Source organism: Sorex fumeus, unplaced genomic scaffold (assembly GCF_029834395.1).
Source record: "Sorex fumeus unplaced genomic scaffold, SorFum_2.1 ptg000045l, whole genome shotgun sequence".
Lineage (NCBI taxonomy): Eukaryota > Metazoa > Chordata > Mammalia > Eulipotyphla > Soricidae > Sorex > Sorex fumeus.
The window spans coordinates 20,387,549-20,439,183 of NW_026606102.1; the positions used below are offsets into that span (position 1 = coordinate 20,387,549).

The 51,635-nt window shown below is 58.2% G+C and overlaps 1 protein-coding gene across 2 annotated transcripts; it reads right to left on the bottom strand.

Moving 5' to 3' along the window:
• Nucleotides 1-4,827: 4,827 nt before the first annotated feature.
• DMBX1 (diencephalon/mesencephalon homeobox 1) lies at nucleotides 4,828-24,494 on the bottom strand. Of its 2 annotated transcripts, none has more exons than XM_056122367.1 (5): nucleotides 24,401-24,494; nucleotides 9,064-9,229; nucleotides 6,402-6,580; nucleotides 5,887-6,235; nucleotides 4,828-5,267 (listed from the first exon to the last, which is right to left on the bottom strand). In XM_056122367.1, exons 2-5 carry the CDS (start codon nucleotides 9,215-9,217, stop codon nucleotides 4,828-4,830), a joined length of 1,122 nt encoding a protein of 373 aa, XP_055978342.1. In that variant the 5' UTR covers nucleotides 9,218-9,229; nucleotides 24,401-24,494. The 2 variants fall into 2 exon arrangements, with proteins under 2 accessions (XP_055978342.1, XP_055978343.1); XM_056122368.1 differs by lacking the exon at nucleotides 24,401-24,494 and adding an exon at nucleotides 23,741-23,869.
• Between the last annotated feature and the right edge of the window lie 27,141 nt (nucleotides 24,495-51,635).

Here is a 51,635-nt window from a genome sequence, read left to right on the forward strand (position 1 = left end):
CATATCAAATACGCCACGGGGAGCTTGCCAGGCTCTGCCTTGTGGGTGGGATACTTTCGGTAGCTTGTTGGGCTCTCCGAGAGGGACGGAGGAATCGAACCCGGGTCGGCCACGTGCAAAGCAAACAACCTATCCCCTGTGCTATCGCTCCAGCCCCTAAATAAGGAGGAAAAAAAAAGAAAAAGAAAGCAGTGTGTCAAGAGCTGAACTATGCGCTGAGATGAGCTGTCTGAGGGTTTGTTACAAAGGAAAGAAACCAGCAGGTCAGCGTGCCGGCGACCTTCTCTGGGGTCTTCTCCAGCCCAGCCCCTGAACCAGGGAGGACGTCCACACAGCAGGCACGGGCAGCAGCCGCGCTCCTCCCCCCCGTCCTTCACCCCCACTCACCCCCATTCACCCCGCTCACCCTCCTCATCCCTGCTCATCCCCATCCACCTCTCCTCACCCCCGTCCACCCCTGCTCATCCCTGCTCACCCCCACTCACCACTGCTCAGCCCCATTCATCCCTGCTTGCTCCCTCTCATCCCCGTTCACTCCCGACCACCCCACTCCCCACTCTCTCCCACCCCCTCTCACTCCTCACTTCCACTCACTCCTGCTTGCCCCACCCTGACTCCAGCAAGGTCCACCCCAATCCCTTCGTGCCTGCAGACCCCAGATAAATTCTGCTCCTAACCCCCCTTCCAGTGCCCCCTTGGTCTCCAGTTCCCAGGGGCGTCCTGTCACTCAACTCTACCCAGCCATGAGGACCCCCTGCCCTGTTTCCTGGCCTCTTTGACACCTTGCAGTGTGCAGCCAAGGATGGGGTGGGTGGGCAAGAGCTACTCTGAGGCAAGTCTGAGCTCCCCCACTGAGAACAGCCCCTTGGGCCCCGGCCAAGCCATCAGCTTCCCTTTCAGACACCACCACCTCCCGCTGAGTCCCCCCTCCACCCCCAGCAGACTGGCCACTCACTCCCCAGGGGCTCAGCTCAGTCCTTGGGCTTTTCAGAGGCCAGCCTCTGCTCCCCCCCAAACACACACACACACACACACACACACACACACACACACACACACACGCACGCGCGCGCGCGCGCTTCTGGTAACACACTTCCAAAGCAGCCCCCACCAGGGTCCTTCTGGGCTGCCCGGTCCTCCCAGGGTCTGTGTTGAGTCCTGGGCTGGGTCCTGGGAGCAGAGCGGGTTTCTGCCAGGCGCACAGCAGGCACTGTCAGACGCTGCTATCAGGGCAGGCCCCGGACGGACTCATGTATGTGGCTGTGCGTGCAGGGAGCCCAGGGAGATTGGTGCGGACATTTGATCTGCCAGCCCCTCCCCAGGGGTAAGCCAGGGGGTGCTCTGGCCCTAATCCTCTGTCTGCAGAGAGGAATGTCTCCCAGGGTCAGCAGGACCTGGGAAATGGGAGGTCAGTCCCCACCCCCACCCCCAGGACATCCTCCCCACACCGCAGGCCAGCTACGACTTTCCACCAGGGACTTCAGGGGGACCATTCACCCCTGTACACACAGGGGTGTGTGTACACTTGCACAGCTCCTTCCGGGTCTGGAACCCAGAGGGCAGCTGCTCTGGAGACTGGAGGCTGGAGGCTGGGGGCCAGGCTGAGCATGGTGGTCTAGGAGCTTATCCTGGCTGGACAGACATGATGCACACCGTGACTGGTGGAAAGTCGTGCTTCTAACTCTCTCGGCAGCTCATGCATCACCGCGGTCACCCCGTTCTCCGCTCCGCTGCGAGTCTTCGCTCCCACAGTCTGGCTCGCTCGCGCACAGGAATCCACCCACGGCCTTTCTTCGCACATAGAGGCTGGCAGAGGCAGCCACACACCCATGAGCTGGCAGAATCTTCACTGATGTCACCCCAGCTCTGTTGGCCTGGGCCGTGGCAGGAACGCGGGCACCATCTTCACCCGGGGCTTCAGGTCTCCACATACCCACAGCCCCATCCTACAAGAGGCCACGCCCTGGCCCCCATCTCAGACCCAAATATGTCTCCTTGCAGCCCCTGCAGTGTCTCGCAGAAGCCCCTGCACCTCGAGGCTCGGAGGCCCAGGTCCTCAGCTAGCAGTGTCCCCAGGTGTCCCTGCCCCAGGCTGGCTTTGCCACATGTGCTAGGCTGAGGACCAAGTAGCCAGAGAAGACGCTGGCCCTTCCCACCCAACCCACTGCTCCCCACGCTCCCCAGATGGGTCAGAAGAGGGATCTCGACCAACGGACCTGGAGCCAGCGATGTGCTGCCGGATTCTTTTATTAACCAAGTCGGGCAGAGAAGAGGTCACAACGTCACAGACAGACGGACAGAAGGACAGAAACGCGGGACAGTGCATGCTGCGCTATGCCGGACTCGGCCGGGGAAGGGGGACTTGAGTCTTGTCCTTTTAACTAACAGAATCAATAAATACGGTACGCGGATGCGCGCCATGGCGGGCGCGAGCTCTAAGCACACACGGACACGAAACGGCTGGTTTGGCGCGGGTCGGCACAACCCGCGGGGCGGGGGGGGCCAGGCCCCTGGACCATGCTGGGGACAGATGGGGGGCAGGGACTAGAGACCCCAAATAGGAGGGGAAAGTGAGGAATGAGGTTTTCCGGGTAGGACTCAGCCTCAGGGTGGGGGACGGAGCAAGCCTGTGAGAGGCCCAGTGGCTCAGGGCAGGGGTCTCCCCATGCCCAGCCCCCTGGCTCTCGGGGAGGACCCTGGTGCTCCATCTCCATCCCTAGCTGCTTTTGGAACCTGCGGCTGGAGCCTTGAGGAGCTGGGGATTCCCCGGTGAGGTGGGGGATGGGGGAGCAGCCCACAGAAGAGCTCGGCCTTGGCTGAGCCTGAGCTGACCTGGCCCGGCTCTGATCTGGAGAAACTTGCCCCGCATGAGGTTAGGAAAGCTTCCTGGAGGAGGCCACAATGTCTAGAGCTCTTGAATTCCAAGACCAGTAACAGGCTCATACCCAGGACAAGCAGCAAGCGTCCGCCCCCTCCAAGTCCAGCTTCTTTTCATTTGAGAAGCAGCCAAGCCTGCCTCGGGACCCTCAGGACCGGCCCCAGATGCTCCTGCCTTCTGGTCTTCACCAGCTCCTGCCCCCCTAGGTCAGCCTCCTTCCGGGCTCCTGGGACACTGAACTTGGTACCCAATGCCCAGATCTCGGCTCGGGAGGTGTGTTGGGAAAGACCCCTGCCTGCTGGGTCAGTGCCCCTTCCCCGCCCCCTGTGAGGTACTCAGCCCCACTCTCCTGAGGCCTCTGCCCCTCACTCCCCTCCTCTGCGGGCTCACCCAGATGTCTGGGCCCAAGATCCCTCCCTGCCCTCCATCTGCCCAGCCCAGGAGGGCTATCTAAGGGTGATGGCCTTCTCTGCTCTGCAGACCAGTTCCACTGAGGAGCCCTCATCTGCCCCCGGGAGGGACATGCCTGAGGAAGAAGCAACTTCTCCAAACAGGGCTGGAGCATTCCGGGGTAAGCCACAGAGAGATGGCGTCAGAAGCTGGATTCTGTACAAACTACCCCCACCCAGAGCCCCTGAAACCACGGGAAGGCGCAGAGAGGGGGTGCCCACAGAAGCTGGCGCTGGAACTCAAGAAAATCAAGACCCAATCCAGATTGTCACAGCGAGAAGGGGCCCAGAGAGGCCTGTGCACACGGCACCCACTGCGGCCCTGCCAGTCAGTCAGCTCCTGTCCTGCAAGGCCAGGTACCCAGATAACAGGAGGCCAGAGCCAGACGGAGGACACATTCCAGAGAGGCGAACGCCCGACCCAAGCTCATGGTGCTTGGAAGGGAGTTTGCAGAGGGGTCCAGGCCATAACGGGCCCACACCTCTCCGTGCCTTCGACCAGCTGGACAGAGCACAGGCTTCAGCCGGGCTCCCGATGCACCCAGGCTCAGGTGTCCGCTGAGCTGGCAGCCACCCTGCCCTCCTGACTCTAACAATCCACACAGGTGGCCTCCTGTCCAGGCTCCTGGAGACCCCTCCCATCGAGGGGAGTTCCCCTTCTCCTGCCTCCCTCCAGCCAGGGACGCACCACGGGTTGGTGGGGACAGCCACAGGCCTGGTCCCGAGGTCTGAGGGAGGGAGACGCTCCACTCCACACCCCTCCGAGCCTCGCTCCTGCCTCCACCCCTTCCTCAACCTTGGAAACTGGGGCTCCAGGCTGAGTAGAGAGAAAACACAGCTGAGCCCCGAATGAGGTCAGCCCAGCGGCACCTTCCCGCGGGCCAACCCAGGGCCCCAGGGTGTCCAGCAGGAAGCCTGGGTCCCTGTGCTGGGCTGGAGAAGAACAGACACCTACGGGGTGCTGGTGGGCAGGGCGGCACGGGGCAGAGGAAGCAAAGCCGGACGAAGAGGAAGAAGCTGCAGAGTCACTAAAGCTAAAGACGCACAACTGTTGCGGGACCCTCGCCTGGGGACAACGCGGGGGGCTCCAGGAGCGAGAGGGCAGAGAAGGGGAAGCAGAGAGGGGAGCTGCTGCAGGCGAGGCCGGCGCTGGGGGACGGGGCCTGGGGCAGGCGAGGCCTGAAAATGGAGCTTTATATATTTATACTTACATCTCACGTTCCACACACCAACTGACTAGGGGGCAGCAGGGAGGGAGGGGGAGGAGGTGGCACTGAGGTGGGGATCCAGCCAGGAGCGGCTCTCGCTACCCCCAGCCTCACCCCTGCCCCCAGGGGGCCTCCCCAAGATCGAGCAGGGCCATGCAGAGGGTGTGGAGGGAGGGGGGCTCCACGGGGTGGGGGACCTTGGGGAGGGGCCCCAGGATCCCTCGCCAGCCACCGAGGGGGCCGGGGGGTGGGGAGGGGGCATCCGGTCCCCCAGCTGAGCGGACGGCAGCGGTCAGTTGGGCAGCGTGTCGAGTCCCAGCGAGGCCGCGTGCTGCTTGGCACGAAGTCGCAGGTTCTCGATGCTCGTCGTTTTACTGTTCAGGGCCGCCGGGGCAGGTGCCAGGCCGGCTGGGGGTGCCGGCAGCAGAGGGGACCCCCACACGCCCTGGTGGGCAGCAGCGGCCGCGGACAGGGACTGGTAGTAGGACTGGCAGTGCAGGGAGCCCAGAGGGGCCATGTTGACGCCCAGATAGGGCACGGCGGCAGCGGCGGGAGCCGGACCCCCCACTTCGAAGGACGAGTAGTGTACCAGGTTGTTGGTGGCTGCCATGTGCTGGCGGAACTGCTCCTGCAGCCGGAAGAGGCTCAGCGGGGAGGAGGAGTAGGAGTGCGAGGGGCCCAGGAGGCCGCCCCCGGGGGCTGCAGGAGCCAGGGCCAGGCTGCCCGGGGAATCTGCAAGCCAGAACAGAACCAGGCACTGAGGACAGGGCATCAGCCTGCCAGGCCCCACCGTCCCGAGGCGCTGCAGACAGGCTTCGGCTGAGCTCCAGCTTCTGGCGGGACGGCTGGAGAGACGGTGTAGCGGGTAGGATGCTTGGGCCGACCAGAGTTTAATCCCAGATCCCCACATGGTCTCCAGAGCCCTCCAGGAATAAGCCCAGAGTTCAGAGCCAGGAGCAAACCCTGAGCACTCCCACCTCAAAAAAGTCTTGGGAGGGAACAACCCAGGCTTCCTCGGCGGAGAGCCCGAGCGCTGTCCAGGCCCGTGTCTGAGCACCGACCCCACTTAGGCTCCCGGCACCTCTCCCTGCTGGGCCAGGTTCGGGGTGTGGCACAGCTTATGCCCCAGCGCTGAAACGGGCTTGGAGTCCCTGGGGTCACTCAGGGATTCCCGACCCACACAGGGACCCGGAACGGTTGTCAAAAGGTTTCCTTATTAGTGGACAAGTAGCCTTTTTGCTCAGTCACCTCTGCCCTCAGTCTGAATGCATCTCCACTGACCCCAGCCCTGGGGCCTGCAGTGGCCCTGTCCCTCCTGGTAGGCCGCCCCACATGCCCCTCCCAGCCTCACCTGCCTTAGGGCTGCCTCTCTTGCAGCCCAGCACCTTGCTCTCAGCCCCAGGACTCTGCTGAGTTTGGGGGTCCTCGGCCCCGGCCCGGAGGTCCTCCTCCCGCTCTGGCTGGTCTTCGGGGGCTGACTCACTGGCCGACTGCTCAGAAAGGCTCAGGTGAAGCTCAGCAGGGGGCTCGCCGCTGGGCAGGCGAGGGGGCTGCTCTGTCTCCAGCTGGGAGTCAGGGGTGGGGGCCTCGCGCTTGCCTCCGGCAGGGGTGCCCTCAGCCTCCTTCTGCTTCTGCAGCTGCTCCTTCTGCAGGCTGCGCTGCTTCTTCCGGAACTTGGCCCTGCGGTTCTTGAACCACACCTGGGGATGGGAGAGGCACCACGGAGGTAGGAAGGAAAGACGCATTAGGGAACGGGACGCTGTGGGAGTCCCCGGGGCCTCCCCTGGCCCGTCCAGCTCCTCTTCCTATCCCGGCGTCAGATGCGCCCCCTCCTCGGGGCAGCCCGGCTGCTGGGCCGGGTCCTACCTGCACGCGGGCCTCCGGCAGGTTGGTGCACATGGCCAGCCTCTCGCGCATCACCACGTCCGGATAGTGAGTCTTCTGGAAGGTCTTCTCCAGAGCCTCGAGCTGCTGAGCCGTGAACGCGGTACGGCTGCGGCGCTGTTTGCGGTGCTGGGAGCCATAGCGGGCCTCCAAGATGATGTCTTGAAATGTACAGCCGTTGGAAGGCAAGGAGAGGGGCCCATTTAATTACGGGAAATCGGGTCTGGGCCTTGCTTGCTCTGCCCCACTGCAGACACACAGGCTCTGCCAGAGCCGTTCCCCTGGGGAGTGACCCCCAGGTCTCCAGGATCGCACCGTGCCCTCCAGGGCCCCCATGGGCTCCTACGCTGTCACTCCCCCTCACAGCTATCCCCAATGCCCTCCTTGCTCAGGGTGGGGCTGGCCGTGAAGGTGATCCTAAGCTCAGAACCCCATGGCTCTGGAGGTTCACGTTATACAGGTTCTGACATGCGGTAACCCTGCACCCCAGCAGCATCCTGGCCTACGACCTCGGGGAGGTAGCCACGAGCTGGTTCTCTCGGTCAGAACTGGGCCGACACTGGCACTCATGGTCAGTGAATTCTGTTTTCTGGGTATGAGCCACACCAGGGCTGTCATCCTGGGAGTCCCTGAGGGCCCAGCTCCAGCAGGGCCCAGGAGCTCTAGGGGGACCCGTTGCATCCAGTCTGGAGCCGTGGGAAGGCTTCCTCCAGGAGGGGCAACCGGAGACAAAGAGGCAACGGGGCTAGAGCCACGTCCCCATGCCTGGAAGCCCATCAGAGCAGGAGGGGGGTGGATGTCAGTCTTCGGGCTCAGCCCCCTCTACAGGGCTTCTCTCCCGCTGCCACCCCTCCCATCAGAGAATCCCGGGTGGCCGGGAAGTGAGTGGTGTCAAGCCGTACTGGCCATCAGACTCCAGGGACTGGGGTCCTCTTCAACGCTCTTAGCCAAGGAGGCAAGCAGCGTCCAGGCCACAGTTCTTTTATATACTCAGAGGCAGCCAACAGAGGCAGGCTGGGGGCAGGAGGAAAAGTGGGGACGCCAGTGGAGGGGAGGGGACACTGGGGAAGTTGGAGCTTTGTACTCCTAAACTCAAGCATGAATAACTTTGTGATTCATGGTGATTCCATAAATTTAAATAGAAAAAAGAGGCAGCCCCAGCAATTGGAGCCATGGTACGGAGGATAAGGCAAGTACCTTGCATGTGGCAGACCTGGGTTCGATCCCTGAGTGTTGCTGGGATCTAAGCACAGAGCCAGGGGTATGCCGATACGGTCAAAAGCCCCACAAGAGTAAATACGCAGAGGCAGCTCTGAACACCTCGCAACCCGGCACTGATCCCAGCCCAGACAGGACCCTGCCATGATGCAGGTTGCTCAGGGCAGGAGACGGGTGGGGACTTTGTCAGTGAAGTCTGTGGCCTCCAGTGGGGGGTAGGGGCACGGAAGGCAGGGCTGACACACAAAGGCCCACCTAGAGCTTCTGCCCCTCCTGCAGAGGGGGTGCTGGGGAACTGAATAGTCCCCTCCCTGTCCCCACTTCAGAGGTCAGGGCCCCTCCTCTCGGGTCTGGAACTTGTCGGGTGATCCCGCTCGGGTGGCACAGGACACCGACTCCCACTGCATCCCCCTCCCCTCCCCCCACCATCTGAAGTAGGTGACCAGGACTCAGTCTCCTCACTGGGCCTGCAGAAGCCTGGCAGGGTCTACAGGCATGTGCATGTCCACCCCACTCTCTCATGTAAGCCAGTCCCTCACTCATATTCTGCCCCATATTCCCGGGCCTTTGCTCACGTTGTCATCCATCCTTGCCAGGCCTTATAAGGCTGAGACTCTGCACGTGGCCTCCAGGAAGCCCTTTCTGACTACACCAGCAGATTATGCCATTTGACCCTGACTCTGCCATGCCCTCTCAGGGGTTCATGGGGATCTGGTCTCCCTGGAGAGATGCCCAGAAGTTCTCTGAGACCACCTGGCAGGGGGCTGGTGTCCCTTGCGTTTAGCAGTTGCTTGTGGTCGACCCGGGATAGATTGGAGTGGGACTGTGGGAGATCTGTGGTTCTGCTGCCAGTCCTTCCCTGGTGCCCACCACGAGGCTGCTGGGGAGAGCAATGACCTGTGGGCCCACGCTGCAGCTCCAGACCTGGGTGATAATGACCTCGAGTCCCTGCCTCTGTGGAATCCCTCCCCGCGCCCAGCCATGGTCTCGGCAGGCAGGCACTGCCACCCCCATTGTTAACAGGCTCAGGGATGAGGGGCGAGGGCCGATCTGCAGGGCCGGTGCTGGTGCCGCCTGAGCTCCGATTCCCAGCCCTGGTGTCTCATTCACCCACCGAGTTCCCACCGCGCTGAGCCTCGGTGTCCTGTCCCAGAAATGAGAGGCCAGAGCTGCTGTCCCCGGGAGGCGAAGGGGTGATGCATCTAGAGAGAGCTGCGGCCCCTGCCCACCCCACGGCTGTGCTCCAGCCCTGCGGCCCACCCCGCGGCTCGGCTCGAGACCCTCACAGGCATCTCCCTGTGGCCCAGGGGCTGGGTCCATCTGAGCCTCCCAGAGGAAACTTCCTCAGCAATCTCAGTTCTCCAGTGCCCACTCCCCGCGACTGCTCAGCTCGGGTTCCCCAGAGCCCTGCCCCTGCTGCCCTTACCAGCCAGGCGCTCGGCCAGTGTGAGCGCGTGCACTGAGGGCCGGTAGTCTGGGGCGTGCTGCGCCTGCTGGGCCGCCTGCTGGTGCAGGTTGTACATGGCACTGAGCGAGTTCATGGCGTGCAGCGAGTAGCCGTTCACCCCGTAGTGCTGCATCACGGCACGCGCCTGCAGTGGGGAGGGGAAGAGAGGCTGTGAGGCTGAACTCCCCTCCAGCGGGCCCAGCCTGCAGGGGCACCCCACCTCGCCACCCACAGGACAGCGGCTGTCTGTCAGCGCGGGAGGGAGCCTGCACTTGAGCCCCTTCGCACGCACATCCATTCCCTGCGTGGGGCCACAGTTGCCTTGGCGACCTCCTCCATCCCTGGAGGCCCCATCTCTTTCCCAGGCTGCCCCAGCCCCTGTGCATTTGGGCCCGCACTTGGTGTTTATTCAACGATTGCTCACGGAGGCCCACGTGGGGCTGGCCATGTCCCGAGCTGGACCAGGACACTGAGGCATTTACTCGGGTGAGAGAGAAAGCGTGCCCTAAAGGGCCGCAGGGACAGAGAACACAGCTGCCCTGTGATGCATCACTGCCTTGACGCCCTCCACGCTCACGTGTTTCCAAGAAGCAAAGGAGCGGAGAGCAAGGAGCTGCACTTACAAACAAGTCTGCTGCATTTGGGGACACAGCAGGCACCTGTTGGGACCACCAGCCCATCCAGAGCCTGCCCCAGCGCCACGGCTTCTGGCTCACTCTTGGCCGACCACTTTACCAGAAGCGTCTGTCCCTGATGGCACCAGCACCAGGCTGCCAGGAGCCCTAGGTTGCCCCCCATCCTCTTCTGAGCATCTCCTCCCCACACTTCTGTATCTACCTAATGCGTCACAACTGAAAGGTGGTCTGAAGCCTGCAGGCTGCAAAATACGGGTGGGTATTTCCTGTTTCATGGGTTGGGAGGATGAAGGGGATGGTCAGGGCAACTGGCAGTTCCATTTGCAAAAACGAGCCCCAACGTCCCAGCTCTCCACCTTCACTGGAACAGACTCGGGTACGCATCACCACACAGCATGTGCACGCAGGCAAGCACACGATCGGCACAGACCTGCACGCACAGACGCTCTTGGCCCGGTGTTGACATTCACACACAAACTCAGTAACATTCACAAACTCAGGGTCTTTATTCCCACAGTCCTGCACATACAGACAGACAGCTGCAAAGGCATTCCCTCGGGAGCAACACACTCACACACACCCATATGTTGCACATAGTCGTTCCTCACTATTTATTAGACACTCAAAGTTTCTGCTTCCGTGGAACTTACATCCCAAGACAGGAGGGCTATGTAGCAAATACATATCTGTCCAGAGTAAATATGGCAATGGAGAAGGTGAGGGACTGGGGCTGGAGAGAGAACTCAGCGGGCTGGATACAGGCTCTGCATCCAGAGACCAGGGAGGGGCCCATCCCAGTACTGCCTGGCTCCTGATAACACTGCTGAAAGTGATCACCGAGCACAGACCTGGGAATAGTTCAGAGCCCCACTGGTTGTAGTCCAAGAACAACAACAACACAAAAAAAAGCAAGGGCCTGGAAAAATAGTGCAGTGGTTTGGGATATCTGCCTTGCAAGTCGACAATCATTAATTGAACCCCCTGGTCTGGCACATAGCCAGCATGATCCAGAGCCCGGCAGCTCTGCTGGAGGTGCCCTGGATCTGCAAGCGTTCACACCACAGAAACTTCTGTGAAATGCAGGGAGCACCCAACTAAGATGCATAAGCAGCACAGTTCGAAGTGTGACCCCCCAGTGAGCATGTGTGAACAGCCCGACTTAAAGTGTGCAGAACACCACAGACACAACCAACAACAGCAATGCAGGGAAGGGAGAAGGGAAAAAAATATATAATTCAAACACAAAATATCTGTTTGGAAGGAGGAGGTTTGGGCCACGCCTGGCCATACTGAGTAGCTACTGCCTCCTGGTTCTGTGCTTAGAGCAGCTCCAGGGACCATATATGGCGCTGGGGACTGAACTGCACTTTGTTGCATGCAAGGCAAATGCCTTAACCTCTGTGCTACCTCTCCAGCCCCTAAAAAATATAATGAGATATCTTGGGGCGGGAACAATGCTCAGTGGTAAAGTGAATGCATGAGACCTGGGTTCAATGGAGGAGGAAAAGAAAGCAGAGGAAGGGAATAATCGGAGGGAAGAAGGAAGCTGTTTTAGAGCATGTGGTCAGGGAAAGGGCTCTCTGTGAGCCTTTGGGACCCATGAGGCATTGGGAAAAGGCTTTTCAGGTAGAAGAAACAGCAAGGTCAAAGGCCCTGAGGCAGGAACAATGAGCAGAAAAGCAGGAGGATCAGGGCAGCTGGAACGCAGAGAGAGGGAAGGGAAGGAGAAGGAAAACAAGATTGGAGTCGAGACCAGAGCTTGGCTCAAGGGGCTGCGGCACAGTATTTGCATGTGGGAGCCCTGGGTTCCATCCCTGGCAACACAGGTCCCCCAACCACTGTGGGGAATGACCTCTGAGCACTTAGCCAGGAGTACCCCCCATCATCAGCAGGTGTGCCCCCAAAATACAAGAAGGAGAAGAGCTGAGCCCCGAGGTCCCTGTAGAAGCTGGACTGGCCACAGGGTCCCCACCAGGGAGAGTGGTTGAGGGGGACAGAATGGGCAGAGGCAGGATGTGTCAAGAGCAGAATTCACATGATGGCTGAGGTGGTGACCGGGTTTGGCTGCAGCAAATGAAAGAAGACGGGCGCATTGGGGGGGAAAGTGGGTCTGAGGGGGGAGAGCTGGCTTTGAGGGGACAGGCTAAGAGTGCAATATGAATCCACCTTCCAAGTCTGAGTGTGGCACTGGCAATGGGACCTGTGAGCCAGGAGCGGAGTCTGGACTCACAGATTTGGTCGATGCTCATACACACCCTCCAGTCACATGCATGTCCAGAGTCTGCTCTGGAGCCCCAAAACACCACCCCAAGAATTCTAAGGAGCAAAGACAGACGTAGTTACAGAAATTGAACATGTGTCAGGCAGAGAATCTGATCGACCAAGCTCAAAGACAAACCACAAGCCTGAAAAATATTTACATTTACTATGCGCTGGTTTACAATGACAAAACTGGTAAACATGAAAAATACAAATGACAATGAAAGTGAATATTCGTAACATAGAAATAGACCTTGTACAGGAACAAAAAGAGCGCTGGAGAGATGGTACAGCAGATAGGGCACTTGCCTTGCTCAAAGCTGACCCAGGTTTGATCCCTGACACCCCATATGGTTTCTGGAGCACCACTAGGAGTGATCCCTGAGTGCAGAGCCAGAATTAAGTCCTGAGCACTGCCAGACATGCCCCTCCTCCCCCCAAAAGAGAAAAGAGACAAACAAAAAGATGGTGGCCTTAACGGAAAGGGGGGCTCAACAGGAAGCAATGGGTTTTGTGTACAGGAGGCCCAGGCTTAACCCCTAGCACCATATGACTTCCCAAGCACCACAGGAAGCAACTCCCAAGCACTAAGCTGGGAGCAGTCCCTGGGTCCGCAAAGTGTGACCCCAAACAGTGCCCACTAATGAAGAGAAAATGGAATCATAAATAGAATCATGAAGAAGCACAAATAACCAACTGACATAACAGAAGGGAAAAATGAAATAGAACCAAGTGGATGCTGCTTTTCCATCAATCACTTTAGCAAATCGGAAGGAAAATTGTTCCCAGAATTATCGGGAGGAGTGGGAAATGGCCTCCTTCCTCGCGGATGAAAAAGCTTGTCGGCATCAAAAGTCCTTAGAGAGCATCTCTGACCCACTGGCTGCATGTCCAGGAACGTATCCGTCAAGCCTGCAGATCTGCATACAAGAATATTTGCTACAACTTTGCTTGCAAGAGCAAACAATTGGGAATCTCACTGTCCATCCACAGATATGTCTCTGTCTCACTGTCCATTTCCAGACATTTTCTCTGTAAACGAGGGGACAGTTGCGAACACGAGGAAGCGGCTACTGGTTTGAAACAATGTGATGCATCTCACGTGCTGATGCCCACCAACTACTGTGGAAAGGAGGAAAAGATACCAAGTTCCTGATGATGCCTCACCTTTGGGATGTGCACATAAATATACATATAAGAAAAGCTTGAGGGTTAGGCCCTGAAGTATTTCTGGCTTTTTTTGTGTGTGTTTTTTGGGTCATACCCAGCAATGCACAGGGGTTACTCCTGACTCTGCACTCAGGAATTACCCCTGGCAGTGCTCAGGGAAACATATGGGGTGCTGGGAATCGGACCCGGGTTGGCCACGTACAAGGCAAACGCCCTACCCGCTGTGCTATTGCTCCAGCCCGAAGACCCTGAAGTATTTTGGGTTATATTTTTGGTTTTTGTTTTGGGGTCATATCCAGCAGTGTTCAGGACTTACTCTGGCTCTGCTCTCAGATATCACTCTGGTGGGGCTCTGCAGGGTGGGAAGGCAGGGATCTTACGGGACGTGGGGCATCAAATTTGGGTCTGCCGCATGGAAGCGAGCACTGTACTATCACTCTGGGCCCATGCCCTGGATTTCTACCAGAGCTACTAGGGACAGGACTCAGTGGTTGAGCAGTTGCCTTGCATGTTTGAGCCCTCGGTTTGATCCCCAAAAGAAAAAGCTTTGGGGCCAGAGTGATGAACAGGAGGGCACTTGCCTGCAGACAGCCCACCCAGGTTTGATCCCATTTAGTCCCTTGAGCACCACCAGGAGTGATCCCTGAGTGTAGAGACAGGAGTAAGCCCCGAGCAGAGCCCCAAAACAAAACAACGCTGTAGAACTAAACCCAGAGGTTCTTTATAGGAAATGGCAGCTGGGGAGCAAATGATCCTGACCTCTATGTTCCTGTTTCACGCTTTCTGCAGCTAGGGGTGTATTCTAATGGATGAGGGATGGGGTCGGGCTCCAAAAGGGTCCTTAGCTCCAGCTAGGAAGAGGGAACAGTGCTTAGAGGTGATTTTATCCCTCTCCCCTCCCCTGGCCAGGCTGGAAGCTCCTCCCTCCTCAGACTCAGGGGCTTTGTTGCTTTAAAACTCTGCTGGTAACGTGGCAAGTGACATTTTAATTGGCTTCATTATTGTTGATCTCACAGGTTTTGATGCATGACAGGTATTTATTTACAAACTGAAACAAGGACAAGTACCTCTCTGCACCCCAAAATGGCCTCCGCCCTCTGACCCACTGATGGTCTCCCAGTCTCTCCCTGCATGTCCTCCACCCACCATTCCAGCCTTGCGTGCTCTCCCTCCAAGCACAAGCAAGACATCACCAGGCCTGCTTGTCACCTCGAAGCCTGGCTCCTGCTGTGCCCTCCAGCTCTCCTCACTGTTGTTCTGCCCCCTCTTCACTTTTAAGAAAACCTTTCTTGGGGCTGGTAGGTCCTTGACTTGCATGCAGCTGACCCAGTTTGATCTATGGCACTGCATATGGTCTCCCAAGTTGTGCTAAGAGAGATCCCTATGCATAGAGACAGGAGTATGTCCTAAGCACTTACCTGAGTATGAGGAAGAAAAGGAAGGAAGGAAGGAAGGAAAGAAGGAAGGAAGGGAGGGAGGGAGGGAGGGAGGGAGGGAGGGAGGGTCCTCCAAAGCACTGCTGGAAGTAATATGTGATCAAGAACAGGTTTGTCCATCAAACAAAACAACCCTCTCCATCAAGACTTAGTTTAAACAATACCTTCTCAGAAACAGGGCTCCCCAAGCCTACCCTGAGAAGGCTTCTCTGCTCTCCCAAGTTCTAGAAATCAACAGTGCTGACCACACCACCATCAAAGCCATAATCATCAGAGCCACCATTTACCAGCAACTGTGCTGGGAGCCAGGCACCTCATAAAAGGCTTTTCCCAGCCCAATTCCAGCGCTTGGGAATCTGATGAGGACATGAGAGTCTCCCCTGCTGCCCCAAGTTCCTCCAGGGCAGAAAGTGTCTCTTGCCAGTGACCTAGCCAGATCACAGAGTCTGAGGCAGGGCTCAGGAGATGAGGATGGGATGAATGAATTAATAATAACAACTATTTAGTAAATGCCCCCAGGATCTCCATCAATCCTCTACTACCTAGCAAGCAAGCGAGCTGCTGATACCCCCATGGCAGAGGCGGAAATGGGAGGTGAGAAAGGCTGGCACATTGTAAAGGCTGCAGCCAGGAAGCGGTGGAACAGGTTTGCAGGTGAAGCACTTCCCCCCAGCTGGTGTTTCCTAACCCCAGGCACAGAGGCCACCTCTCCCTCCCGGACTGCCAGCACCTCTGATCTAAGCCAAGGCAATAGATGGAGAGCAGCAAAGAAAAAACCCATTCCTACAGAGCGTGTGAGTCTGTGTGCCCTAGCCTGTGTGCCGTGAATGGGGCTCTGTGAATGAGGCTCCATGCAAGCTCACTGTTCCCAGAAGAGTTCCTCATTCACCATCCTCTTCATCACTCCAGGTCCCGACACCTCTGAGGCCACAGAGAGCCCTGGCCTGTGGCTGCTACTTCCGATCTGAATCGCCCGCACATGGTACTGACAGCGCATCTCGGAGTCTGTGGTGCCCTGTGCATGCAGATGCAGGATGCTGTGATGTGCCACGTGCGTGTGCGTTTAAGTGTTGTTTGTGGTTATTGATGGGACTCCATGGTTATGCACGGGAATGAATGAGTGTACATGTAAAGCCAGGGAGAAGTCTGCGTTAAGGGTATCTTCACCAGAAATCATGTGGTTCTAAAGAGTCTGAGCAAGAATAAGCAAGAGATAAAACAAAAACAAACAAATTTAAATTCAGCTGATACAGTGATGCAGGCAGATTAACACAGAGGAAATAGATTAGTCATTCCTCTCTTAGTTTCTGTAACATGTAGCACACAGAGCCTGATAAGGTCAGTGTTTAGTAAGAAGTATCAAATTGAAAGAAAAACCACCAAAGCCGGTGAGGGAGGCAGGGCCCCCGCAGCCTAGTTTGATGCTCTAGACCCCAGGCCTATAAGCAGGATGTGTGTGTGTGTGTGTGTGTGTGTGTGTGTGTGTGTGTGTGTGTGTGTGTTGGGGGTGGGGGGAAATCCCTGCCCAGTGGGATCTTTTCCAGCTATTGGGCATCACTAACCCTTCCTCTGGGCTCCTCAGTCAGGCCCAGCAGCTGGAACGGCAGCTGGCAGGGCACACCCAGCTCTGAGCTCTGAGGCAGTGGAGGGAGGCAAGAGCGGCCGGGCTGGGGTCCTGCTGGGCGCGCGGGCGCTTCTGAGCAGGGACCCGCACTCCTGGCCCCAGGCCGGGCCCTGCGTGGGCTCAGCCCACTGCACACTCCAAACAGAATCAATTATATATTTAAAAGGTGCCGCCCCGCAATTCCTGGCGAGCCAGGAGAGTCATCCATCATGGCGCGGCGCGTTTCACAAGCTGTCGAATTGTGCTTACATTGGTTAAAAGAATCTTTATATTTCATTAAGCAAGCAGATCGGCGGATCTCCCGCCACAGGCACCATATAGATGGCTTTAATTTTCCAAATCTGCAAATGCATCCGTTATGTCCCCGCGTCGCTGCTGGCTGCGGCCTAATGCCCAGCCAATCGAAGAATCAAGCAGAATTTTATTAGGGGGCATTTTTTATAAATTAACAGCAGCACTGCTAGGAAGCCGCACGCAAGGCGTCTTTGATTAAAAGGAAAGTGGCTCCGTCCCTCGGCCACCCCAGCTCAGCCAGCCCGCGGGCCTGCCCCTTCTCTCTCCAACTCTCCTGCCTTCTCGGAACTTTCTTTCTCCCGCAGTCTTCTCATTTGCTCGCACGCTAGGCAACGCGCGGTAGGCACCTTTGTGGAAAGGACAGGGTAGGAAGCAGGGTGGGGTCAGCAGCCTTCCCCGGGCTGCTGGGCTGCTGTCGTCCATGGGTGGACCCGCCAGCTCCTAACAAGGCCACCCCAGGCAAGGCCTGCCACACTCCAGCCAGCTGAAGCAGGGCCCTGCTCACGCCCGCAACACGAGAGGAGACAGACATGCAGGGGACGATCACCTGCTCCAAGGCCCCCCAGCTAGCACGACAGTGGCCGGGACCCCTGGGAGACAAGAACTGACATGGCTCTGAAACAGACTCTGGTGGTGCCTGTCCCTGGTCATTAACGGGGGCAGGGTGGATGAAAGCCAACTGAGACCGTGAACTTCCGTCCCTGAGCAATGCTGCCGCCCCCATAACCCAAAGGTCCCCTGGTGACCCCTGTGGGGTAAAGGTTCCTGCAGCTGTCCGTCCTACTTAGCAGTTTAGAGACCAAGATGGAGAGTACATGAATACACAAACAGGGACAGCAGCCTGGACTGCCAGCCCAGCCAGGGCTGCCGCGTGACCCAGTGATGGCCCTACCATCACTGACTTCTGCCAATACTGTACTGACCCAAAGCTTGCCCAAGAGGGAGAGAATGATATGTCATGAGTCATGTGTAATCCAGACTGGCCCAAGGGAGGCCAAGGAGTAGAGATTCCTACGCGTGTTATTCCTATGCGTGGAGGGGTGGGGGGACTGAACAAGAGGTCTTCTAGCTCTGAGTTGGGGTGGGCTGAGGTTTTCAAGATTTCAAGAGACACTCCATGCCAAGCACAAGCCAACACTCAGGTTTGGAAACTTCCATGATGTGGGTCCCTTCCAGGATCCAAAATGACCTCCATTACACTTCAAGGACAAGATACTGAGCCTCAATGATGTCCCTTTGGCTAATCTGTTCCGGAATGGCAAAGACTGACCCTCACCCCATCCCACCAACTGCCCCTGTTCCCACATCTGTGTCTAGTCCAGAGCTGCTGCAGTGGAGTGCATGGGTAATGCGGTCTAAGGCCCCACCCAGCTTACGGCCACAGATCGGGAACAGGCTTGAGGTCAAGCCACCTCTCCTGCTCCCTCTCAGAAGTCGCTCATTTTATGGAGGCTCCAAGAGTGTTACATCAATTCTCAACCACTGTGGAGTGTCACAGCTCCCAAATCTCTTCTTCATCAGGCAGTCCAACGTGCAGAATGTCCCAGGGGGTCAGACTTCCCGTGATTCCATGACCCCACAAGCCACAAGGCCATAGAAGCCAAGGACACACCATTAAGACAAATCAGGGCTAATGGAGAGACTTCCAGCATCAACTGCTTCTGTCTGCCTAGGAGTCAGGGAGATGGTGCAATGCACCTACTGCAGACCCTCACCCCGGACATCCTGCGTCAACCTCTGCCCCCACTGGCCCTCGAGCACACACTGAAACCCATCTCCAAGGCCGGAGAGATGCTTAATGGGCATGAGGCTTTGCATGAGGAAGGCTCAGGTCTTGTGCCCCCACTGCACCATACCTAGTGTACTAGTAGCTCCTAAGTATTTCTGGGTATGGTCCAACCCCCCCCCAAAATATAAACTAATCTATTTTCATTTCCCTATGCAAAATAAATGAACCTATCTCTCAGGCCAATGATCTTAGGTTCCTTCAATTTCTTTTGTTTGGGGGGGAGGAACACACCCAGCAGCATTTGGGGGCAAATTTGGGGTCAGGAATTGAACCCACAACTCCCACATGCAGAACATACTTTGAGCGTTGTAATCTATTGCTCTACCCCTAAGCCACATTTCTTGTTTCGGGTTTTTGTTGTTTGTTTGGGGGCCACATCCTGCTGTACTCGGGGTTTACACCTGGCTCTTTGCTCAGGGGTTACTCCTGTTGGTGCTTGGGCACCATACGAACCGTCAGGGATCTGACCCAGGTCAGCCACTTTCAAGGAAAGCGCCCTGCACTCTGGACTCTTGCCTTGGCCCTCAAAGCTGCGTTTCTTGAAAGGCATCTCTAAATTCATCATGTGCCATTATTTTGCTCACTCCTAATGCACCGCACCTCCATTGAGACCAGCTCTCCGGAGTCACCATGCTCTGACCTTCCCTGACTCCTCTGTCCTCCACCAATACAACTTGGAGAATTCCTGAACCCTCCTGTAGACTTAATCTCCCCTTTACCAGGAAGCCGCCCCTGGTAACCTAGGTTGGGTCGGTCATGTGACTGAACCTAGAACTACTTCACCAAACTGTAGTTATCAGTACGCATGCCTCTTGCCAAAGATATAACAATGAATTTTACCTGATAGAGAACTGACAGAGGACACATCTCTGAATCCTCACAACAGACTAACCCTGACAAAAGAGGCGCCCGAGTCCAAGAACTCACAGGGCACTCACCCAACGCCACGGTCGGTCAGGCAGTGAGTGTAGCCACGATGCAAGGTGGAAGTCTCACTCCATCTTGTGGACTCAGTCCCACCAGAAGCCCCAAACGTCCCCAGCTGAGATCTTGTCGGCAAGACTGGCTCCAGGGCTGGCACTCAGCACCCAGCCCGGGGCACATTGGACCTTCACACCACAAGACAGAGCCACCATTTGTCAGACTAAGGACTCTGGGGAAGTGGAATGAGTCCTGGAGGCTGAGAATCCAGCAGGGTGGTAAAAGGATGAGAGGGGGACTAGCTCTGGGAGACTGAGAGGGACAACAAAGCCCAAAACTGAGTGAACCAAGCCACATTACCCCAGCAGGGAGGACCCACATCCTCCGCAGAAGCCAAGACATGTTTCCCTGCCCCAGCCCCAGCCCAGTCGGTCGTAGCTGCAGCTCGGACTTCATCCCAGTCCCCATCATCCCCTGCCTTGTTCCTCACCATGCCCTAATCCCCAGATGGCACCTGGTACAGACGCAGGGCACTCCACATGGCTGTTGCCAAAGTCCAGAATCTCTGACGCGCCTTTCTGGCACAGTAGAGGACCCCCAAAGAGGACCCCCAAAGAGAGGTGGGCTCCCTGGTGTGTCCCTGCCAGGGGTGGGCCAGCAGGGAGCAGGAGGGCCCTAGAGCTCATTAGTTCCCTGGAAGGAGATTCTCACCTTCCCTCAGGGCTGTGGGGGTCGAGGGAGCACTGGAGGGAAAAGGTCTGGGGTCTGGGGACAGACCCTGCCCCTGCGGCCCCTTGGAGGAGCCCGGGCTCTGAGCTCCCTACACAAACTGTTATCCATTAACATCCAATTATCCCTTGGTCCGAGCCATTAATTATAAATCAGCCGCTAATTGGGGTAATTAGCCCCCCGCAGGCTAATGGGCCGAGACTGAGGGAGGCCCGTGTGCCTAACGTCTATGTTTTATGTTTGAGGTGCTACTGCTTTTTGGGGGGGGAGGCAACGAAATCAGGCAGCCCGCATTGTTGGGATTCTGGGTTTGTTTTTTTAAGCAGCAAAACAGAGCAGGGAGAGAGACGCTGACCGGCCAATTTTTGTTTCTCCTCCCCCCGCCCCATTCCTTCCCGGCGTCGGTTCTCAAGGCTACTGGGCCACAGACGCCTGACCCGGGCCTTGGAGTTGAACTGTCGGGCAGACTGCGAGATTCCCTCTGTCCTTTCCCGCATAGCTGCAGCGGGGCACTGAGCGGCCGAGGGAGGGAACGCGGCTACCGAGCGGGGCGCGGCGAGGGCAGGGTGGCGCCCGCAGGTTAGGGGTGCTGGCCTCGCCCGCCTGTTTTGCTCGGCCCGGAGAACCCCGAAACTGCGGGGCCCCTCGGAGCCGCTGCTCCAGGTCGAGCCGAGACCCGCGACCCCGGGTGACACTTGCAGAGGGGCGTGTTGTGTCGCGCGGGTTCCGCCGGGGCGCGGACAGGCCGACTCAACCGACGACGCCTCGCAGCCGTGACGCACACGAACCACGCTGAGGGGCCCCGGCGGCCTCGGGGCGCGATGACGCAGGGCCCGCAGAGGCGGTGACCTGGCCCAGAGGAGTCACCCCGGGGGGAAACGCACTCAGGACGAGAGCCCGCGGGCCCGGGCAGCCGCCCTCCACCGAGTGGGCGGACCCGGCTCGAGTTCGGAGACAGCGCGGCCCGGGGCGCACTCCCGGGTGGGTACGCGCTGGGACTTCGGCCAATTCGCTAGCGCCAAGGCCACGCGGACCCGCGCTCGGAGGGTCACTGGGAAGAAAGAGACGTCGCAGGGCCGCCCGACTGCCCGCAGGAGCGCGGGAAGCCCAGCTCAGTGCTCTTCTAACCGCCCGGGAAACTGAGGCGCGCGGAGGGGCAATGACCCACTCAAGGTCAACGGGTGGGGTGCGGGGCAAATGCTCTGCAGCACCGAGCGCGCCCGCACGCCCCCAACCCCCAGCACCCCCGCCCCGGCCCCGCCCGCCTGCTCGGTAATGGGCTTTGGTGGCGGCGTCGCCCGGGGCCTTGATTAGATATTTATTGCTGTCATTTACATGGGCACCGCGGGGCGGCCGAGCGGGAAGTGGGGAAGGGGAGTAGGGAGGGAAACGAAGTGGGGTGGGGGTGGCTCCGCTACGTCCCGGCGAGTAAGGAGCGGCTGGCGGGAGTGGGGGCGTAGCGCAGCCGAAGTTGCAAGCCGCGGCCCTTGGACTGTGGCAACCCCGCGCACAGCTGGGAGTGGGGCTGTGTGTGATGGTGTGAGTGGCCCCTTGAATTAAACCTGTGTGTGCCTTTGGTGCTGTCAGGGGACACGCCAGGCTGTGCTCCTGGGGCAATCTGTGTAATCTGTGACTTCTCACCTGGGTGTGAGTGAGCCCGGTGACGCTGCCACATTGGCAGAAGGGTGGGTCAGCGAGGGTCTGTGTCCTTCCATGTGGCCAGCCCAGAATGTGCCTGTATGCAGGATTGGCTCAGAAATGGGAGACTGTGGTCCCCAAGATCCAGGTCTCCTCCCGAGCTGATTCAAGGGCTCCACCACCAAACCCAATTGGGTGTCCCCCACAAGAGCCCAGGTTTCTGGAAAACTGGCCCATGGGGCTGCAGTCCTGGTCAGTGCTGGATCTGGGGTTCTGCTCCGTGGCTCCAGCCATGGGGTGAACGAATACTGTGGATCCAATCCCTGAAGCAAGTTCTGTCTGCACCGGAGATAAAAAGCCACAATGTCCCAACCATCGGATCACTGGCGTGGAAATGTTGGGAATGGGGGTTCAGAGGTTCCCCAGACACTCACCAGCTTCCTTCACCCCACCCCACTGAGTGGAAGAGCTCCGGCGACCCTGAATGCACGCCCTGAAGTTGCCTTCGCCCGGGGCGGGTTTCCTGTCTGCCCTTCTGCCCTCTCTTCCGCTTTCCACACCAGGTCTAGGAGGCAGGTTCTCAGGTCCCAGCAGAGTCCAGAGCCCCTGGGGTGTGCTGGGCTGGGGGAAGGTGTTTACCCTCATCCTAAGTAGCAAGTAGCAAGCCTCTGATTCTCCTCCAAAGACTGAGTCTACCTCCAGCGGCAGAGAGAAATTTGAGCCAATTACCCGGATAATTTGCTCTCACTAGGCAGTAAATTCGATTTTTTTCCTGAATGCCCAACACACGCATTAGCACAAACGTTTTGCAAGGAGAGGAGGTAGGGACTAAATTCCCAGCTCCTTGGGTGGGTTCCTTCCCTTTGCAGGGAGGACTGGCGAGGCCCAGAGGCAAAACTGAAAAGCTAAAACTAGTAGGGGCCCTGACTTGCTGGGAAGACGAACTCCCGCCCGACAGCACACAGGCTCCCCAGTTCCGGGAGCAGACACCAGTCACCCCACGGGTGGCGGCCGCTGGAACATGCACAGTCTCCTCAACGGGGCCCACGTCACCTCGGCACCTCGGTAGGCCCCATCTTAAAGCCAGCACCACCCCCAGAAAACCAGTCCGGGCCCCAGCGGGCCCAGAGCCTCCGCATACTTTCCCAAAACGAAAAATACTGCCTGGTGGCCCAGGCGGAAACGACTGCGCCACTGTGCTCCAAACTGAGCTGCTCCCCTTCTCAGACAGGGGTCCAAACTCGAAAAACGGGGTACCCCGAAAGGCCATGGATCCCGACCTTCTCCCACCTCACCCCGCAATCCGGGGTTCCCTCATCCTACAAATCATAAGCCTGAAGAGGCCGTCAGCCCTCGCGGAGTGTGGCCGCCACGGTGAAGGCTCCGGGGCCCCAGATTTGAGGCAAACGTGGACGCGAGAGGTTGGGCTCAGACCCCGGCGCGCACCAGCACCAGCCGGCGGCCCCAGCGCTCCGCTGGGAACTTGTGCTGGGCGGCGGGAAAGTTCAGTTCGCGGGGTCCGGGACATCGCCTGTTCCGACTCAGGGCGGGCTCCAGAATCTGGGGGCTCCAGGAGGGAGGCCCAGGGCGTCGGGGCCCTGGCAGCTCCCCCAGTCCCTGGGCCACTCCCGCCGGGCGCAGCTGCAGGTTGGGCCCAGCCTGCGTTCCCCGCCGAGCGCCACCGACCCACGCCAGTCGGGCCGCGGAAGGCGAAACGAATTCCCCGAGGGCTAAAGCCTCTGCCCCCCAAACACCCACGCGGGCGACCCGGGCCGAGGCGGCGTTCCCGAGGGCCAGCGCCGGCGGGGCGCTGAGCCCACAGTCCCGGCAGGGGAATTCGTGCGGAGACGCGGGTCCGGGAGGAAAGACGCATCGCCCGCCGCCGAGTTCGAGACGGAACAGCGCGGCGCGACGCGAGCCCACGGCCCTGGCACGAGCCCAGGCAGCGCGGGGCGCGGGGCGTCAGGGACGCGGGAGCTCGGGGGACGTGGGCGGCCCCTGTGGCCCCAAGCGGAGACCCGAGCCGCCGGCCGCGCCCCCTCCCCAGCCCGGGCCCCGGGCTTCGCGACGCCCCGGGCCGCATCTGCTCCGCATTACCCCGGCCACCTCCTCCCCACCCCCTCCAAACTGAGAAGGATTTGTCTCCGCTTAATATCCAAACCTTTTTTGTATTTATTTTTTTTCAGGGGCGAAGTAATATCTTCCAAATGAGGCAAAACCGTGACGGATCCGAAGCGTTCTCTGCGGGTGCCTGCGTCTCCGCGGGCCGAGGCTTCCGACACCGCCTGGGCGCGTTCCTGCCCACGGCCCTCCTCGCTCTGCTCCCCTCTCCTCTCCCCTGCTCCCCGTCCTCCCCTCTGCTCCCCGTCCTCCCCTCTGCTCCCCCTCCTCTCCTCTGCTCCCCTCTGCTCCCCTCTGCTCCCCTCTCCTCTCCTCTCCTCTCCTCTCCTCTCCTCTCCTCTGCTCCCTCTCTCCGTCTCTGTCTCTGTCTCTCTCTACCCCCCACCCCCCTCTTCCCCTCTCGCTACTTGGGCGCTCTCTGCGCCTCCTCGGCCGCTCTTCCTCTCCGCCTCGTTTGCAGCGCGGGGGAGCGCCGTCCGTCTCGCCGGGCGCGTGTCCCTCTGTCTGCCCGCGATTCTGTCTCCCTGGCCTTCCCCTGACGCAGCCCGTCTCCGCGTCCCTGACCCCGTGCAAACTTTCCGATCCTTCGAACTGGCCGGGGCGCGGACCGCGGGGAAGGAGGCGGTCCCCAGCGCTGCCCGCCCGTCCCGCCCGCCCCGCGCCCCTCCCGGCTCGGCCCGCCAACCCCGCCCGCTCGCACCTGGTGTCCCCGGCCCGCGCCGCCGCCGCCACTGCCATCGACGCGCGCCACGGTCGAGGCTGGAGTTTTAAACGGCGTTTCCCCCGCGCCCGGCGCCGATCCTCGCGCTCCCCAGTGGCCCGGGCGGCTGCCAATCACGCGCCGCGCCCGCCCCCGCCCCGCCCCGCCCCGCCGGTGCGGCCCGGCGGCTCCCGGTCTCGGCGGCCGGGGTCCCACCGCCCGCGAGTCCGTGGGCTCGGCCAGCGTCTGCCACTGACTCCAAACCTCCGTCTCTCGATCTCCAGTCTGGGGCCTCTGCGGAAGCCGCAGGCCGATCCTCGGGGCTAGGAGGAGACTGGAGAAACCCTCCCTTCCCAAGGCCTGGTCCTCGGCAAGGGCTTGAGCAGAGGGTAAATGCAACGGCCTTGGGGACTCCGGGCCTGGCTCCCACCGCACCGTGCCTCCAAGGTCCCGAGCTGCGCGGCGCCCGCCCGCGCGCTCACACACACACACACACACACACACACACACACACACACACCTTCTCTCCATGGTTCCCCGCTGCCTGCAGCCCTCGCACCCAGCACCACCACTCCATCCACCACGAGCACTCAGAACTCACCGCCCACACACTCAGCCCATTACACAGGATTGCTTCAGCAGCTGTCACCTGTCAGAGGCCACCAGAGAGGTCCGGCACTGCCAACTCTGCTGCACATACAGCGGTCTGAAGGGGCCTGACTTCCAGGCAGAAACCCTGGTTCTCGACCCGCTTGTTTTTGTCATGCCCCACTGTTGCCTGCCGCTGGTGGGCAGGATGGTGACAGGGTGACAAGCCATCTGGAGCTGGCTCCAGGACCAGAGGACCGGAGCTCCACCTCCTAAAGGTGTGTTCCACAGGGACACGTTGCAGGGGTACCCTAGTAGCAGGTGACTGGACTGAGGCTGTGGGGCTGGGTGGGCCCTCACGCAAGTGTGGGAAGGGAGTGGAAGGTTAGCCGACCGGGTCCTTGCTTACTGTGGCAAAGACTGTAAGTCTCCTGGGAAGTGTGTCCTTGAGGCCTGGGACTTCCGAGATCTCTAGTGTGTGGAGGACTGTGTGCCGCACATGGCCCAGCGGTGCATCGCTGCAAGTTCAAGGGCGGGTGTGAGCTGAGTGGCAGAGGAAGATGTAGCGTGTCATCGTCCACTGTGTCTGGGACCACGGGACCCCATCTTGGCATTCCCTCTGGGCTGTGCGTAGAGCGCGAAGGAGTCCAGATCCAGAGAGCTGGGCGAGAAAACCCAGAGAGGTGGCTGTGGTGGCTTCCCGGCTGCCTGAGACTCACAGTCCAGGCTTGGAAGGGAGGAGGACAGGAATTTGGGGCTGGGCGGGGCAGAGGGGCCACAGACAGATTTGAGGGTGGAATCCTGAGCTGAGTGAGGGGCTAAGCGCCTCAGAAGGGGGCGGGGAGTTGTGGCCTCAGAAGGGAGGGCAGAGGAGGGGGCGGTAAGAGGATTAGGCCCGCTTAGACCCTTCTCTCCCACCAGGATCCCCCACCCCCACCCCCAAGCTCCAGAAAAGATTTCTTCTGCCAAAGCAAAACCGTTTAGGCTCCATTTAAAGGGACAAGAAAGGTGGAGGCGGGGGCTTTAAATAACCTTTTAATTTCCCTTCAGGGATCTGAGCATGTGAGGGAGGGAAGAGGGAAGGGAAAAGGGAAGGGAAGGGAAGGGAAGGGAAGGGAAGGGAAGGGAAGGGAAGGGAAGGGAAGGGAAGGGAAGGGAAGGGGAAGAAGAGGGAAGGGAGAGGGAAGGAGGAGGGGCGGGTAAGGGGAGGGGGAGGGGAAGGGAAAGGAGAGGGGAAAGAGAAGGGAAGGGGAGGAAAAGAAATGGGAAGAAGTGAAGGGGAAGGGAAAGCGGAGGGAGAGGGGACAGAGAAGGGAAGGAGAGGGAAAGGAAGGGAAGAAAAGGGAGAAGGGAAAGGGAAGGGAAGGGAGAGGAAGCAGAGGGAAGGGGAAGGGAGGGAAGGGAAAGGAAAGAGGAAGGGATCCAGAGGGAAGGGGAGACCGGGAAGAGAGGAGAGGAAACAAGAGGAAGGAGGGAAGGACGGGAGAGGCGGCTGTTGGCTCAGGTCACTCTGGCTGGTGGCTGGACACTCAGACATGCTGGAGAAGTGCTGGGAGGGAATGCTGCGCCCCGCCCCTCCCCCACAAATCCCTGCACATGGATCAGGTAGTGCACTCTACTCCACACACAGCACTGGAAACAGGGGCACAAGGAGAGGGTCACGGACAGGGACACACAAGAGGGGACGCCAGAGTCCCTTCCATGTGAGCACAGATGGTGGAGTCTCTCCCAGACCCTAGCCATCTCTACTGGATGATTGGGGGCACTGCTCCCAATGGAAGGCCCACTTCTTCTACTAAGAGGGTCCCTCATCTGTCTCTCCCCAGTGGTCTAACTCCAACCCATCTGCTGCTTGTCTCAGTCAGGAAAGGGCCAACTGGAGGGCACAGCCCAAGCTCGCCTGCACCCTCCCCTTGGGGCCAGGACTCCAGGCCCAAACTAGGAGCCAAGGCTGCTGACGGGGCACAGGGTTCTATTGGTGAGCGAGAGCCCATCTGGGCAAGCTCTCCTCGAAAAACCAGCTGCCCGGCAGACTCAGAGCTGGGTGGGAACCCAGCCTTGATGGCCTCCACCAGGGTAACTGCCTAGGTCCAGGACTACAGGTGGTGGTGGGGAGGCTGGTGTGTGGAGCCTTGTAGCAAAATGGGACTGTGCAGACTGGAACCCCAGACCCAGAGAAGCCAGCCTGGTGGTGGGACCCAGAGAAACGGGTGCAGCCTCCAGCCTGGCATACTCAGACTCTCTCATGGGGCTGACCTCTGGACTGATTGGAAATTTGGAGGCAGGGACCTGGCACTCAGGGGGTCCCCACCTATGCATGTCATGTGCTCTACCGCTGAGCCACCCCTGGCCCTTGAGAGTGGATTCTTACAGAGAAAGGGACTGGCACAGAGTCCCTGGCACAAGCTGAGGTGGAAAGGAGTGATCAGGTGTCCCCTAGAGTGGCCTGGGGCGATGGAGAGCGAGCCTGCCACAATGTGGGTGGGTTTTACTCATTTAACTAAACGTTTCCACCGTGCCACCGTCTAGACAGGAGCTAAGAAGTGAAAATGATTCTGGGCCTCCCCACCCTCTGGCCCCCTGGGGCTGGGGCTGACACCTTCAAAGGGCTTAAAAAGGAAGGCGTCCCCAGACTGGCGGACCCGCCCGCTGTAGACTTCCCCCCGCTGGGCTGCCCGGCTGGGAGAGGAGGCAGCGGTGCATTTCGGGATGTGGATATTGGCGCATTCATTATGCTGTGAGTTATGCGTGCACAAATAGCTCCACGCGACGACTCCTTCACTCGGCGACACTTCTGTGCACGGTCTAAATACTTAGTGTGTCTCTAGACGGCGCCTCCGGCGCGGGGAGCGGGGTTGGAGGCAGGTTTCTAAACTGGATCTCCGAGCTGCGCTGCGTAGGCGGGGAGCGGCGAGCTTGGTGACCCGGGGGAACCGGGCGCTCACCGGGGCTCGGCCCGAACTGCGAACTCCTAGGCCACGGGGGTCCCAGCCGGGTGTACAAATCACTGGAGGGGGGGTGCTCGGCGCCCCCCAGTCGGGGCGGCCCGGCCCTGCATTTTCAGGCGCTGGAGCCTGGGCGCAGTCACCCCCCCAGCGCCACCCCCGCTTCTGTCCTCCGCTGCCCCCACCCGAGCCGTCCCAAGATGCTCTTCCGGCTCTGGTCCCGGTGGCCGAGGCGGCCCCACCTGGCGGCGGGCGCCCCGGACCTGCAGACCCGGCGGCCGCGGAGCGGGAGGCGCGCCCCGAGACTGCGTCCGCGCCCCGCGCCACTCCGGGGCGCGGCGGGGGCGGGGGGCTTAGAGCTAATTGGAGCGTTGACGGCGGCGGCCCCGCGCCCCGCAGCCCCCGCCCCCGCCCCCAGCCCCGGGCAGGCCCGCGGGCCGCCCGCATCTGCGCGGGCCGCGGCGATTCATCATCTTGATCCATGGCGCGCGCTGACGGCGGCCCCGGCCGCGCTGACAAGACTAACAAAGCAATTTGCCACGAGCCATCTCCTGGACAGGTTATTAGCGCGGCCGCCGCTTAAAGGCCCCCGCCCGCCGCGCGTACCTGCCCGCTCCCGCCTCCGCCCGCGCCCCAGCCCCCACCTCCAGCAGCGTCCTCCCACCACCCGACGAGCCGCCCCTCCGCGCCCGGCTAATTGCCCGAACTTCCTTCCTCTCCTAACTGGGGTCCCGACCTGCTGGGGGGCCTCCCTCTCACCACCTGCTCCTGCCCCGCTCTGCTCTCCAACGCCCGCCCCGCGCAGCTCCCGGTCCCTTCCCCTCATCCCTGGGCCTGCTCGCCACCCCTTGCTGTCTTCACATCCCCTCCCTCCCACCTTCCCCTTTTCTAACTCCACCCTCCTCACCCCCTCTTGCAGGCACACCTGCCCACGGGAGGTGGTGAGCTGGGTGACAACAATCCCCGAAGAAAAGTGGGGTCTCGCCCCAATAGGCTCAGGGAAAAGCAGGCCAGGGCTGTGGAGAGAGAACCAAGTGTGTGGCCTGGGGACCTGTGCTTGGTCCCCACCCAGGCTCCCTTGGGAAGAAAAGGAGGCCACTAGGCAGGGTAACCCCGCTAAGTGGGGGCTGAGGAGAGCTGGTGGGTGAAGGGGGTGGCCAGACTTTATTTGTCATAAACTATACGGGGAGGAGAGAGGGCCCACACTCTGGCCCCAAAAGCAAGCAGGATAACTGTTTGGTCATTTCGGATGAAGTTTATTTCTCAGAATGTCCTGGGTAGATGCAGCCCCTTCAGAAGCCTGTGGGTCTGTGTGTGAGACTGGATGTTCTAGACATGCTTCTGGGGCATGTGTGGTGACACGTGGGGATGTGTCCGGGTGCCTCCCTCACTAGCCAGGGACTCCTCTCTGCATGTGTGCTCTGAAGGCTGCCCCCACATCCCTTTGTGTGCAAGCAGGTCTGTGAGGTGGCCGGGTCAGCCCTCGGCACATGGGCCCAGCTCTGCTAACAAGTTAGGAACTGGGGGGAGCCCACTCCTGCTCTCGATCCTGCTCTGAGGGGCTGGGGAGCTCTTTCGGGGAGGGGGCTGGAGAGTGGAGGGCTCTCCTGCTGCCAGACAGGGCACCCTGAGCCTCCACCTTCCCTGGGGTTGAAGCTGAGGACCCAGGGCCAACCTGGGAGTGGACCGTGTGCCCGGAACTTGGCGTTTTCTTTCCCTCTGGCCAAGCGGGTCCTGTCTTACCCCGCAGGGAAGCCCAGCTCTGTCGCTGCCTGCGCCACCACTGCGTCCCTGACGTGAAATATGGGGGCGCAGGCCGCGCCGGGGAGATTTGTCATCTGTGCTCAGCGGGTGACTCTATCTGCAGACTATTAGAGTATAAAATATATTTTACAAGAGTTTTAGCTACAGGTGACTTGCTCTTTATTACTAGATGTGGGCAAAATCAATACTTCTGTAACTAAAAGATCATTTATTTTGCTTTTTGAAACATTTTTCAACAGGGGCACTGGCTAAGCTTACAAAGCTATGATTAAGAGTTATGGCGGCGCCTGTTTCCCTTAACCCTTAGAGGACCACAGTCTAGACACTCCCAGCCTTGGTGCAGACAGTGGAAAACCGGACACATGGACACAACAACCAGAGTGCTGGCCCCACTCAGATAAAGCCACTTCACAGATTCTCCCGGGGGCCCACATGCTCCCAGAGTCACCGAGAAATGCAGCTGTGTGCATACCCCTCCCCATGCAGAAAGTCACAAATCAGAGTTGCCGGTGCACGAATGCACGCCAGCAGCACACGTGTACCCCCCAGCCCCCAATCACACACGTGTTCAGCCTGACGCCGAGTGGACACCATCATGTGGTGCTAACATCTGACTGTGGCCGTGGCCAGCCAAGGCAGGGATTCTGAGCGGGGTGGAGTCTGCAGAGGGCACCTCATGAAAGGAATTCAGCCACTCCTGGGCGAGGCGTGGAGAGAACCCAGGCCCGTCAGGGCATGGGAATCTGTGGAAACCGGACCCATCCATCTCCAGTTCCAGCCCAGTGTCCCAAACCCACATGCCTCTCTAGCCTGCCTCTTGGCTGACCACTGAAATCAGGGGTTGTTTTTCTGGAAGCCTCCATAAAGGAAAGATGGAAAATCATACCATCTGTCAAAGATGGCCTGGGTGGATTCAGAATGGTTACGTGGCCACACCCTATTTCCTGGTGGCCTCACCCCAGCCAGATCTAAGGGAGCCTCTGTCAATAGCAGATCCAGAAGATTAGTACTAGCTGGTGATCCTTACTTCCAAGTCGGGGAAACACGAAGGAACTGGCAACTTAACCCACCCCTTGGTGAATCTCTCATGGTGAGATTCCACCCTCACTAGCCAAGGTGGCACAATGAGCGGTCTCTAGTCGTGAATGTTTTGAAGCAAACGTTTCTAGTATCTGACAGTTGCTGAGGGCAAAGGGTTCAGGAGTGGCTTGGCATGGTGCTCTGGTCTGGGATCTCTCAGGCTGCACTGTCCACATTCATGAGGGCACTACGGTCTTCGCTGGGACCCAAGGGTTCCCTCCAAGAGGGTAGTCACGTGACCAGAAACTAGGGTCTCCCAGTTCTCCAAATGACCACCTCAGCAGGATGGCCCAGCCTTTATTGGGGGCTGGGAACAAAGAGAGAAAGAGACAGAGACAGAGAAAGACAGGCCGAGAGGGAGAGGTTAAAAATAGAAATTGTGGGGGACCAGAGAGACAGTTCAAAGGTGAAGTTACTTGCTTGCATGTGCCTGACCCCAGTTCAGACCCTAGTACTTGCCTCTGAGTACAGAGCCAGGAGTAATTTCTGTGGCCCAACCCCCACTGACCCTCCCCCCCAAAATTGGAAGCTATAGCCAGTCAGATAATCAGTCTATCACTTCTGCTGTATTTAAGTCCTTAGCGGCAAGTCCCTGAGTCCTGCCCACAACTCCCTAGAGAGGAAAATCAATTGTCACCACTTAGAGGAAGAAGTACCAATGAATTTGTGGACATATTTGGGTTTTGTGTTGGTTGGAGCCATAGCACAGCGGGTAGGGCATTTGCCTTGCAAGCGGCCAACATGGCCGACCCGAGTTCGATTCCTCCGCCCCTCTCGGAGAGCCCGGCAAGCTACCGAGAGTATCTCGCCCGCACAGCAGAGCCTGGCAAGCTGCCCGTGACGTATTCGATATGCCAAACACAGTAACAATTGTCACAATGGAGAGGTTACTGGGCCCGCTCGAGCAAACCGATGAACAACGGGAGGACAATGACAATGACAATGTTTTGCTTTGCTTTTATTTGGGATTGCAGGCATCCTTAGCAGTGCTCAGAGTCCAGGGTCCACTCTTATTGATACTCAACAGTTCAGTGCTCAGCCCAAGGATGCTCAGACCCTACAGTGCTGGGACCCGCCAGGGTTGACCCTGTGATGCTGGGGGCAGGATACTCTAGAACCACACTAGCGGGTATTCTGTGGAGCATGTGGTGCGGGGCTCAAACTTGATGCTGCTGGATACTGAGTTCTCTCCCTAGGCCCTGTGGACATGTTTCAAAGTCACACAAGTGGATCAGTGAGTGTTTTTGTTCTCCCGAGTAGCTGCAAGAGGACAAGCAGCTCTTCCCCCTTTCCCTTTCCTATGTGGTGGCGCTTGTTGCAATGAGAGAAGGGGGTTGCGTGCATCTGGTCATGGAGCTCCCCAAGGGAATCACACACTTGCAGTCGTGCTGACAACCCCCCTCAATGGCTGCAAGCCCCTGGAAAACCATGGGACATCCTAGAGTAGGGGAGACTGAGCAGCAAGCCTTGCTCAGGACAGCAGGGGACAGTGTAACACACAGAAGAAAATGGCGGGGGGGGGGAGTTGGGGGGGATGGAGACCGGGAGGGAACCCTGGAGCCAGACATGGGTTCAAGTCCACACTCTGCCACTTACAGGCTGTGACCTTGGGCAAATCATGTGACCTCTGAACTCTGGTTTACTACTTTGAAAAGTAGGGCACAAGCTGGAGAGCTGCTGGGTGAGCTGAGCACACACATGAAAGAGGCCTGGGGTTTGATTCCTGGCACCACATATCCCCCCCCGCCCACCCCATGACCTGAGCGCTGTGCCAGGAGTAGCCATTGAACCAAAGGCTCAGTGGTTTGGTTTGACCCAAAGGGAAAACAGAGCCAGTTGTATGCTGACTCTCGTGGGTAGTTATCAGATTCGATGCATTGACCCTGGGTGTAGCGTCTGACAGGGAGAAACTACTTAGTCTTAACATCAGCTGAAATTACCTCTCATTGGCAGGTGCTCCTTAGACACGCTCCTTTGGGATTTACTGAGCACCTCCCAGGTTCCTCCGGTGAACTTCATGTAACCCTCCCCCATAACACTACCACCCCGATTATCCTGGGCCCCCGCCCTTTCCAGCTGGGGACTGAGCAGAGCTGAGGGGCTGGGCTCCAAGAGCGCATTTGACCTGCCAGCCCAGCTCTGCCTTTGTGGCCTCTCTGGGAATGCTGCACGGTCTGTCGGCCACAAACATTTTACGAGCACGGGGACAGGAAGAAATGTCCCACTATCGACCAGCTGCAATCAGGCCCACTCCATATACAACCCCCGCCCCCTTTCTCGTGAGTTTCCTTGGTGGCGAGGGGCACACGGGGCAAGGGACCCAGACCAAGACAGCCTTCTCCGCAGAGTCTTGGTGCTCCTGCTCCCCCCACCTCTCCAGGGTCAGTCTGAAATGACATTCATTCCACCCACTCTAGGCCTAAGAGGGCACAGAGAAGGACCCAGGAAATCTGGGTGTACAATTCAAAGGTCTCTGCCCCCGGGGAAGGCATCAACACTGAGGCCTAGGAGGGAGTCCCGGGAGGACCTTTCACCTCAAACCCAAGAAGAGAGGAAAAGCGGGTGCTTGTGGGAGATTGTTCCTAAGCTGCATCTATTCAGTTCAGATTGTTTATGACCTTTCTGTCCTTTCGATGCTGAAATATCCTCTCTGTTCTGAGCAATGCAGTGCTAAACACCAGTTGGCAGTTTTCCCTGGAACCCCTGGTAGCTGCAGCTGGGCGCCAGACCCCCATTCAAACCTTCCCCTCTCACCTGCAGGACCATGAGATGTCCCGGCCCACGTCCAGGGCACCCCCAGCCTGCTTACCCAGAGGGAGTCTGCAGGGCTGGGGCTGCTCACTGCTCTCCTGCACACGCTGTCTGCCTCTTGGCAGGGCCCAGGGTCAAGCTCTACCCATGATGGCCTTGCCCCATCTGTGAGCACTGCACTGGCCCTTCACTTCCTACTCTCTGCCTAGACCCCCCGCTGGCTCTCTGCCCCCGCCCCCAGAGTACTACCAGCCCGCCCCACCCTGGGGTGTCCACAGGTAGTTGATGATAGGCTAGGGTGCTGCCTGTCTGGGCTCCCCTGGAAAGCAGTCTGAGTGGGAAGGTGGGAGGGTCTTCGGCCTTTGGCCAGGAGACCCCCAGGATGGGCCAGGGCGGGAGAAGAGGATTTGTCTCAGGGGCTGGGTCTGCACTGGGTTCTCGGGACCCCTCCCCTTCTGTCCCTGAGGCTTGGCTACGGCACAAGGGGCCCCTTTGTGGGGCCTAATCTCAAAGCTAAGGTTTTAGCGACCTTCAGGGATGAAAGCCTTAGGAGCTGGCTGCCGGGAGGTGGTGTGGGGGCAGCCCCACTAATCCGTGTGCTTTAGCCAAACAAAGCTGCCAGGAGGGAGATGAGCCAGAGAGCCCGTTCCTGGAGCCTAACCCGCTCTGACAGCCCCAAAGCAGAGGCCGCTTCCAGCTCCAGGCCCCAGAGCCCCAGCCACGGGGATGGAGGGAGGCCTACCCGTCCCACCCCTCACAGTCCCCATCCCCGCACAGCTCTCTGCTTCCTTTCTCTCGTGTTCAACTCCAGGGTGCTCTAGGTCCTAAGTCTCCAACCTCCCTTTTGCCCCAATAGCCCAGACCTTATACCTAGACTCCCCAGAATCCCAATCCTCAGCACCCCCAGTGAGGAGTCAGTATCCCAGGTCCAAATCCTAGAGCCCTGATCTTCTGTCCCCTAACGCAGTCCTGTCCCAACCCCAGATTCTGAGCTCTCACCCCGTCCACTTCAGAGTCTCAGTTTCCGTCTGGGTTCTCTGGTCCCCAACGACCCCAGCCCCCATGGAACCAACCCGTCACCCACACCCTTCCTGTCTTCCCTGTCTTCTCCATCCTCCCCCTCCTCCCCGTCCTCTCCCCCCACCCTTCCTACCCTCCCCAGATTCTCCATTCACTTTATCTCCCCCATCTTCCCCCTCTTCCCTCACCTCCCCACCCTCCTGTCCTACCCGTCCTCCTTCCCCTGCTCTGGCAGGTGGACCCTACCCTGCATCTGACAAGGCTTCTTAGCTCCCCCTCCCCAGACCCACGTCGGACTTGGACAGGATTGAAGTGGAAAGCGGTCTGGACCCAACCCTGGAGATCATGCCTCCACCTGTGCCTCCCTGCAACTCTCCCCCGCATGCTCACCCCATTCACCCCAGCCTCACAGGTGAGTCCTCGGCAAGGCCAGAGGCCTTGGGGTCTGAGCCAGGGGTCTGAACCGATGGCACCAAGGGTCAGGAAATAAGGGGGGCCGTGTGGTCAGGACTGGACTTTCTATCACCGCATCCATCTCTTCCTGAGATTGGGGGAATCCCAGAGGCAAGCCTCTCCGCCAGGTCCAGAGAGAGCTGTGTGCCAAGCAGGGTCACCCTGCCCAGCAGAGGCCACTAAGGAGCCAGAATGGCTTTGGGGCCCCCCAGGGGAGGAGGGCTGGGCAGGGCAGGAGGGTCGGATTCCCAGGAGGAGGGTGGGGGCCCCGACCCGAGCACTTTCCCACCACAGTTCCATCCGCTAATCTGATTACGGTATTTACTCACCTCCCCTGGCTGGGGCGCAGAGAATCTCAGTTCCCGTTCCCAGCATCATGGGAGGCCCAGGAAGGTGTTTCTGAGCCCCCAGATGACTGTGCCAGACAACTCCTCCCACTCCAGGGCACAGGGCTCTGGACAGATGCCCCAGCTCTCATCGGGCCATGTATCTCCCCACTGTCCCACCCTTCCAAGTCCCTCCAGAGTGTGGATGGGCCGTCCCATCTGGCCCATCCTGAGCTGCCACTATTGTGGTTTCAGTCTAGTTTGGGGAGGGTGTGTGTCAAAACTTCACTGGTGAGTGTGAGGCCACCCTGAGACCCCACCACTTTGGGGTCAGTGCTGCACACACTTGCTTTGTGTGTGCACACTCAGGTTCAGGCCCGTCCCAGAATGTGTGTGACCGTGTGGATGTATGTGGCTATGTGTATTTGTGTGTGTGGCTCTGTGTATGTGCATTTGTGTGTGGCTGTGTATGAGTTGTACATATTTGTGTGAATGACTGTGTGTGGCTCTGTGTATGAACATGTATGTGAACAGGTATGGCTGTGAGTAAATGTGTTTGACTGGCTGTATGTACATGTGTGTAACTTGCGTGGTTCTGTGTACATGTGTTTGCATGTGTGTGTGTGTGCAATGCATCACCCGTTTCAGGTTTCGCTGAGAAAACTGAGGGGTCTCTGTCCCCAACTCGTCCCCTCCACCACACACCTGCACACTCACACATATTTACACCATGATGTACCCAAAGTCACACTGTTGCCCATGCCCAGAGATAGTCACCCACCCAGGCCTCAGCCCTATCCCAGGCCATGAGCACACCACAGTCAGGGGGAAGTAGAGGTAGGGGTCTGCTCTGTCCCTGCAGGACGTGTGGGGAGGGAGGATACTGCATGGAGAGAAGAGGAAACCTGGGCTGAAAAGATAGTACAGCGGGTAAGCACTTGCTTTGCATGCAGCTGACCCTGGTTCAAGTCCTGGCACCACATGGATTCCCCTAAGCTGTACTGGGAATGACCCCTGAACAAGGAGCCTGGAAGGAGCACCAGAGCACCACCAGATGTGCCCCCCCACAAGAGCTAACAGTACAAGGCCGACCTCAGACTGGGACAGCTGTACCCCTCCTGAGGGCTCCCATCCCAGTTACTCATCCCTGTGGGTTACTCCGGTCACGTTTGAGTGCCGCACTGGGTTCCCAGCAGAGAGAAAGGATTGAGCGCCCCCTGCTGCCTGATAGTGAAAACAACGCCCTCTCCTAGGGTGCCAGAGGCTGAATGCTTATAACCATCTCACTAGGCTTCCCACTGACCTTCCAGAGGCCCCTGACTGAGTCAAAGAGCCTATCCAATCTTGGGGTTCCAATTCCACCACCGGCAGCTGACTGGAAGGGGGGATGGTCTGAACAAAGGAGCTGCTGGGGAGAAAAATTCAGGAGCTGACTCTTGACTTTTTAGACCCCAGATGACGGGGGTTACAGAGGTGAGACCAGAGACATGCTATGAGGCGGGAGACTAGGGAGGGGGCTAATGTGGAGGAAAGGGGAGAAGCAGGGCAGCACAGGTGAGAGGCACAGGGAATGGGCCGGTGAGACGCACACGGGAGGGGAGAGGAGGTGGACTGGGAGAGCAGGGAGGGCTGGGGGCAGGGCGGGCATAGAGAGAATGGAGGCCCCAGGAGGCACAGGAGTCAGTGCCCTCTGCCGCCTGCCATCCACTGGCCCACATGGTCAGCCCTGTGACTGATGGCCAGACCCCCGCTAGGCATGGAGGGTAGGCACTCAACAGAGGCAGACGGCGTGGATAACTCCGGCCTCTGGACTTGGGGGCATGGTGGGGGCAGTGGGCAGAACAGATTGAATTCAGTGCAGTGGTCAGAGGCCCAGACCCAGGGGGCAGAGCTGGGCCCCGCTCCCCTCCCGCATCCGTCTGGCCTGGGGCTTTCCACTAGGCCAGGCCAGCCCTGTTGGTGGTGCAGAGCCCAGAAGGGAGCCTTGTGAAGCTGGACAGGAGTCTGAGGTTTGGATCAGAGTGCCTCCTGGACCCCTGCGAGTCAGGCCCAGGGAGGGAAGAGACAAGGTCACTTTCTGCTCAGCATCACTTTCCCATCCCGCTGGGTGCTGGATACATGGGGTGTGGGCGAGACCCTTGTCCAGTCCCAACAATGGAACTTCTGCTTCCCACAGAGGCACTGTCTGGCCCACTGAGGGTTTCCTTGTCACCTGGAAGTGGGAAGGGCACGATGGCCTCTTCCAAGGGGAGGAGCAAGCAAGGGGAGCAGTGCAGATGGACAGATTCTCCCTTGGGAGAGGCCAGCTGGAGGGCACTGCGGGCTCTCCCATGGGGGTACAGGCTAGGCGGCTGCTGGGGACTCTCGTGGCAGGCAGGGACAGACTAGGAGACCCTGTAGGGGTAGGCTGGGGTCTCTGTGCACTCTAGGAGCGTGAGACAGGCTGCGGGGCACTGTAGACTCTCGGGAGTGGAGGGCAGTGTGCACACAAGCTGAGCTGGTACCAGGGTGCCCGCACACCAGACCTCTGCTGTCTGTGCCCACCTCTCAGGCGCTGTGGTCTGTCCAGAACCCCTGCACACTGTGCATGAAGATCAGAACTGGGGCTCTGAGCATCCAGGCAAGCCAGTCTCCAAATCCCACCAGGTGGCCCAGGTTGTGCAGTGTGTGCCTCCAAGGGGGGCCTCAGCATCCTGAACCCCAGTAAGAAAGCACCAGGAAATGACAGGTGGCTGGGGGAATAGCTTCCTGTGCCTGGTGGGGTGGAAGCGTCAAGAGGCTAAAGAGGCGTTTCCCATAGGGTGCTCCAAGCGATTCCTCCCAGACCTAGGGCTGGGGAGGCTCCCAGGAACCACGCGCCCAGAGGCCCTGGCCACTCCCAGAGGGCAGTGTCTGCGGGAGTTCGCGGCTCCCAGCCTCCCAGCCTCCCAGCTCCGCACCCAGGTTCCCCCGAGACGGATGTCCAGGCGTTCAGACCCCCCAACCCCCAAGCAGCCCCGCTGCGCCCCGACCGGGCCTCCTCTGGCTGTGCCTGGCTGCGCGGGCCCGGGGCGCCCGGGGGCGGGGAGGGGGCTCATCAGCGTTTGCGGGCGCCGCTAATAGACCGTCCTCGGCCACATCCTATTACTGCGCCGCCCCTCCCCAGCCCCCCAGCCCGGCCGGCCCGCGCCTCCTCTCGGCCCCGGGGACCAGGCATCAGATTGGAATCAAGATTCCGCGAGTGTCATTTGCCGCCGTTGATGGAGCTGATAATAGGGCGGGAGCGGCGGGAGCGGCGCGAGCGGGGGGCGCGCGGATTCTCCATCAAGGCCGCCCCCTCGGCGGCGGCGAGCGGGAGGCGCCGGCCGGCTCGGGCCGCAGCTGGAGGAGCCCTCTGCAGGAGTGGGTGCGGGCCGGCTGGGAAGCCCGCGCCCACCTCTTTGCATGCAGAGCCTGTCTCCCGCCGGGCTCGCCCCGCCCCAGGCCTGGGCCCCAGCAGAAGGGGCTCCCGGAGCCTTCGCGAAGGCCTGGGCCCCTCCAGCACCACGACGGCCACGTCCCTTTCATTCCCCCCGCCTTGCCACGCCCCTCTCAGGCCCATCCCAGCCTTGCCACGCCCCTCGCATTCCCAGCCCCGGGCCCTGCCACGCCCCTCGCATTCCCAGCCCCGGGCCCTGCCACGCCCCTCGCATTCCCATCCGCGCCCGCCCGCCGGCCAGCCTGCGCTCCGAAGCCTCCACACTTAGCAAGAGGTCAGGAAACGCCGGGGAACTCACCACCACTAGATGTTACTATTTTTTTCTTTTTCTTTGTTTGAGAGACGTATTTGGGCCTCACACTATACTTGGGTCGCTCCTGGCAGTGCCAGGGGACCGTTTGCAGTGCCAGAATGAAATGAAGTAGGTTGTATCAAGGCAGGTGCACTAACTCCTGTACTATCTCTTTGGCCCCTCGCTATGTCTTTTGATCATGTATCTTGCCTCTCTGTGCCTGGTCTCCTTTTCCTCTTTAAAATGCAGAAAGTATTAGCTACCTCACAAGATTGTAATAATTAAAACAAGTTTCTAGGACCAGAGGTTTAGCTCAGTGGTAGAGTACTTACTTTGCACATGTGGGGCCCTGGGTTCAATCTCTGACCCTGTTTTTTTTTAAAGTAACAACTAAACTTTCCAAATAAAAAGTACAGGGCACAGGGGCTGGGGAAATAGTCCAAAGGGTAGGGCAGAGCCAGAGAAATAGTACAATGGGAAGGGCATTTGCCTTGTACGTTGCCAACCTGGATTTGACCTGGCATCCTATATGGTCCACTGAGCACTGCTAGGAGTAATGCCTGAGTGCAGAGCCAGGAGTCCTTAGCACCACTAAGGTCTGTGACTCAAAAACAAACAAACAAACGAAAAGTACAGGGCTCATAGTACGTAAGCAGGACGACTGTTCAGTATTGGGGGATGGGGAGAAGGGTGCTGGGGATTCAACCAAGGGGCTCATACATATAAGGCAAATACTCGACCACCGGGCCACATCTCCAATCTTTTCATTCTATTGCCCCTGTTGTCACCATTTCCAAATTTGCTACCTCCATCTCCATCTGCCTCTTCGCCACCTACACAGTGTTAACAGTAACAGCGATGGCCATTAACACTTTAGCACCAGGCAACAGTTCTAAGAATTTTACATGAGTTCATTCCATCCCCAGGGCAACTCTAGGGTGGTGTTGGAACTTCAGTATTACCCTGTTCGAAGATGAGAAAGTGACAGCCTAGAGAGTCGGCTAACCGGCCTAGATTGCACAGCTAACAACTGTTGATCCCCAGCAAGGGTCTTAACTATGATTCCACATTATTGCCCTTGGCCTCCAGTTCTGCTTCCTCCTTACTATTTCTATGACTTCCTCAACACCTACATCACTGTCAACACTCCAGTTCTTTCCCCTCTTCCAGTCACACTTTTTATTGAGTGTGTGGGGGAGGGGCGGGGGGTGCACCCAGTGGTGCTCAGGTCTTTCTCCTGGCTCTGGCATCAGGGATCACTCTTGCGTGTTCAGGGAAGCAAATGTGGTTGCTTCCAGGGATCAAACCAGGGTTGGCCACATGCAAGGCAAGTGCCTTTGCCCCTGTCCTCTCTCTCTGACCCTCTCCACTTAATGCCTCAGCACCACTGCCTTCTCCACCATCCTCATCCCCATGCCAATCTCCCCTCTGCCAGCTCTCAGCACTTTTGCTGCAGCCTACCCAGAAACCATGTTTGCTTCTGCCCTCGGAGGCCATGTCTCTGAGAGGTATAAATGTTCCCGATACAGACCTGTTAGTGTAACCAGATCTGGAAAAGACAGACAGGGAAATTTAAATTGCTACAAAGCTATTCAGGTGCTGCTGGAATTTGAGGTCGGCTGGAGCCTGCAAGATGTGCTTTGCAAAGCTGACTTCTCAGTTCCCCCAGGAGGCCTGATGTGGTTTAAACACCCTTTTAGCATTCTGAGAGCCTCTGATGTGGAAAGACTCCTTCCACCTCAGAAATAGCTGGGCTGAGAACAGATTTGTCAACACAGACAATTCCCCCATTGGCTACTTAGAAGTCTGTCTTCTCAACCTGCTGAACCAGTTTGTGGGGACCCAGCCCCCTGCCTCTCCTTGTCCACTTCTCCAGCACACCCTTCTCCCCTCCCCGCCCCCCAGGTTACCCACACCCACAAGCAAGCGGACAGAGGAGCTGGAATTGGACCTGGAAGAGGAGGGAGGCTCTTGCTGTCCATGGTACTGAGGCATCCTTGCCTTTTAGAAACCCAGTTTCCTTCTTGTCCTCTACAGCTATGATCCGTTTTCAGTTTTCCTGGGGCTCCTCAAACTTGCACTCCCATCACTGTTGGCATAGCCCAGTGCCATTGGCGAGCTGGCCCCTGTGTGCAGGGCCTGTGACTGTCTGCGGAGCTGTTTGTGGTCTGCAGGGACCTTGCTTAGCTCACAGGCCACGTTCATCAGTGTTCGCAGAGCCCACTGCCATCTGCAGGGATGGGCCCAGCCCTGATCACGGCCTATCATTGATTCTATCATCATTTGCAGGGTCTGTTACTATTTTCAGAGTCTAACGTTACAAAAACTGTCCCTAGTTGCTTTTTTTGTTTTGTTTTGTTTTGTTTTGGGTCACACCTGGCGATGCACAGGGGTTACTCCTGGTTCTGCACTCAGGAGTTACTCCTGGCAGTGCTCAGGGGCCCATATGGGATGCTGGGAATTGAACCCGGGGTGGCCGCGTGCAAGGCAAACGCCCTACCCGCTGTGCTATCTCTCCAGCCCCTGTCCCTATTTGCAAAGCAAAATCACACATTTAAGTTTCAATATGGCTCACTTAGATCTCGGAGCCAGGATCAAGGCTGAGTACAAACAAACAGGGCCCTCAAGAGACACTGAGGAATCTCTTGACTCATCCTCCCCCAGCAGAAGGAGAAGAAGGCAGAATGAAACGGAGTCAGGGAGGTCGGAAACAATGAGAAATGACAAGATTTCCATGGGCCGAAGCCTGAGTTAGGCAATACAGACAGATAAGTGGGAAATGCCACTGAAATGATGTCTGAAGGGGTGGGGAGCTCAGGTGGTGGAGCACCTGTCTTGCATGTGTGTGGCCCTGCGTTTGATACCCCTGCCACTACTAGGCAGAGCTCTGGTGGGCCCTGAGCACTGCTGAATTTGGTGTGGGCCCCTGAGTGCTCAGGGATCACCACTGGGCCAAACTATCAGGCAGATAATATGTGGGAGCAGCACCCTAGTTCAGGCCTTTCCGGCACACTGCTAGTTGCGGCCCCTAATTTTCTTTTTCATGCCAATCCAGATAAGGATTGTTCCTAGCCCCATTTTATAGACGAGAAGGGTGTTTCTTGATTGGGAGAACGTGTTCAGAGCAGAGCCAGATTTTGAACCTGGGTGCTGGAGCGATAGCACAGCGGGTAGGGCGTTTGCCTTGCATGCGGCCCGACCCGGGTTCGATTCCCAGCATCCCATACGGTCCCCCGAGCACGGCCAGTAGTAATTCCTGAGTGCATGAGCCAGGAGTAACCCCTGTGAATTGCTGGGTGTGACCCAAAAAGCAAAAAACAAAAACAAAAACAGATTCTGAACCTGTCCCTCTATGGTTCAAAATCTTTGCTACTTCTCAGGGCTAAGGATGGAGGAAGAGAGCTTTTCCACTCTGGAGAAGCCTGTGTGCTCTCTTAAACAAGTATTCCTCTTTCTCACCTCTTACACTTCTCTAAGTAAATTTCTTTCAATCCAAACTAGTTTTTTTTTCTCTTCCTGAAATTCTTTTCTGCAAGCGAAGGCTTCCATCGTGAAACTTCTGGCTTTCATAAAGAGCCAGTCAGTAGGGTATCAGCCACTGAGGCTACATCATCACAACATTTCTCATATGCCAAAGAGTTTATATTGCCAGAGACTATATTGATCCACTTTATCTGGTTTACCTTTATAGAGCATTTCACATCTTTGTTGATAACAGTAACTGACTTGCTGGGCTGAAGGGTTATTCACAGTATGTCGCAATAAAAGCTGTCAAGTATCTTCAGAAGACCATGAAATTGACAAGAAGAGTTCACATTTGAGTGCATTGAAACAGATCCTTAAGATGATTATCTTAAATACACAGGTTTTAACAAAAATTTGGTTTTTGGTTTTTGGGCCACACCGGTTCTGCATTCAGGGATTACTCCCAGTGGGACTTGGGGGACGAGATGGGTTGCTGAGGATCAAGCCCAGGACAGCCACATGCAAGACAAATGGCCTACCTGCTGGACTGTTGCTCCAACCCCACACAGGCTAATTTTAGTCTGAATTCAATCTGCAAATTCCTCAATTGCTAGGTAAGTCACTATGTGTGAAACTTCAGGATATAGTCCCTTTAATAAAAGCAAGCTATTGTGTCTTTTGTTTATTATGGCTAATTTCACATTTTCCTTTGGGAAAAACAAAAGGAATGGAGGTCAAGGTAGGAGGACCCAGGGGCCTGATGCTCCACCTGCAAAAGACAAAGGCTTTCCCTCGGACAGTCTAGTGGGATGTGGGGGAAGCTGAGCCTTTACGAATTTCAGGGTGTCCCTGGTCTGACCCTTACTGAGTTCAAGTGCGGATTCTGAATTCAGAGCGCCCCAGAGAGGACACTCTCCATCCAGGGAAAAACACCCTGTGCCCTTGCTCAGGACTGGTCAGCTAGAATAACTCTTGTTCCAGTCGTTGGGGGCTGACCATATGGACCTCCCAGGCTGCAGAGAAGCTTATCTTGGGTGAAAGGCAAGCCTGGAGATAGGAACAGCAGGTTTCAGGTGAGACCAAGCTCATTCAGGGTGGTACAGCTGTAGACATTTGGTAAACACCCCTGCTGGTGCTCAGGACTTACTCCCAGCCCTGCACCCAGGGATAACTCCTGGGATGCTCAGGGGATGCAAGGCTGTCACCTTCACCTCCGATTATTTCCCCACCCTAAAACAGCTGAATAGGAGACAGAATAAGAGACAAAGCAGAGAACAAGCCAGTGATGGAGTGAGACAGACGGGGAGACACACCCGGAACCAGAGGAGACGTGGGTCCTGGAAAGCTGCTGAGATTCAGCCCAAGAGACCAGGCAGAGTAGAGGCAGGAGCGGGCTGGGAGGGCTGGAGCTGGAGGCAGGCTCAGCCAGGAGGCCCCGGCTCCGAGCACCCAAGGGCCGGGCCGGTGAGGAAGGCCCTGACAGGCAGAAGCCATTCCCTGTGCTCTGGCCATGGCTGTGAAAGGATCTGCAGGACACAGCCCCATCCTGTAGACCAAGCCCAGGCAGGCGAGCCCATCGCTGTTCAGCTTAGCCACTTTGGGGGGGACTCAAAGAGATCGTCGTGAGCCAGTTCTGGGCCTGGGGCGATCTTTTGAGACTTGAGCCCCGAGGTGCTGCAGAGTAGCTTGGGGGAACATTAGTCCCCTTCATGGTCACCAAATAAGCAGGTCGTCTGTGTTTTTTGTTTGTTTGGTGAAGGTAGGGGCGGGTCAAAAATGGCTTGGGTGGGGCCGGAGCGATAGCGCAGCGGGGAGGGCGTTTGCCTTGCACGCAGCTGACCCGGGTTCGATTCAGAGCAACCCCTATGGTCCCCTGAGCACCGCCAGGAGTCATTCCTGAGTGCAGAGCTGGGAGTAACCCCTGTGCATCATCGCCAGGTGAGACCCAAAAAGAAAAAAAGGTTTGGGTCACACTGGAAGATTCTTGGGGACTACTCCTGGCCCTGTGCTCAGAGGTCACTTCAATTGGCTCTCAGGCATCAAGCAGGGCTGAGGGTCAGATCCAGGCCTCCCACTTATAAAGCCTGCGCTCTGCCCCTTGTGCTGTCTCTCCAGCACCCTCCCACCTTCTATTAAACAGCCCCGTGCAGCGCACACCCGGCAAGCAGGTGCTCCCGAGCGCCCTCTTCCTGCAGCTGCCCCCCTTCACCTGCTGCATAAGAGGCTGCCGATTCCCCTGCCAAGTTGTGGCCCCTCAGGGTAGAAAATTAGATGGCTTTCTTGAAAGGCTCCTGCTGGTTTCCAGCTGTGTCCGGGCTACAAAGTAAACAGGCGGTGCTGGGGGCCTGCCGCCTAGTAGGAGGACTCCATTGTGTAAGTGCTGGGACCACTTTCTCTTTGTGTCTCCTCCCGACCCCCCAGGGCCAGCTGGGAGCAACCTCACCCTGCAGAAGAGCAGGCTGGACTGCCTCTTCACCCTGCTGGAGAAGGGGAAGGAGAAAGGCCAGGGGCCCTAGGCCGACCTAGAGGCTCACTCCAATCTGGACCCCAGTTGCCCCTGCCCTCAGCCTCAGATGTGCTCAGGGCTTCTCTCTCCAGGAAGATAATGGCTTCTGGTCTGAAACAACTGAGCCGCTCGGGATGCTCCTCCCAGCCTCCGTGTACATGGACTTGGGAGCTGGGGGCGCCAGGCCCTCCTTGCCTCAGGCAGATGCCCCGCCTGGCTGCAAGACCCTCTGTGCGCTCTGAGGTAATAAGCCTGAATCGGGCAGAGCATCGTACTGGACCCCAAGGGAGTCCCTTCTCCCCAGCTTCCCTCCTTGTGGGGAAGGGGTGTCACGGCCGCCTGGGCTGCTGGATTTTCTCTGCATCAGCCTCTTCTGAACTAACAAGAGAAGCTCTGCAGCAGGAGCAGGCCCTGTCCACCTGCTACCTAGTCTTCGTTTCCTGTATATAAATCCTACAAAGCGGGTGGAGGGCTGGAGAGATGTGATCGTGTGCAGGAACTTGCCTTGCACACGGCTGACCCAAGTCCAATCCCCAGCGTCCCATATGGCCTCCCAAGCACTGTCAGGAGTAATTCCTGAGTAACCAAGAGTAATCTCCCCCAACCTCCCCCCAAAAGAAAGGGAATCCTGAAAGGGAGGAATCCTGTCTCCCCACTTTATTCCCTACTTCCTCTCCCTCTCCTTTCCCTATGTTGCGTTGATCACTGCTATAATGGCCAGGAGTCACACATCAGGCCGTGGAGCTCGACACACTCAGCTACAGTGCTCACTGGGGTTTGTGGTGTTACACATATACTCACGGAGGTCATACTCTGATTTGAGAGGCACAAATTATGATTTGGGGGCCTTCTACAGTGCTCACACATGGGCTCCCCAGGGATTACTTGCCCGTCTGCGAGGCATCACATCTTTGTTTGTTTGGGGGACCACACCCAGCAGTACTCAGGGCTTACTTCTGGCTCTGTGCTCTGTGCTCAGGGATCAGTCCTGCCAGGGCTCTAGGGGTGCCGGGGATCCAACTGGGTCGGCAGGAAGTGTACCCGCTGTGCTATTGTTCAGACCCGTCCTCGTCTGTTCTGGTGGTGGTGTTTGCTAAGAGCTGTGTCTCCTTTGTGGTGCTCACACACCTGACACTGGTGCAGCCAGAAATCACCCGCTGTGCTGGCCCATGTGGGACCTTGAGGACGTGAACTCAACCCATGCACCTGCAGGGCAGTAGCTCTGGGGCCCGGCACTGTTCCTCGGGGCTCCTCTCCCCATTGGAGACAGTGACATGCCTGGCTCAGGGTAGCTGCATTAAATGAAGGCATGTTGGATGGTGGTTTGTGGTGGGCATCATTGAGATACAAAGTCCCCACCTTGTGGCCCCCGGGTGCCGCGACCGGTGCTTCGGGGCCGAGCCAGGGGAAAGCCGTCAGGGTGAAAGCAACACTCGAGACACACAGGGCTCCGTCATGCAGGAGATGGTGAAGGATCTCTCTTTATTGTTTCACATCACAGGTATTTATCACCCCTCCAAGTCAGGCAGGAAAGGGGAAGAGGCAAGCAGTGGGGTGGGATGAGTCACGCACTGTCAGTCGGCTGATAGCCCCCCGGCCCTCGTAACCTTTACGTGTGTCTCAAGGTAGTGGCTGCCACATCAGGCTTAGACATAACCACAGAGGACGTGCTAAACCGAGGGTACACTCTAGATAAACATTTACAAGCTGGGACATTTCCCAGAACTGGGGCCGTGCTGTTGATACCAGGAGGTTGCCCATAATGTGAGTGTGGGGGAGGCAGCAGATCAGGCATCCATTTTGTGCCAGGAGGCAACACCCGGGTATGTGTAGAAGAGAGCTTTCTCCCACTCTCACTCTCTAGTTTCACAGTCCTCCAGGTACACCCCTGAGTGGATTTCTGCTTAGGGAGATGCTCTTCACAACCAGGCTGAAGATTCTTTTTTCTTTTTCTTTTTTTCTTTTTATAGTTTAGCCATACTCAGCTCAGGGCTTTCTTCTGGCTCTGTGCTCAGGGATCACTCCTGGTAGGCTTTGGGAACCAGATGGGGTGGAACTCAGGGTCTCACACATGCAAAGTTCTACATGACACCACTGTGAGCTGTCTCCCCAGTCACTACAAGGTACTTTCTTGCCTTTGATTTTGATAGTCATGGCACAAATTTATTGACTTTTTTTTTGGAGTGGGGTGATGGGCAACACCCCACGGTACTCAGGGCTTACTTCTGGCTCTGTGTTCAGGGATCACTCCTGGAAGGCTCAGGCTCATCTGGGATACTGGGAATCAAACCCAGGATGGTAGTGTACAAGGCAAAAGCCCTAACCACTGTATTATCGCTCTGGCCCCCAAAGACTCTTTCTGTCTGAGCCTCAGCAGCTGACTGATCAGATCTGTGCTTTTGCCACCAGAAAAAACAGTTTTTTTCATCCGAGAATGCCCTTTGTTTTTTAGTCACATCCAGAAGTGGTCTGAGATGTTCTAGCTCAGTGCTTGGGGCTCACTGCTGCCAGTGCGCAAGGGACCATACGCAGAGCCAGGCACCATACACAGCCTCCCGCATGCCTGAATCGATCCTTCCTGAGCCCACGTTGGGCCTGATTACCTCTTGGAGACCCAGAGCTTGGGAGGGTCCTGTCCTATAGGTCAGGGATGTCCAGGGGAATTTCTTCATGAGGATCTGACTCCTCTAGCTTCTTCTCCTTCAAGGGACTCAAGGACAAAACGAAACGAAACAAAACCAAGCAGGAAAGCAGGTCAGGGAGGGAGGGACCAGGTGAGGGCTAGAGTGGAAAGCTCCCCTGGCTTCCAGCACCCTGAACATTGGAGCACATCTCGTACCATAACGACCCTCTTCTGGTCTCCCCATGGCCCACAGTCAGGCCAGTCTCGTCAAAGCGAACTCCACACCTGTAGCTAGCTACACCTTACCAGAAACAATGTGTGTGTGGAAAGGCTGACCCCCAGGACACATGTCCAGGCGCTGTGGGCCCTTCCTGAAGACTCATTAGCCTTGACTCCTCCAGCCCAGGAGCCACGCAGCCACAAGGCCGCACTCACCGCCTGAGGCACAGGGTGGGCACTCAGTTGCCTCCGACCACCCTGGCGGCAGCTGTAGGCACTGCGGAGGTGACTGTTTAGTGCCCACCCTCCATCAGGGCAAAGGCTCGCCCCCACCCCCATGTGTGTGTGCCATGAGCATTGTGGGTTTGCATGCACAGAATATTCTAGAGCTATGAAGCCGAGGCTTTCCTGGTATTGGGGAAAGCTGCCTCCTCTCCAAATCCATCTCAGGGAAGCAGCAGGTCCAGAGCACTTGAAGAGGGTCATCACCTCCAGTCACTGGGGGGAGCTCACCGGTTGCCCAGTCTGGTGCCTCCCCTGTCTTGCCCTGAGAAGCTCCTGAGTGAGCACTGCAGAGACAGGCCTAGCGGGACTCGCTCAGACTCACGCACTCGTCCCCAGCCTTGCAGGTAAGAGGGCCAGCAAAGTGCTGGGGCCCAGGAGTGGGCCGCACGCCTAGTCTAGGTCTGCATGGCCAGTGGGGTGGCTGGGGGTGGCTGCCGGGACCCCAGGAGGCACAGCCTCTGCACATCACAACCAATGTCTCTGAGCTCTATAACCATCCCTCATCCCCTTGAGCACTGGTGCTGGGGAGCCCAGCTCTGTGTGTGTGTGTGTGTGTGTGTGTGTGTGGTGTATGTGTCCCTCCGGGGGTGTGCCTGAGGGGGTCCCGCAAGCTTGCTTCAGCGATTCAGGAGGAGGAGAGGGGGCCTGGGAGCGCGTTGAAGGAGGGCGCTGGCAGGGTGGCGGTCTGTCGCGGGTGGCAGGGGACCGTGTGCCTGGGCGCGGGTGCTGGGGCCCCGAGTGCGCGCCCGCGTCGGGCTGCGGGGCCCTACCTTCATCCCCGCCCCCGCCGCCGAGGAAACTTTTCCCAAATCCCCGAGCCGCTTAGGGCGCAGCCGCCCCCGGCCTAATCCGCGCCCCCCGCCGATCTGCATAATCGGGTTAGCGGCCGCGCTCCCGCCCGCCGCCGCCGCCGCCGCGCGCGATTCTCTCGCTGTCACTTAGGGAGGCTCAGCGCGATTTGCGGCCTAATCCCCCGGGATCGCTCGGCCGCCGCTCCCCGAGGGGCCGCCAGATTGTTCCCTTCATAATTGATTGACTCTATTTGCCGGATTGCGACTTCAAAGCGCCGGCGGCGGGGGCGCCTGGGAAGGAGCGCGGCCCGCGGGGGTCGGCCTGAGGCTGCAGCCCCGAGGCCCGGCCGTGGCCCGGGGACCCCGCCGCGGCTGTCGGCGGGGACCGTGCCGGGCTGGAGGCGAGGTGCGAGCCGGACCGGGTGCTGAGCGTCCCCAAAGCGCCCCCCGCACGCCCTCAGAGCGGGGCGTCCAAGGACCCGCTCCCCTCCCTTCTCCGAACACCACCTCTGCGCCCGGCGCGGTTGGACGGTCCAGGTTGTGAGGCAGGAGGGACCAGCCTTGGCCTCCCCCACGGAACTCTGCCCCCAGGGAAGGAGGCGGGCGGGTGCCCTAGAAACGTGAAGAAAAACCCGGGGAGGTGGGCCGGATGGTGGCTGGAGAGAAAGAGAATGCAGAGGGTAGGGGGTTTGCCTTGTGCGCGGTGGTCCCTGGTTGGAACCCGGGAACCCCATATGGTCCCCCAGCACCACCAGGGGGGATCCCTGAGTGCAGAGCCAGGAGTAAGCCCTGAAGCAGCACTTAAACTGAGGGAAAGCCCTGGAGCATCGATGGGACCAGAGAGATCATACAGCCGGGAAGGCTTGTCCTGAACGCGGCCAACCAGGTTCCACCTCCAGCAGCACATATCACAGCCCCCCAAGCCTGGCAAGAAGTGACCCTTGAGCACAGAACCAGGAGTAATCCCTGAGCACCAAAGATGTCCTAAAATAAGCCCCCCCAAATGAAATAGAAAAAGAAAAGAAAAACAGGTGCTGGATGGGGTTGTACGGAGACTCGGGCGCTTGCCCCATGTTTTCTGACCATGCGACCCTGCTCCAAAAGCCAAGGGACAGCATGGGGGGCGGGAAAGGCGGGACGCCCCTGTGTGAGGCAGCCCCGAAGCACGGGAGACTGAGAGTGAGAGGGGCGAGCCACAGGGGCCTGCAGCTCTCTCCTGCCCCCAGCACTGCTAGCTTCACCCTGGGGGCTTCCAGCCCCACTGAGAGCCCCAGCATTTGGCCTGGCCCAGAACCAGTCCTTCAGGCCATCCCTCAGGCTGAGTCCCCCAGTCCTGCTCCAGAGGCCCAAATTAAAAAAAAAAGAGTAGAGAGAACCTCAGAGTGCCTGACTCCCAGCCCCTTAGGAAAACATTTACAGGCCTCACAACCTGTGCCCCCAAACACACACACACACACACACACACACACACCACTCGTAGACCAGCCCATCAGCTCTGGTGCCCATGGGACGCACATCCCAGGATCAGGAGGCCCCTAGTGGACAACCCACACAAGAATACAAGAGCCTTTCTGGAACCAGACCCTGCAGCTTCTCCCACCCCTGAGCTGGCAGGGCCCAAGCAGCAGGGAAGCAGGAGGGGCCCCTCACCCCACCCAGCCATCAGCAAGCTCCCAGGAATCCCCCGGCCCAGACTAGGGAATCCCTAGAAACGCTTAATTAATTCTTGATTACCCACTGTCTCTCGGCTGCCATTAAACCACTGCCCCAGCCTGGGCCCAGTTAGGCCCATGTAATTCAATTAGCACGGGGAGAGCACTTCCAGGCAGGAGCAAGGCACTCCTGCTGAGCCTCTGAAGTTCCGGGGTCTCAGGAGGAGAGGCTCAGAGATACCCAGGGAAATGTCAAGAGTCATACAGGGGCTTTGAGTGGGGGGGCCTCAAATGGAACTCCCCCATACTAGAGCCCGGCCCTCATTCCACTTCTCTTGAGACCTCTCCTCTTCAAGCATATTTGAAAGCTTAAGTGACTAAAATGACAAGAGATTTGCTGCTGTCCTTAATTCGATTTAGGCCAATTCACTGAGAGAAGGGGGCACAGGTACAGGACAGAGCAGAGGGGTTGGCAAAGTGTGAGAAGCCAAGGGCGAGGTTCCAGAAGGTTCTGTCACCTTCAGTTATCAAATGGGGGCAGGAGGAGGCGGGTGCTGGGGTGAATGGAAAGAATTTCAACCCTGGGGCTGGAGTGATAGCACAGCGGGTAGGGCATTTGCCTTGCACACAGCTGACCCGGGTTCCATTCCCAGCATCCCATATGGTCTCTTGAGCACCACCAGCGGTAATTCCTGAGTGCAGAGCCAAGAGTAACCCTTGTGCATCGTTGGGTATGACCCAAAAATCGAAGAAGAAGAAGAAGAAGAAGAAGAAGAAGAAGAAGAAGAAGAAGGAGAAGGAGAAGGAGAAGGAGAAGGAGAAGAAGAAGAAGAAGAAGAAGAAGAAGAAGAAGAAGAAGAAGAAGAAGCTCAATCCTCTCAGCTACTGGGACTGAGATTCTGCCTACAGGACTCCTGGAGGGGGGGGTCATTTTTTTTTTAGAAGTTGGGTACAGCTGGTGGTGCTCAAAGCTGCCTCCTGCATCCTGGGGCAATAGCGCAGGGGAAGGCGCTGGTCT

Bases quoted from the DNA above. Each gene is read 5' to 3' on its own strand.
- DMBX1 (XM_056122367.1), bottom strand. From the start codon at position 9,217: ATGCAGCACTACGGGGTGAACGGCTACTCGCTGCACGCCATGAACTCG. The intron at 6,581-9,063 runs GTAAGGGCAGCA...GTACATTTCAAG, and splicing joins ACTGGCCGAGCGCCTGGCTG to ACATCATCTTGGAGGCCCGC. The intron at 5,268-5,886 runs GTGAGGCTGGGA...TCTGGCTTGCAG, and splicing joins GAGAGGCAGCCCTAAGGCAG to ATTCCCCGGGCAGCCTGGCC.